Below are 72,089 nucleotides of genomic sequence, written 5' to 3'. Positions count from 1 at the left end.
ATCCACTGAAAGCATTATTACACAGCAACGTTCCGGCGAACAAGGAAGTTGAAGTACTCCACAGCGAAACTTGTGCAGAGGTAATCAAATGGTAAGTATCCACAGTCCCGTTCACACTCATGACTTGGATTAACAGCATCAACACTCCGCCAATACAGGCAAACACCCTCCTACACTGAATGGCTGAGCGGCTGCTCACATACACAACAAAGAGGAAGCAGTGTTGCCAACTTAGCGAGTATTCAGACCCCTCTAGCGACTCTTTTTCAAAAGAACGACCAGCGACAAATCTAGCAACTTTTTCTGGTGTTATTGGAGACTTTTGGAGACTGACGTGAAAGCACGTATCGTTCTTACTCTTCTCAACGAGCAGCGGGTGCTGCCGTGAGCTCTGCCCCCACACTCACAGGCAGCGCAGTCCTCGCGCAGCAGTCCCTCCCAGTTGCAGTCAGAGGAGGAGATGTTCACCCCTCCGCATCCAGACTGCAAATGAATCGCCCATGCACGTAGCCGCCGCTGGCTGGATCCCACCCTGGCTTACAGTCATTTAGCAATTTCTAGAAACTTTTAGGACAGCCAATAACAACTTTCCTTACTGAGGAGTTGGCAACCGCGGAGAGGAAGCGCTCTACAGCCACATGAAGCGCCGCTGCATTCTCAGAGGACGTCGACATCGTTAACCGTGTCCAAGCAGCGCACAGACTGATGGACGGGGTCGACGCAATTGACAATGGCATGAACCGCCACCACATAGACATGTACGCAGGCTACACCCTTCTTTTTTACAAATTAAATATAATTATAAATAATAATTAAATTATTATTTTTTTTCTACAGCTTTATTGACAGTACGGCTTGAGAGAGCTAATTGGCACCCCTGGCTACACCCTTCTACAACCGCGGAGAGGTAGCACTCCACAGCCACACAACGCCACCGCATTCTCAGAGGACGTCGACGTGGTTAACTGCGTCCAAGCAGTGCACAGACCGATGAACGGGGTGGACGCACTTGACAATGGCATGAACTGCCGCCACGTCGACCTGAATGCAGGCTACACCCTTCTTTTTTTGGCCTTTATACAGCTTTATTGATGACAGGAAACAGGATGAGAGAGAGGCGGCGTGACATGCAGTGAGTGGCCCCAGGCCAGGACTCGAACCTAGGGCTGCTGCAGCGAGGACAAAGCCTCTGTGCGTGGGACACCCGCTCTACCAACTGAGCTAATCGGCACCCCTGGCTACACCCTTCTACAAGAGGAAGCGCTCCACGGCCACGTGAAACGCCAACGCATTCTCAGAGGACGTCAACGTGGTTAACTGCGTCCCAGCAGCGCACAGACCAATGGACGGGGTAGACACACTGGACAACGGCATGAACCGCCACCACGTCGATATGAACGCAGGCTACTACCTTCTTTTTTTTATTATTATTTTTTTGGCCTTTATACAGCTTTATTGACAGTATGGCTTGAGAGATGACAGGAAACAGGATGAGAGCGAGGTGAAGTGACACACAGCAAGGGGCCCCAGGCTGGGAATCGAACCCAGGGCTGCTGCAGTGAGGACAAGGCCTCTGTACATGGGACACCTGCTCTACCAACTGAGATAATCGGCACCCCTGGCTATACCCTGCTACAAACGCGGAGAAGGAAGCGCTCCACGGCCAAATGAAACGCAGCTGCATTCTCAGAGGACGTCGATGTCGTTAACTGCATCCAAGCAGTGCACAGACTGATGGAAGGGGTAGACACACTGGACAATGGCATGAACCACCACCACATCGACATGAATGCAGGCTACACCCTTCTTTTTTTAAAATGATTTTTTTGGCCTTTATTGACGGTATGGCTTGAGAGATGACAGGAAACAGGATGAGAGAGAGGTAGAGTGACATGCAGCAGAAGGCCCCAGGCCGGGACTTGAACCTGGGGCCAGTCTCCCTGGCTGCGCGGAGCAATGTCCCCACCCTGAAGAATGGCGCACAGAGGTAGACGATGTATGTGGCAGATATACAACTGAGATGAACTCTGTGCCACGGTTAACAACTCCCTCACAAAGTTACATGACCACCATAAAATGACAACTGCTGTGCGATAATGTTTTAATAAAGTTCTGTAAACTTTGTTGTCATTGTTTTGTTTCACACACAGACACACACACACTCGTCGACTTCTGCCGTACACTCCATGCCCGGATGAGTGAGTGAGTGACGTTCGGGGGTGGGGGCGTCAAAACACCGCTGTTCCGCCCCCCCCCCGCCCCCGCAGCTGTCCATGGTGCTGCTGAACCAGGTGACGTTGTTTACACTCTGCGTTGTGGCTTGTCTGTGAAACGCGCTGCTCAGGGACTGGGCAGATCTGTCCCACTTGCTTTGTCCCTCACTCCGTTGGGAGATCTTCCACAGAGTAAAAGAAATACACATTGTTTCTCTCCCCCGCTCCGCTCGAGTGCGGATGAACGCGGCTTGAGCCCACTTCACGGGCGCGAGGCTGCTGACAGCAGACCGGGGGAGAAAAAAAAATTCTTTGCTCGGTGCTTTGGTTGGGTTTTAGGCAATGAAGAAAGGAGTTGGTTAAGTTTAGTAAAAAGACCAGGTAGAGGCCAGAAGCATAATGACCGTTAGCTATAGGCTACTATGTCATTATTTACAGATCAAGTTTAGTTCTTGGAATTCTGTGTATTAAGTATTATTTGTTTTTATTCTGTCTGTTCAACGTCCTCCAACAAGGACGGGTGGTGGTGGGGTTCATAATGTTCACATTTTATTAGTTGTTGGTTTAACCATGGATGAGGTAATGGCTGTTATGTTATTTTCTTTTCAGTGACATTCCTTGTTACATGTTCATTGCTGGATTTAAAGAAAAACATCAACCAATATTGCATATCCATAATTATTATAATGGATAATTAAAGAATACTTACACTATAATGAAAATTAGAGGTGTAACTCAAAAAAAAAATATTTTTACGCCTATTTTGAATTTTACTCGAATACAAATACAAATACAAATATTTTTCCCCCCTCAACAAATACAAATACAGATACAAATATCGGCTGCTCTGCACACCCCTACACTGTAGACATCACTACACAGCGACATCAGGAGAGTTCCTCATCAGGAGTGATGAAGATCACAACCAGCTACTGTCTGTAACGGAGAAGGGTAAAAACGACCAAGAGGCTCTTCATGACGCAGCCATTTCCAACCGGTGTGTGTGTGTGTCTAGGCTCTGTATGAACTCTTCATGTATATTAAATCAATCCCCCCGTGTCTATATGCAACTTCCATATGTTCACCCACTTAACTAATAAATAATCAATGTGTAGGTTTGTTTTTCTTTTTAAGTGCAATGTTGAGAACAAATAAAACATTCAATATCTCCTGGAGGAAAAAGGCTAATGTACAATTAGTACAAAACAGAGTAATCAATCAATCAATCAATCAATCAATCAATCAATCAATAAATCACTACACTGAATATGATATTAAAAGTAAAATTATATTAATCATGTCAGAGACAAATGAGTTCAGATGATCCATCTAAAAAAGAGTAAAAGAGAGATGTCAAAGGACGGAGTGTCATTCACCTTTAGTCATAACCAATTCATTATATCTGACTAAAATCTTCGGGACATGGGGCGAAACAGAAACATGTGTTCCAATGTTTCTTCAGTGTTGTCACAACGCGGTGAGGGGTGTCTTGTCCTGGTTTTTCTGTCTTGTCATTTTCATGTTTTATTTTGAAAAATTACTCTCCTCTCGTTTCAGGTCACTTGCCCTTCCTCTTGTGTCACCGGTCTGACGTCTCCCCTGATCCCTGATTGTTTCCACCTGTTCCCCATTAACCTCATGTGTCTTGGCTGTGTCCAAATTCAGGGGCTGCAGCCCACGAAGTGCGCATTTGAAGGCCAATTACGTCACAACACTGCGCGAAGGCTGTCCAAATTCAGAGGCTCCTTCAAACGCAGCCCACAAATGCAGCCTAGCCTTCCCTCTTTTCGGAGGACGCACCGCAACTATCCTTCGCGGCCTGCCATATCCCAAGATCCTTTGCGCACCGCTGCTCAGTCCCGAAACAGAAGAGGAAGAGAAAATGGCGACATCAAGTGGCGCAGACATTACATTTAAATTTAAGTAATGGGGTTATACTCGGTTTTTGTTCATTTGAACATCCAACGCCAGATATGTTAAACTTCAAAACCTCCAAATTTCAACTTTCAGTTAAAATATGTGACGCTGGTGATGCTATGGTAAATATAGTTGTTATTCACTAATGGGTTAATGTTTATTTTGTAATGTTGATGATTCAATTTAGATTTGACACATTTTGTTGTTAATTTTTATACACACACAAATAAATGTACACGTTTTATAGATTTGAACCAAAACAGACTTTAATGCATCTCTTCATTCACAATCGTGACGTAAGGGTAAGGGGCGGGAACATCTGGTGAGGCAACCAGGAAATACTCCGAAGGCTAGACCGTCCCATTTATCCGAAGGACCCGTCCCTCGTGGACCGCGAAGGCTAGGCCCATGGATCTATAATATAACACATCCATGGCTAGGCCACTGAAGGCTGCAGCCCCTGAATTTGGACACAGCCATAAGGCTCGTTCGAGATGAGCCAGGCCTGCGCAGAATCGATCACCGACGACCACCGCACAATGCATGCCGGTTAGATTTGTGTCCGACTTGATCCCGACTTGCTCTGACGTCATTGACGCGCCTGCAACGATAACCTCGCGAGATCAAGGCGGCCGCAGTCTTTAGAGCCAGGCGCCGCAGTTGCTCTCCACCGACTGCAAGACCTCAGGGCATGATGGGAAACGCCTGGCTGTCGCCTGATCAAAGAGCTCATTGGCTCTTAGTTAGGACTACGTTCAGTCGATAATTCTCATTTTCTGTGTATTGGTTATATTTAATGTTAGATTATATGAATCTCATGTGCAATGAAGGTTTAATCTGTTAACAGACATATTTTGTGTGGTTGATATACTGTATATAATTACAAATATAAATACATCAATGAATAAAGATTATAAGAAACCTTTGCTGCTTGTCCTCCCCATGTGTAGCCTATATATGTACAGTAGCTGTGAGAACGTTTGGACTGTTAATTCAGCAGTTCAATTTCTTTAATTTAGGGATTGTATGATTTATAAATGACAGTGTCTTTATATAAATCTACTTTGTAGGCAATTCTTGTTCAATAAACTACTTCCAAGGGCTGAAATCTGCCCAGTCGTTCTGACTCTCACCTCAGTCATAACAGTGGCATCGTTAAACAAATAAAAAGTTATGATTGACAAATTTAGACCACAGTGAAAAGTAGTTATCATTTTAGAAAAATCCACTTTGTATGACCTCAAAGTTTGTATTTCTATTTGTTACATTTGTGAGATTAAATATTAAAAATCACACCACATCCCATCTGCCCATTAAGAGGATTAACACAGTGTAATTCATGTGCAAAGTGGAAAAGTAGGGGGATCTCTTCTGCTTCAATTTCATCAGCGATCAAGAACGCATGTGCAGTTTCTTCAGCCATAGCTATCCGAACGTGTTGTGCAAACTACAGATAGCCTACAGATGGATCTGACAGGATGTAAATATTTCTGTGACTTCCTGTATATTCTTTGACGGCGGCTGGAAACTGTCCGACTTGACTGCAGCTTTTTGCCACTGCCCCCTGCTGCTGCCGCCTGGTCTCGTCCACCTTCCAGGCGAGGCGCAGTTCATCTCGAACGAGCCTATTGTCTGCGTCTCCCTTTGTCCTGTGCCAGAGTGTCTCGTTCGTTCGTACCTCAAGCCCCATGACCACAGCCTTGTCTCGATCACAGTATTCACGTTTATATTTAGAAAATTCTTGTTTCCTCTTAAGAAGAGCGATTTTCAGTTGTACGTTTTTTCATGCTCAGTGTAGAAGCCTTATATCATTTCATAGCCTTGTTTGTCCTCCCTTTTGGAGTGAGTTTTGTTTCATAGTTTTCTAGTTCAGTTGTGCAGTGCAGTTTAATTTTGTAGCCTCTGTTTGTTTTCCTCCTTTTGGAGCGTTTTCTGTTGTTCATGTTTATAGCAATCCCTCTTTAGAGAAGAATAGTTTCAGTCTTTTACTTTGTCCTCCCTTTTGGAGCGATTTTTTGTTCCGTTTTTGTTTGTCTTATTTTTCTGTGTTTTGTCTGTTTGTATTCCAGAGAAGTCTAGTTATAGAGGTTTTATAGCCTATTCTGTTGTCACTCTGTCTTAAGAGCAAAAAAGAAATATTTTCAGAATAAAAGCCTGTTTGTACTCTGAACCCTCTGCATCTGGGTCCTCTTTAAGCCCAGGTTTGACAAGTGTCATTACAGAAGGTACAGGGGTCCACTTCAAATGTAAACCTTTGTTTAAGAAACTCAGCCACTGGATCAATCTTATGAATTATTCTAAAATGAGTTTCTTTAACTTTTGGGGAAACAGGCCACTTAAATTTGGAATGTGCTTAATCCACAACAGAAAAGGTTATCAACTCAGGGACTGTATGTAACCCTCTGTTATAACCATGAAACACCTCAGCGTTCAGAACAGTTGTTAGTACATATCAATTAAATTACAATCTGCAGTAACTAGACTTAGTATTTGAATAAATTGAAGTGCTTTGATACTTCACATATCTTACTATATTCTCTTAGCGAACGATTTAACTGATACTTTTCTGTAAAAACCCAGATAATCTAATATGTTACAAACAGGATGTCTCTCTCCAAACAATCATTCCCAAATATTGATTTCCCATTAATTGCAATCACTCTATTGTTCCACAGAGTTGTTCAAATGAGTAAATATCATTTTCTCCTTGTATTTCAGTGGTGTTATTAATAAGCATTTATTCGTAGTGGGGTTGTCAAAATAAAAAGCTCTGAGGAGATGGGACATCCCTGAAGAACACCCTGTAGCACCTTGACCCTTGAGGTCACTCCAGGGTTCAGAGACAGAAACTGTTTATGTCAGTGTAGAACATCTCGGAAATAGATTTTTCCCACAAAACCCAAAAGGTCTAATGCTTCCAACTAAAAGTTCTGTTCAGTGGTGTCAGGAAATAATACAGAACTGTCTTTATCAATACACTGTCTATAATCTAACATATCAAGTATCACCTGAGTATGATTATGTATAGTTGTAACCTTTATCAAAGCTCATTAACATTCATCCACTAACTTTGTTAGACCCTCATCTGAATGGTTTGCATACACATGAGATAACCGTTTGTCATCATTACATAATAAGGTCATGGCCTCCAGCTGTCCAGTCAAAGTCCATCCTGCTTCATATTAAAGACAAATGTCCTGGTGAAGTACAGTACATTCTAAGAAGACATTGTAAAGCATCTCTCTTCTATCTTTCCAAACAAAAAGGTGTAAAAATCCACAGTTATCCCATCAAGTCCTGGTGAAATCCAATGTTTGAGTGCTCATCCAGTATGCCCCAACTCAAATAGATTCTCAACAAAAACAAAAGAACAAACAATCATAACATCAGCGTGCGAATGAGCAAATATAGTTCTTAAATAAACTTTTATGTGAGAAGAATCCAGCTAATTTGCTCATATATTAACTGATATATGAAGTAACTCTGAATCAGCATTTCTTTATGTATTAGTGTCTAAAACTTTAAGTCATGAAAAGAGAAAATAAAAGAGTCCCTACTCTAATTTAATTAATATCCCAAGTGATACAGTTGATTAGAATGTAATCAGGTAGCCTAAGTGTGAATCAGATTCACTTTTTCTTGGTATTGTTCTTGGCTTCACCAACAAGTATCATGTTCTCACTTTCGAATGAGTAATTTAAATTCATGGTAAAACAATAACAGATGAAGCAGTGTCGTGCTGAAGAAGTTGATATATGAGTGTTTCCCCAACCTGGTCACCTAAAAGTTGTTTTAACTAAAGGCTTATGGATGAATCAATAATTGATTTATTTACCATTAGTTACAGCTTAGTCTGTAGAGGAACATGTTGTAACATGTTTGCATTTCACTTGTTTCTACTCCCCTACACCCCCCATCTTATGGACAGAAACTGTAATTACAGTCTGTACAGTCAATGAGATGTATGATCATATTTCTGAAATTGTCCCTCATTCATGCTCAGCAAACAGACTGCATGGTGAAGTTCATTACTCAGACAGGGACAAACTCTGATTAGAGATCACATTAATATTGTGAATATTAAATTCTCAGTTTTAATTCCAATTTTGAATAGTAAAAAAAGAAAATGATGTAGGCCTGCTATTACTGTTGTTGGACCAATCTGTTTTTGATTTTGCCCATTAATAAAAATGGCATTCTTTTGTTAACAACAAATAGGCTACATAAAAAATGTTGTCTGCCATCAACAACATTATTTTAGGTGATTCGCATTAAAGGGGCAAAGCACAGTATAAGATACAACCAGAATTTCAGTTTAAAACATTCCTAAAATGAACTAAAATTAAAGAAACAATAATGTTGACATTATGTCGATGACATATCTGCATTGTGTTGCAGAGGTGTTTACTGAAGTAAGCATGTTAAGCAACTAGCCCTGCCTGTCCTGTACTGTAATACCATTTCTTTTTGGCAAGAGGCGACAGTCCAGAAGCCCCCCATAGATGTATAAGATCTGAACTTAGATGAGCTTTCATTCAAACTTCATTCAAAACCCACCAACACAGTCATGATTTTTCTTTCCACAGTCAGCTGTGGCTTTATGGAAATACATCCTAATTCACAGAGTTAGATGTGATAATATTCTGGGTCTCCACTTTTTTTGCCCACTGCTGATGTTGTAACTCTTGTAGGGTGTAGGTGGAGGAAACAGAAAGGCAGAAGATGGAGGTGGATGAGTCCATCAGAGATGGTGTATTATGTATAAATATTTATAAATATCAAATATGTTGTTAAATTTATCATGAAAGGTAGTTCTGATGCTTGACTAGTTGACCTTTTATTTTTACATGAGACAAAATGTCAACAATGTATATTTATATTCATTTTATTTATTGGCATTATTATTATCTACACAAATATGTTGCCTTTAGTGTCACTATCATTTTAAATGATCTTAACAATTTTAAAACACACTTTATACAGTTTATTTCACTTTTATTCCAACAGTTCACAGATCTGCACAATTGTCAACAACACTTTTCAAAACAGAAATCACACAGAGACATTTCGGCACCTTTAGGTGTGAAGGTGTAACCTGGGCTACATATCCTGTGGGGCTTGTATGAGGATGCATATGACTACATGCTTTCACATAGACGAGCTTTGTTATAATGAAATGAAACATCAGTGTCTTCGACTTGACTATTTTGAAAGAATTCATTGAGCACAGAATAATGTAGGCTGATAGTTTATTGACCTCTGAGAGGAGTTCTGTTTTCTCTTCTCTGTTCCTGGCAGTGGTTGTAGGTGGAGGTTCAGGCTGCAGAGGATGGCAGAGGACAGACGCGGTGACAGTGACTGTCACAATCTTTAGGTGGAGGAAAGTACGGGTTGCTGGCAGCGGTTGTAGGTTGACATTCGAGGTGCATTTCTCTGCTAGAATCTGCAGGTGGAGCTGGTGGCTGCAGATTCCTGGCAGAGGCTTGTGTCTGTCAGCACTAATCTACTGATGGAGGCAGCAGTGTTGGTTTTCAGTCGCAGATGGAGGTGGAGGGGGAGGTTGAGGCCTCATTCATCTTCTGGAATCTGTAGGTGGAGGAAACAACAGGTTACTGGCAGAGACTGTAGGCAAAAGATAAAAGACACTTTAAATGGAGGTTTTGGTGGAGACGTTGCATTTATCTGCTGGAATCTGCAGGTGGAGCTGGTGGCTGCAGGTTCCTGGCAGAGGCTTTAGGTGGAGGCTTGTGTTTGTCAGCACACATCTACGGATGGAGGCAGGAGTGCTGATTTTCAGCCAAGGATGAAGGTGGAGGTAGAGGCCTTAGTGGTCATCCAAAATCTGTAGGTGGAGGAAACAACAGATTGCTGGCAGAGGATGTAGGCCGAAGGTAGAAGACACTCTAGGTGGAAGTTTTGGCTGTGCTTTTCAACCAGAATCTTCATGTGGAGCTGGTGGCTGCAGGTTGCTGGCAGAGGCTTTAGGTGGAGGCCCATTTTTGTCAGCACTAATCTACTGATGTAGGCAGCAGTGTTGATTTTCAGTTGCAGATGGAGGTTGAGGTGGAGGTTGAGGCCTCATCGGTCTTCCAGAATCTGTAGGTGGAGGAAACAACAGGTTACTGGCAGAGACTGTTGGCAGAAGATGGAAGACACTTTAGGTGGAGGTTTTGGCTGCTCTAATCTACCAGAATCTGCAGGTGGTGGCTGCAGTTTGCTAGTGGAGACTTTAGGTGGAGGCTTGTGTTGCTCTTGTTGGCACAAATTGACAGGTGGAGGCAGCAGGTACTATAAGCTGATGATGGAGGCAGTTGGTTTTCAGTCGCAGATGGAGGTGGAGGTGGAGGTTGAGGATTCAGCGGTCTTCCAGAATCTGTAGGTGGAGGAAGCAACAGGTTACTGGCAGAGGCTGTTGGCAGCAGGTGGAAGACACTTTAGGTGGAGGTTTTAGATGCACTTACCAAAGGAGGAGGAGGTGGATGTGTCTGGAAGAAGTGGATGTTTCTGGCAGTGGTTGTAGATGGAGCTTCAAGTCCTATACTTTGTGCCAGAATTGGCAGGTGGAGTTGGCAGCTGCAGTTTCCTGGCAGAGGCTTTAGGTGGAGGCTTGTGTTGTGTCTGCTTGCAAAAGTCTACACGTGGAGGCAGCAGTGTAGAGTTTCCTACAAGGTCAGAGGTGGAGGTTAAGGTCTCAGCTTTCTGCTAGAATCTGCAGGTGTAGGTGGTGCAGGTTGCTGGCAGAGGCAGTAGGTGGAGGCAGGAGTTGGAAGCAGCTGCAGTTGGATGAATCAAGTTGTAGCGGACTACAAGAATTTACAGGTGGAGGTGGCAGTGGATGTTTCTGGCCGAAGCTTCAGGTGGAGTATGTGTTTACAGCTGTCTGCTGTCTGCAGGTGGAGGCTAGAGCAGCAGATGGCTGACGTTGTAAGAAGGCATGGTTTAGATTTAAATGTCTCTGGAGGAGACTTGTAGGTGGAGGATGGAGCCTCTTACTCCAAGTGGCTCTCAGATGTTGTGTCTTGGCAGGTGGTGTAGATGGTGTTTGAGGTAGAGGCAGTTGTGTTGAGGTCTCTAATATTTACAGGCTATTTACAGTGGAGCCGCTGCTCTCAGGTCAGTTGGACTTCTTGGCTCTTTTATCTGGAGGCTGTCCAGGGCTCGGTTCTCCCAAAGTATCTACATCATAGAGGGGAGGAAAGACTCCAGCCCTGTACGAGACATCCACGTAAGTCCATCTTGATGGGTAGATGATGTAATGGTGGGGCGGTCGAGTCTCTCCTACAGCTTCTGCTTGATACGTCGTCCCGACTGTAAACTGTACGGACGAACCCGGCTGCTCTTGTACCTGTGAGGAGTTGAAGGAACAGAAATGGCATAAAAAGAACCTGAGTGATTTTGTCCTTTTTATGGCTTTATTGACAGGACAGCTCAGAGATGACATGCAGCAAAGGGCCTCAGGCCAGATTCAAGCCACAGGCAACTGCAGCTCAGACAATGCTTCTGCACATGGGACACTTGCTCTACCAATCAATAGGCACTCAAACTTTTATCGCAGTGAGCAGGGTTAGAACCTGTGGATTTCGAGTCCAACACCTTAACCTCTCGGCCATCACAGCTATGAGTGTTGGATTTCTTTTAATAATTTCACAAATGTGATTGATCAGTTAACTTCAATTTATTCCAACAGTTCACAAAACGTGACAACACTATACAGTTACAGTCGCTTCTCATAAAACAGAAATCAAACTCAGACACTGAGGCAGTTCTTCTCAAACTGAGGATCTGGGGCTAAAGGTGCTGTGGGGGCTTGTATGAGGATGCACACTGCTTCATGCTTTCACACAGACAGGCTGATTGTTCTGATACAAATCAAATATCAAAGTGTCATCAGCTGGACTATTGAGACAGAATTAGTTGGGAACAGAAACATGTAGCCTGATATTTGACTGATTCACTTAGAGGAGTTCTGGTTCCTCTTCCCAAAGAGCTCCAAATAAACAACCTGTCAGTTTCAGTAAAAACTGAGCAGGTTCTGGCTGTCCTGTCCCTCAGTGCAACAGCCAAATGAGACACTAGGTGGCAGCAACTCCATTCTTATACCAGTCCCCATTCTGATGAACTGAACTGAAAGGAGAGTGGGAGAGGTGTAGAGGTTTGCTCTGGATAGGGTGGAGAAGGGAGAAGCAGGCTGTACGCACTATAACAAACTGTCAGTCTGGTTTGATTTGTACTGTATAGACTATGTGTGCTCTGTATCTCCTGAATAGTAAAGTGAAATTAATATGAGACAAACTATAAATATTTCTTCACAGTGTCCAACAAAAATTATAATCTTTCATCTATAATTCAGTGTGTGTGTGGCCTCTTCAGTAAAATAAATACTGTGTAAATTATATTGAAGTGTATCAAATCAAATCAAATCAAAATCAATTTTATTTATATAGCCCAAAATCACAATCACATTGCCTTGGGACTGAAGAAACCTCTGGTTAGAAAACAAGAACACTTCTAAAACGCTACATGAATGAGAGCAGAGCTGCTTCACTCTACTGTGTCTTATACATGCTGCTGCGCCATGGCTCACGAGTCAGGCATCAGAATCCATAACCTGAAAATCTGTTATTAAAATGACAACATGAACCATGTTGAAGCAGAGAGAGTGAGTCAGCGCAATAATCATCAGGGCACTGTAGCAGATTTCTCTCTGGGATGTCATCTCTCGGTTTGCTGTACAGTTCTGTGAGGAGGAGCCTCATGGGATGGTTGTTACCATTAACTTTGACGGGCACAGACTTATTATGATTTGCAACTCTACACTGCTGAGGCAGATATTCAACATCAACGGACGAGAGTTGCAGAGTGTGGTCACAGCCACACCAGTCACATAGGCTGACTGTCGGAGATATACATGTAAATAATCACATGTTTGAAACTTCAATATACTGGTTGAAGTTGTGACTTCAAAACAATCGATGAAACAATTGTCAAAAGAGTTGAGATCTGTACACACTATATCATCGGCAAGGACAATATAGCTACTACCTAGTTCTAAGAAGTGATAAAGAAATATATGAGAGCTCTGCTATTAGCGTATTGTATTAATAATCAATGAAGTTATAATGAAGTTATAATGAAGTTATAAAGATGAGAAACAGTTACAGAATTGAATGAAGAGATAATTCAGACAAAAGTAATATACAAGCTGAAGCGGGGTAAAGATTTCACGAGTTTGCCCAACCCCCCCTAAAAAAACAAAAAACAAAAACAAAAACAAGAGGAACATATCGATATTTGGGATTTTCTCTCGGCAGATCTGGTTTAGTAACACTTCTTGCTGGCTTAAACTACACATAGGCTACACACGATCATTTCACTCCTTTTTTTCATGAACTTATTGTGCAGGTACAGAGGTCAATGAAAGGAGGGCGGCTGCTTTACCCAAACGTCGGCCATGTAACTGTTGACGTTATAGTAGAAGTAGTATTCAGATCCTGTTTCAGTTCGCAGTGAAGTGAAAATTCACATGCGGGAATGACAAAACTGTTAGTACTTCACATTCTGTTGATAATTTTAGTTTTTTGTTTTAATTTTAAACCAAATTCTTACATAATTAATGAATTAGCAAAACAGTTGTCAGTTAATTTAGAATTCAAAGCTCATATATATATTATTTATGTATTTATTTATATTTGGGGGGGAGATTAGCCTACCCACATTCTATTGTGTGTCCATCTGTTGATGTGGGTGGCAAGCTGTTGCATACATTTGCCTTTCATTTGTGACTGGTGAAGACGAACTGGCTGGAGGGACAATTCAGTTCTGATGAAGTCAGGACTGGAGCAGGACTGTTACAGATATGTTGAATTACTACCATGCCCCTGATTTGCTGTGTGGTAATTCACTTAAACACAAAATTGTTAGACATCATGCACATATGCAACATATAAGCACAAAACTGTAATAATAAAAGTGTTAAAACTACATATAACAAACAACAACCCTTAAGTTCACCCAAAAATGAAAATTCAGTCATTATCTATTTACCGTCATGCGGATGGAACCTCTGAAAGGTTCCGTAGTCCACAAGACATTTCTGGAGCTTCATATAACAGCTTTGCAGCATTCTCCTAAATAACTGAAGTAGATGGGGACTTGTTTTAAAACAAATGGCTCCATACAGCTTGTCTGGTGTAACCCAATTCTCCAGAAGCCCTGAGAGACCCAAATAATTTAAAGAGGTGTTATTTGAATCCCTTTTTATAGCCAGAATCTTTTAGTTGACTGTCTGAAGTAGTCAAGTCCCCATCTACTTCAGTTACTTGAGACCCTTATATTAGTGGCAGCTGTGCTTGAGTGGTGCAAATTCCCAAATTGTCAAGAAAGAAACCAGTTGATACATGATAAAGACTGGTGGTTTCGGGACTTTGGACAAGGGTCTGCTTTGCCTGGTTGTAAATCCAACCTTGTATGAGACCAGCATTGATACGCATGTCAAATTTAGTATAGACAAATTAGTTGTGGTTAGGTTTATTTCTCTGTTCTTATCCATATACACACAAACTCTTCACAAGACATTGACAGTCTTTATATAAGGCGAAAGAGCGAGACATGATAAAAACATCAGATGAGCTGCCAGAGTTTAGAGGATGAGAGGAAACATTTGGCGATTGGAGAGGATTAGAGGATTACTGACACAGCTGACTGCAGTGAGAGTCAGCGTCATCACTCTGTCTTTGTCTCTCTCTCGCTCTCTGTCCATCATCTCCCTGCCTGGTTTTGTCCGGCAGTCATCCCGTGAAATCAGGAAATCAGAAGTTGGTGATCCAGTATGGAGACGGTCTGGGTTCTTCATCAGCAGAGGAGGTGAGTTTGACCAGGAAGATTACATTTGTGTTTTTTAGACGTAGATTTTCCCCACTTTTATAAATGTGATTAATTTATTATTAACCAGGGGGGAAAAAAACACTTTTTTTTCACTGCAGCTGCTTTTCTTTCAGATAATTCTGTGTATTATAAAATATATTTATTGTTAGTGACATTAAGTAAAAAAGTAATAAACAGTTGTTTGCTGAAAAAGGAGTAAATGCTGAATACCAGTATTGCTTTTATACTATGTCAGTGTGCGTGTGTGTGTGTGTGACAGACTCACAGAATTTAATCCTTTTTGCTGCTCTGCCCTTAATGACTGTGATTATGTAATTACATTTGCGTGGGAAAGGAAGGATAAATTTGATGAAAAAACTGTTAAAAACAATTCTAACAATTAGGAGAAAGATTTTGAGTAAGTCGTGTAATAATAAACATTTGGCATCTATTTTTTTTAATGCTGACAAATCAAGTTCCTCCCGAGGTTCAGGGAAGGATCCTTTTGTCACATAGACACAAGAAACCACAGAAGAAAATTATAGTCTCATGGGAAACTTTAACGGTGCAGTCAGTAATTTTGAATTAGAGGTCCCCTAATTTTCATGTAATGTGTATGTATGTTCATATTCAGTGTTACTCACCAAACTGCATCAGCTGTATCCTTGAGGTTTAACAAACTTGTTGAATGAAAGAACTATTATGTTCACATTTGTATGTGTCATTGACACTTCTATGATACATGTGATATAAGTTCACATTACATGTATATGACTTGAATTTCATATCGTGAGGTGGAAGGGATGGCAGTAGAGTTACAGGCGAGAAGGATATTTTTAAGGACCTTTCCAGAGCATAGCGTTGTCACAAGATAAATTTGAAAATTTAATATATAGAATCATAAAGTTGCAACATAAAGATGACATCAAATTATGAAAAAGGGTTTAGAAGTGACAAACTCACAGTAAATGATCTCCAAACTTTCTCTCCCTGTAGCTGGTTGGACATTTTTTTGCCCCAAACTCCGTCTTTCTCAATACTCATGTCCAAACTCTACAATCAGCAGAATGCTCTGAATAACCCACTGTACACTATCAAATTGCCGACACATACAGTTTGCTTTACTATCTGGACATAGTGAATCCTTTAGCAACCTTAATTTAAGAGTTACACATTTCTCTCAGGGGTTGGTTGAGACCAAAACAGAGCTAAATGAGGGTGATTATTGTCAATAGTCTGGTGCTCAGAAACAAACATATAAATGAATGCTCATGTTGCTGTGCGTTTACTGGACATGTAATGGGCAATTTTTTGCTAACAAATTTGCCTTAATTTATCTGTGTTGTGCTTTTTAGCTAGTTCTGCTGGTCAATTTATGCAGCTTTAGGCTGCATTCACACCAAATCTGGCTTTGTGGCATTTTAGCTGCAAGGCCCTCAATGGCCCGCCTGTGTCACAAACTTTAATAACCTTGATGTGAGGCATATCATTAAGGTCTATTTTAAACTGGGATGCAAGTGAAACATCCACAGATGGAAACAAAAGCAGTTTTAACTGGTGGACAATGCCAAACTGAGTCGATTCACATGACATATTATGTTACACTCCGCTGTGGTTTCAGTCATGCTGTGAGGCTGATCATCAGCTTACATGATTGGCTTCGCAACATGAAGTTGGGCTGGTTTCTCCAGACGTTGAGTCCAGTTCAACTTTTTCGCCGTAGCTCCCTGCATGTTTTTTCTGAACCCCCTGCGATCACCACTGCCACAGTCAGAACACACTACCCTCAATAAAGTGAATGGGACGTCCTCCATCTTTCGCCGGAAAGCCGGATTTGGTGTGACTCCAGCCTTAAGCATTTATTAGGTTGACCAAAGCTTGACTTTACAGATTAAAAAGTAAACTAAAAAAACACTGTGCTATGCTTACTTTCTTCTTCAGATGTGTCTACATTGACAGTGAGACTTGGTGGAGAGATTTGCAAAAATAAACTATCAAGCTTCATTTAACTTTCCAGACTTCACTTCCATTGAGTAAGCTGCCCGTCCTCCTCTTCCTGCCTGGGGAAATATGCATCTCGTTTTTCTGGCCCTTCTCTTCTTCCTTCTTGCCTTTTATTCCACCACATCCCTTTTTCCAACTGCCGTGGGCTCACGGTTGTGTCCACATCAGTGCCTTTGTTACGAGCAACCTGACCTGGTGGACTGCTGCAGCCGTGGCTTCGAGCACGTCCCCAGGGGCCTCCCACATGGCACATGGCTGCTTGAGCTGGGAGAAAACAATCTGAGCAAGATTGGCACCAGAGCCTTCACTGGACTGTGGTCCCTGCGGGTGCTGGTGCTGACCAAGAGCCATATACAAGAAATACAACCACAGGTAGGAACCATGAGTTAGAGGAAGGTGAAAGCACTGGAAATGTCAGTTGAAGTGTTGCAGTATGATCACTGAAAGCAGTTGAGTTGTCATTTCAGGTTAAAGCATTGAAAGCAGTTGTTGTGTCATGAATAAGTGTTGACGGCACTGGAAGTGTCAGTTGAAATAGTGTTGTGAACAGAAAACAGCTACATTTGCAGTTGATATAGATGCACTGACAGCAGTTGAAGTGTAAAAGGGAAAGCACTAGTAGTAACTTTCAGTTTTAGTGAAATATCTGTAGAAGTGTCAGTGTACACTCTGCAAGAAATTACATGTATAAAGAAACCACTGAAAGCAGTTAAACTGAAGGAAATGGAATAGAAACATGAGCAGATGTAGGAAAAGAGTGAGGACGGAGGAGGAAGAAATGCAAATATAAAAGGATTAAAGAGGGAGGGATGAAGTGAAGGATTGAGGAAAGAGGAAGGAACAGATGTTTAAACGGTCCGGGTTTCATCTGGGTGTCAGTGCTGATGGGCAACACAGAGAGTATGGTAGTTTGAGCCCGTACAAGTAAAAGAAGGGGTAATACAGTAGTTAAATTAATGACATTTTCCGGTTGTCCTCCTCTTCTCCTACAGGCATTTTTTTCTCTGTCCTTCTTGGAGAAGCTGGATCTCAGCTGGAACCAGTTAACGTCTCTCCCCGTTGACTTTTCAACCAGTCTGTCTGCTCTCAGAGAGCTGCGACTGGAGCACAACAACTTACATCATATATCTGGATACAGGTACACGCCGTCTAATGACCCTCAAAGTGCAATGAAAGTCCATCTCTCCTCCACCATCACACTCCATATGATTGTCAGCCTCCTCCAGCTCCCCAGTGCAGAGACTAATGCTGCTAACTCCTACTGATAAAAAGGTCTGCTGGATGTTTGAGTTCCTCACCTTGTCCATACAGGTGAGCCCAGACATCCTGGGCAGATATTTTTCACAGGAGTTGGTAGAGACCAAAAACAGAGCTAAAAGAGAGTGACTAATTAATGTGGACAGAAATGTGAGCAAAAAAATCAATAATTAATTGGTTTAAAGTGAGAAAAAAATTACGATCAGCTCCCTATACTTATCTCTTTTTGTTTACCATCTCATCCTACACATCAGGCCAGTTGTGGCCAATTGACCAGCTTAATTACTAGAAGATGAAGCTATAGACAGCAGTATTTATCCAACACATCCTCATAACAACAGAACATTAAACAACATACTGTACTGTATGTCACTGTTCCCAAACGACTTGACTGTTGCACCATACCAGCTGTACCAGACCTTCATCATATGGTCGATGTTTCATTTGGTTTAAGCAAGAATACTACTCAGTTAGGTTTAGGCACTAACACTTCTTGGTAAAGTTTATGAACAAATCTTAGTTTGGGCTAAAATAAGTACATTACTTTGGTACCTTGTGTATGTACGTTACATATGTAACTTAAGTGAGGTGACGAAAGTTAACAACATTAGCAGGGTAGCACTACACTTATGGTTGGGAACCTGAAAACTTGGTTCCCAGCTGGAACCAAAGAGTATCAGGTTTTCCTTGACCTGCTGTACAACGTGGAAAGTGAGCGCGTCATATTCTACAGGTCGTTGTGTATTGTGTAACACCCTCCCTTGATTACAATGAATCCACTCAAAACTTGCAGGCTGATCAGCTTGATAGGACCAAGTTTCCAAGGATCTTGAATGGAACCAGTTCAAGTACCAGAGCTATTGCAGTGGAAAAGGGGTATGTGTCTCACCCTGTCATTGTCTCTCCCAATTTTTTATCAGCTTCGAGTATCTGGACAACATGGAGAAGCTGGACCTCAGTTATAACCAGCTGGTGTTGGTTGGCTCTGGTGTGTTCAGGGGCCTCTCCAGGCTCAGACAGCTCTACCTACACAACAACCAACTGACTGTGGTGCAGCAGGGGAGCCTGGATATGCTACCTGGACTAGAGGTGCATGAACACCTGTTGAAATGACTGTGTGTGTGTATACAAATTTGCATGTATGCCTGTCTGTCTGATTACCCGTCTGCCTGTCTGTCTAGGTGCTGCAGCTGAGTAACAACAACATCTCCCAGATAGAGAGTAATGCTCTGGCTCCTCTCTACAGCCTGGCGGTTCTTGCTCTGGAGGGAAACAGCCTGCGTCATCTCAAGTTTAAGACCTTCATTAGCCTTCATACAAAAGCGACACACATCCAGCTGTCAGGTTTCCACTATCACTACTACTGTTACCCATGTTCATCTTGTGTCAACCTTTGTTGATGATCAAGTGATGATTCATTTCTCTCGCTCACAATATGGATGTGTTTATTCATCTCGACATGTGGCAGGATATTTCTTTTTGTATTATGGCCGCAGGCTGCTTTCATATTGTTTTGCACTATTGGCTACCAGATGGCACGTATTATCCGACAAGAGTGAACGTCTCCTACCCTCCCATCATGAGCATTATACACAAAGCCAGGTGGCATTAGGAATGATGGTGCGCTTAAATGCACATCCAGTTCATGGCCTCTCTCTCTTCCCACCCTCTGACTACCGTTCCTATCAAGTTATCAAGCACAGCATGGGTTTTCGCATAGTTTGAAATGTGTATTTTAATCTGTACAAAGAGTACAAGTGTCTGAAGTTGTGAATATGAGTAATATGAGTCTCAATCAAACCCTAATAAGCGATCAATTTTAACTCCAGTCTTATTTCTTATTTTTCCAATGCATGGAAAATACTTGTTATACCAACAAACCAACTTATCATGTTAAAACAAGCTAAGTTACGTATTTTTAATGACATTAGACTGCATGCTGTAAAAATGAGTAATGTTTCCATTAGATTTTTTTTCGCAAAAACTGATAGTGAGATAAGATTTTAACCCAAAAATATTTTTGTAAAAGTTGAATAATTTGTAGTAAGTAGTAATGATAAGATTACATTTCATAATTTTTTTTTTAGTAATGTGGCATCAACTCACTGCCTTAATAATAGAATTAAACATAACAAAATTATGATAGTAATTAAAGTGCACTGAAGGCATTAGATATGTTAGGACATTTTGAAAATAATTACATCTCAGATTTTAAATTATTGGGACTCATATTGTGCCTTCACTTAAAAGCAAACAATAATAAACTGCACTTAAAGCTACTACAAGGAACTTTCATTTGTTGAGTCTGGTGCCCCCTGTGGACAACAGATGACAATGGTGGAACAAAGTAAACTTTACTTTTTTTAGTGCCGTACAACCAGACCACAAAGCAACTTCTTTCTCTTAGGCTGTAAGTCTCCTCAATTAATTCTCGGCACTCTGCCATAATAGATAGTTTTAATATTATTGAATCAACTCAGATAAGTTGGAATCTGCAGGTGACAGGCATTAAGAATACTATTTTAATGAAACAGAAATAGCCAATCTTCTTGCTGATGGTAGTGGTTAGGGTTATGTAGAAACAAAGAGGCATCAATATTAAATTGAGTTAAATGTCCATTTCAGAGAATTAATTAATTAAAAAAAAATATATATATATATATATATAATATGATCTGTGGGTATGTTTGACTTGACACACCTACATCATCGTCTTTATTGATATCGACAATTTCCCTTCTTGTTACTCCACCAGGCAACCCGTGGAGCTGTGACTGCGATCTGCATCGCGTATTCAGTAAGATCTTGTATGTTCGACACCTCCACATCGACGACTACCGCAACGTGACGTGCCAGGACCCGCCGCTGCTGGCCGGGTCTTCGCTGGCCTGGGTTGACAGCCAGCTCTGCATTGCAGAAACAGCCACCGTGCTTGTCATCACCATCACTGTCATAGTCACCGTGGTGGCGGCCTTGGTTATGGCAGAGAGGAACAGGAAGAGGAACGCTGGTAAGAACTGGGACACTGAGTCACAGACCCAATCATAAAGCCCATTAGAGCCTGCAGAGACAGAAAGAGGAGACCAAAAAATATGGAGACTCTGAGACTGGGGAGGAGGGCTGCAGCTAATGATTATGCTTTATGATGAATCAATTATCGTTTAAACTGTAAAATGTAAAAAAAAACTATGGGAAATGCTCATCACAAATTCCCAGAGTCCGATGTGACATCTGAAAATTGCTTGTTTTGTCCAACCAACAGTCCAAAAACCCCAAGACTCCTAACGTACTGTCATAAATGATAAAGACAAACAGCAAATCCTCAGAAGAAGAAGCAGACTAACGACTAACTGTTGCAGTTCTACTGAAGCGTGACCTCCCAGGGTCCTCCAGTGACAAGGAGGAATGCAGCATCCAAGATGGCCGATCACACATGGACGATAGCCTCAGTTTTTCACTTCACAGTACAAGGGCTTTAAAGGTGTGTGTGTTTATTTTGGGGTGTGTGAATGCAGGCTACGGGCTATTTTATATAAATATATAGATATTAATTATATTTGATGTAAATTGTATTTTTACATGCATGCAGCATGATTATAGCTATTTATGAATTAGTTCAGCCAATCACAGGCTTGTTCAAATACAACACATCCTCATACTTCAACAGCTAAACAGGCTGATTGCCACTGACTCCCAAAACAACATGACCATCGCAGCATACCAGAAGTGGTGATTAGCTGCTTTCATAGTCAACCTATATGGTTGGTTTTTTTTCATGAGGATAAGCTGTCAATTCTATAATGCACAGCAAAGCAACTTAAGGCTTCTTATAATCTAAAACTGGTAAGGACTTCCATCAGTGTGAACAAAAAGCAGGGGTGGTAATAACTAATTGGAACTACTCAGATTACTATAACTAATGCATTTCTTTGGGTATTGGTACTTTTCTGACTATTTTTTAATCTCTAATTTTACTCATATCCACTACTTAGTTGATCTACTTAGTTACTTTTAAAATCATAATTGACTACTGAGTACAATTTGAATTCATATCTAAATCTTTCATCTGAATTTTTGTAGCCAATGATGCTGTCCGATCACAAACGGGCCAATAATACTCTGAGTAGTGTTTGAGAATAATACTTTGTACTATTACTTAAATTTTATTTTAATACCAGTAGTTTTACTTGTTACTGAGTAATACAGCATGTCACTAATGTAACTGTACTTGTACAGATTTTCAGTAACCTCTCCATCAATGATAAAAAAATAAAGTACAACCAGAAACCTGATTAAAAAATGAAACAGAAATTAAAACTAAACACTGGTGTCAGTTGCTGCTCAGTTTATCTGGCATTTTTCATATCTGGAGCTTTAGAAAACTCTACATGTGATCTGGTAAAAAAAAAAACTGGTTATGAAGAATAATGAGGGAATTCAGGAATTGAGCAGCAACCACAATCGTGCAAGGACTGTCTTTTCCACCTTCAATATAACTTTACAGTATGACTAAAGTAAATTCTGATCAGCATCAGCTTGTTTGTATTTTGCACATCTATAAAATGCTCTATAGTCGTCAAAGTTGCTAATTTTATTGATCTCAACCACAAATGTGACAAAAAGAGAAAGCTAGATAAGCCCAGTTGCCAGCATAAAAACTTAGATATTTTCAACAAAATGTGTCAGATTATGTTCAGATGTGAGGTGTATGAGCTGACTGTCATGTCAGGAGAAGTGGGTGGTGGTGCGACAGCAAAGTAAGATGGCTGCCAAGCCAGAGACCAGTGTTCAAGATGGCATTTCATCATTTGTATGTGCTAATCCACTGCACTTTTTAACAAGCGTTAACAAGAGATATTTTGTTTAGCTATGTTAGTGGCAACAAAACATACTATTCTTAAGGAGACATTTGTGGCAACAGAACTAGGTGAGCTAAACATGATCTTTTCTTACCTCAACCAAACGTTTTTTGTGTCTAAACCTGACCAGACTATATGGTCAGTGTTGTAACAACATAAATAATAAATGAAAGATAATGAAACATAAAGTTAAAGATATCAAAACATAAAGTTTAAACATATCCTTGTTGTGCAGAAACATCTATCTGGCCATTGGGTAGGGGATGTACCATGGAAATCTGGGCTTTTTGCATATGCAGTAGCATTGGTCCCCTTCCTGTTTCACATCCATTCTCATTCATGCAGGGGCGGCTGGTCAATCGAGGGCGACAGGGCGCCGCCCTCCTTAAGCCACAAAAAGAAAAGGATTTATTTATTGTTATTAATGTCATCAGTATCATTATTATAATTTGTATTCAGAATTTATTAAACTATACAAGGTTTCAAGACAGTGTGTCCCGTTTTCTGAATACCTGGCTCAATCAGTTGCAGTAATGTAATATAGTTGCAAGCGATGTATGTCTCTTATCTGGTTAAAGATCACCTGGACCACTCTGATAGACTTCCATGGTCATTTCAGGCATAGAAATACAATCTCTGTGGGTTCAAGGAGGGCTTGCATTAATGTATTTTCATCATACGTAACCTAGTGGCATTCACTTGCACCTTGGATGGTGTCGTTTCCTGACCTTGAAAGTCGTTCTTTCGACCTTTTTTGGCTTCATTAGCTTCATTAGCTCTTGTAGTCATGTAGTTCAAAGAAATACCGTTCAGTTTGACTGATTTCTTACTGTATATCTATTAGCCTATATCTGCTGCTTTTGGATTAATATTTCTACTGCATTATTGTGTATGTTGCATTTAGCTGCTGTAGATGTTTAAAGTTCAGATCATTTTAACAACTTTTGCATCATATTCTATAAGATTATCATTTGTTTGTAGTGTTGCTGTCCTGTGAGAACAGTGCGTCTGTAAAAAATCAGAAAAGCAGCCTGTTTTCAGCTTTGTGACAAAGAAGGAGGAGAATTTTCTCAACACATAAAGGAACATTGCATGTATGTATATAATGCTAACAGTTGAATTGTAAATAGTTTTATTAATTGCACATTATCAGGCCGATATCCATTGTCTTTTATTTTGCTCCAATAAGTAGTTGCCTTTACATCCAAAGGTGTCTTGAGGGTGAGCTATACGTGACACAATGCGATATGACAATATCAGCTGATTTAGGTTAATCTATCTCAGTCAACTTATCCATCATCAAAACAGTTGCCCCCCCTGAGAGATTGCAGGAGCCCCCACTGCATTCACACAAAACCTACTGTCAACTACATAAATGCATCTGCAATACAGCAATTAACTGTTTCTACCACTATTAATGATGCTAAATAAAAATAAATGTTTGATACTGTGTGTGTTTTTGTCAATCTGAAGTCTCTGCAGCCCACATTTTACAATTACTGTGTGATACTTTTAGGGACTGTATAAAAGGTATATGGATAGAGAAGAGGTTAAAGATTAGTTTTTTTATTAAACATAATGTTCATAAGGTTATAAGCTATTTTTATTCAATATTTGACCTCTTTCCAATAAATACCAGTGTTAAATTGGTTTACTTATCTTATCTCACGCTTAATAATAAAAGAAGAAAAGCACAAAAAGAAGATGGTGATGGTGGATGGACAGTTTAATTCTTGATTTGAAGTAAATGATGATTGACATGTTGTATAGTGTGGCTACTTGTAATAGTAAAAACAAACAGCTAATATAGAGGCTACACTGTCATCCCTTGGGATTTTAACCAGAGGGAGCTAGGGGTCCATTAAGAATGCCTGTATTAATTTGCTCCGCTTATTAACTTTACTGTCACATGTTGCCTTTGGTTTATTTCTATGAAATTGTTTGGAAGACTGCAAATGCTTGTTAAGATATGAGAAAGCATTGGACAACAACAGGCTGGCTGTATTGACCATTGACGTGTGGGGATATTGTAGATGGCTTGAAGCTGTTATGTGATTAGAGAAGGGCTAGGTTTGTAACAATGAAGACAAATCTCTGATTCCCCTTTACAGTTTCCTTTAAAGGCCCACGATGTAGGAGTTAAGGGGATTTAGGGGCAGAAATGCAATATAATGCTGAGAGAAATCCAATATAATGTAATTAATTATGTTTCATTATTGTCTAATTACCTGAAACTGAATTGTTTTTTTCTTTAACTTTGAATGAGCTTTTTATAGCTATAGAGGGAGTGTGCCCTTTTCCACCATGTTTCTACAGTAACCCAGAACAGACAAACCAAACACTGGCTTAGATGGGGGCTTTCATGTTTTTCGAGGCCTCTGTAGGGGAGGGCGAGACAAGGGATGTTCATCTGGCTGCAGGTGGCAACCTCACTGCTAGATGCCACTAAATCCTACACACTGGACATTTAATTTTTACATCCCTAATGACAAGACAAGACTTAAATAACATAATGCTGGGCTGAGAAATGAATTTATTCTACCAACAATAATACTTTACATTCAAACTACTGTTTTTGCGGCTTTGCAACGACCCCGCCTGTGGCGTACATTTTTAGCATTTCATGCTGACAGTCTACAGTCAGTCATACAGTCAGTCAGCAGTAGAGACAGAGGACTTTAGGCGGACCATATGTCCCTGGAGGATTACTGCTGGACTGATGGAGGGAAAGAGGAAAAACAGTCCTATTGAGGCCATAGGCCAGCTGTCAAGATAACTACTGCTGCACTGGACTACATTTATTAAGTGTGTGTGTGCACGTGTGTGTGTGTGTGTGTGTGTTGGGGGATATTTAAAGTGATTACGAGGAACTTTTAAGATTTTATGAAACAGTTTTATGATTTGTCTGATGATTATAAATGACCTGTAACAGCAAATGAGACCATCAGCACAAAGACTGCTATTTTTATATAGTTATTATTAATGCCTGTGCTCGGGTCCAATCACATATATCACATGCAAAATCACATATAAATACTAGGGCCGCGACTTTAACGCGTTAATTAAGATTAATTAATTACACAAAAATTAATGCGTTAAAAAAATTTACGCATTTTAATCGCACTTATATTTGCACCGCGGAACGTTTCTCACTGGATGAGTTTCAGGCGTACCGACTTTACTGGAGCACAATTATGTAACGAGTTAAAAAGCCGCCGACACTTGGGGTGCGTCTCAGCTCGGGTCAGTAAAATTCACAGGCCGACAGTGACAATCACGTGAAACTGAGGCGAACTCATTCATGGTTGCCTCTGATTATACTGATAATAGCCTACCTATTAGCTTCCAATGTAGACGCGCGACATGCGCGCTCACAACCCATAGCGGCGCGTAGCCGCGTGCATTCGGTGCGACGCCGTTCGGTTCCCTACGTTGCTGTGTCAGGCAGGTGTTTCCACCATGTTTCTACAGTAACCCAGAACAGACAAACCAAACACTGGCTTAGATGGGGGCTTTCATGTTTTTCGAGGCCTCTGTAGGGGAGGGCGAGACAAGGGATGTTCATCTGGCTGCAGGTGGCAACCTCACTGCTAGATGCCACTAAATCCTACACACTGGACATTTAATTTTTACATCCCTAATGACAAGACAAGACTTAAATAACATAATGCTGGGCTGAGAAATGAATTTATTCTACCAACAATAATACTTTACATTCAAACTACTGTTTTTGCGGCTTTGCAACGACCCCGCCTGTGGCGTACATTTTTAGCATTTCATGCTGACAGTCTACAGTCAGTCATACAGTCAGTCAGCAGTAGAGACAGAGGACTTTAGGCGGACCATATGTCCCTGGAGGATTACTGCTGGACTGATGGAGGGAAAGAGGAAAAACAGTCCTATTGAGGCCATAGGCCAGCTGTCAAGATAACTACTGCTGCACTGGACTACATTTATTAAGTGTGTGTGTGCACGTGTGTGTGTGTGTGTGTGTGTTGGGGGATATTTAAAGTGATTACGAGGAACTTTTAAGATTTTATGAAACAGTTTTATGATTTGTCTGATGATTATAAATGACCTGTAACAGCAAATGAGACCATCAGCACAAAGACTGCTATTTTTATATAGTTATTATTAATGCCTGTGCTCGGGTCCAATCACATATATCACATGCAAAATCACATATAAATACTAGGGCCGCGACTTTAACGCGTTAATTAAGATTAATTAATTACACAAAAATTAATGCGTTAAAAAAATTTACGCATTTTAATCGCACTTATATTTGCACCGCGGAACGTTTCTCACTGGATGAGTTTCAGGCGTACCGACTTTACTGGAGCACAATTATGTAACGAGTTAAAAAGCCGCCGACACTTGGGGTGCGTCTCAGCTCGGGTCAGTAAAATTCACAGGCCGACAGTGACAATCACGTGAAACTGAGGCGAACTCATTCATGGTTGCCTCTGATTATACTGATAATAGCCTACCTATTAGCTTCCAATGTAGACGCGCGACATGCGCGCTCACAACCCATAGCGGCGCGTAGCCGCGTGCATTCGGTGCGACGCCGTTCGGTTCCCTACGTTGCTGTGTCAGGCAGGTGTTTCCCACGGAGCTCTGCCCCGTTTCAAAGGTGAAGGAAGCCCTAAGTGGAAAGACGTCGCCTCCGCAATGTAGAATGTGTTTTATAGAAGAGAAACACACATTTCAGGACCGCTGACTTGTATCATCAAAACAGTAAACACAGAAAGCTGAAAATCACTGGACTGTTGGGATTATACAAATCAACAGTGTAAAGTAGAGCTGTCAAGATGTATGCAGTAGTTAATTATTGCATATCCTACTGTACCTATCACTCCTATTGTTTCTGATGTACAGGTGCATTAGAAAGTTTATTAAGGCCTATGTCACTAATTCAATTCAAAAAGTGAAACTAATACATTATATAATAATACATTTCATGGATTTGACTTGAATAATATTGTTTTATGGACTTCATATGCACCTGAGATAAACATGGACTGAAGCAGAAGCTAGCACTCAGGAAAATATGTTTTGAGTATGTTATTGAGGAATAAAGTGAGATGCAATCTGGATGACGAACGAATGACGTGTGTCTTCATTGCTGCTGGTCTTTATCTGTATTTTACAGAAATCTCTTTTGTTACTTCGGTACCAATCCTGGGACCCGTAACATATATATATATATATATATATATATATATATATATGTCCATTACACACTGAATGAAACATCCCATGTCTTTATTTATTCAGTTTATTTTAATAGTAATAATTATGGCTAACATTCAATGAAGACCTAAAATTCAGTATCCCCAAAAATGTAAATATTAAATCAAATCAAATCAAATCAAATTTTATTTGTATAGCCCAAATTCACAAATCACAGTTTGCCTCAGAGGGCTTTACAATCTGTACAGAGACGACACCCTCTGTCCTTCGACCCTTGATTCGAGTGAGGAAAAACTTGCCCCAAAAAAAGGCCCTTTTAACAGGGAAAAAAAAAATGCGGAAGAAACCTCAGGGAGAGCCACAGAGGAGGGATCCCTCTCCCAGGACGGACAGACGTGCAATAGATGTCGCATGTACAGAGCAGATCAACGAGATCACAATGTATTCAATTATAAGCGATGGTTGACAGGAGTGAAAGTACACAAAGATGTATTACAGCAATAATGATGAAATGCACATGGAAATGTGATTACTAGTGATAACAGTAGTAGTGATCAATGGCAAGGATGGTATGTAGCAATGCAGTACGATAATAGTAGTGGAACGTATGTAACAGAGATGTGACTAATATTAGCGACAGTAGTGGTGGGTGTCAGGCAGGGTCATGGCAGTAGGTGCATCCACGATCAGGCAGGGCCATAGCAGTAGGCGCATCCACGATCAGGCAGGGCCATAGCAGTGGGCGCATCCACGATCAGGCAGGGCCATAGCAGTGGGCGCATCCATGATCCACGACCCGGGCGCGGCCAGGATCCAAGGGAGCCTGTAGGACTAGAAAGCACAAGGACTCCGGGGAAGAAGTAAGTCAGTGACATGCAGAGATGGGGCATGTATACAGGCATAATGTATACAGATGGAGAGGAGAGGAGAGGGGGAGGAGAGAGAAGCTCAGTGTGTCATTGTCCCCCGGACTAGGCCTATAGCAGCATAACTAAGAGCTGGTCCAGGACAGGCCTGGGCCTGTCCTGGACCAGCCCTAACTATAAGCTCTATCGAAGAGGAAGGTCTTAAGTCTACTCTTAAAGGTAGAGAGGGTGTCCGCCTCCCGGACCAAAACAGGAAGATGGTTCCACAGAAGAGGAGCTTGATAACTGAAGGCTCTGGCTCCCATTCTACTTTTGGAGACTTTAGGAACTACAAGTAATCCTGCGTTCTGGGAGCGTAATGCTCTAGTTGGGTGATAGGGTAATATGAGCTCCTATTACAAAGGAACTTTTTTTTTTCTTTCTTTCTTTTTTTTATTCAGTCATTATTCAATGGTATACTAAAACCTATATGAAAAAAATTGCTTCTCACTGTTCTCAGGTCAAATATTTATATGCGATTAAAAATGCGATTAATTTCGATTAATTAATTACAAAGCCTCTAATTAATTAGATTAATTTTTTTAATCGAGTCCCGGCCCTAATAAATACATTACCTCATCGCGATCCATCCTGCGGTCTCTCTGTCACTCGCTTCCAAAACAAAGGCACGCACTGCTGGCACACTCTAGCAAAGATCTTTACAACAGCAGGTGCTGGTGTCATACCGCTTTTGTCAAAAGGGGCTGCTTGAGTCAAAAACTGATAGAGCCTTGTAGTCACAAAGTCAGACTAGACACAATGCAAACAGCAAGCTCATTTAATTAGTATTTATTAATAAATTATATCTCAGTCGTTTAAAGCAACATTATGTAGAAATTGTCATTTTAAAGTAAATACAAACCCCAGGTCTGTAACAATTTGTCAGAGATATTGTAGGTGCAAACAACAAAACACAACGCATTGTGCCATAACAAAGTTATGTGTTGAAAACTTGTCTCTTGAAGGAAACATTTACTGTATATAACCCTGTGATCCCACCCTCTCACTGAAGTTACATAGTGCAGAAACAAGCGGTAGAAGTTGCTGAGAAAAATAAACCATTTGCCCTATTACAAGACACTGTAACATTAAAATGAATTTGAAGTTGTTATTTTAAGGTGAAGGATTATCAACCATGTGCAAATTTGGATTTGATTGGCAAACCACCGAGTCAGCCTGGTGTCTTCAGGACATCACCTTGAGAGTCATAAAATGACTCCAAACACACCAGGTCATCCTCTCGAGGACATCAGAGGACTCAAAGACCAACACACAAAAATGCATCAGTTTTTGACAAGTTGGGAAACCTGGAGCATCATTATTTGATGTATTGGGAATGAGACTCAAAAATCTCTATCTTCAACATCATATCGATATTCATAATTTGAGCTATAATTATAAAAGTAAAACAGTAACATAATGTTGCTTTAATGTGTATACAAGCCTAAATGTAAAAATAACACTGATCAAGGCTGTTAATCAGTGAACAGCATTTGGGTGCATTCTTAAGTTTCTTTTACATGGTTGATTTGGTGATGTGTGGTTATTCATGGACATCAAAAAGATATTCCTGGTCCGGCTGCATCGATCTTATTCCTACCATCCGTCCTATAGTGTTAGGGCACTACTGGTGCAACATGTTGTAGCACTGTATCCTAGTTAGTGCTGGGATAGAGAAATGGCCTCCCTGATCTGAGCCTCTGTAACCAACATGGAACACAACAGTGGAACAGTTCCTCATCAAACTGGGTCAGCCAGTGTTTCATCAGAGTTCAAATTCCAATTTCCTCCAGCTTCTTCCTGGACTGACCCTAACAATGTAAATAAAAGCTCTGTAAGGACAACACCACACAGAACTGTCTACGCAGGAGCAGCTTGTGTTTGTGCCCCTTTTTACTGTACTCATCATTATTTCTACATTTGAAACTTTGGCATCAATGATTAAAGTTAAAAGGTGCTCTTTGCCCTAACGAATCTGAAACTCAGAGCTCACACATGACATTAACGACTCTGTAAGGACACTCCTACACAGGGTTTAAAGCCTGAGAGGTGAAACGTCTTCAAGAAACTGAAACAAGTCCAGTTGCCTACGATACAGCACCTAGAATTACCATGACCTGGATGCCTGAGAACCTTCATCAACATTTTGTAAGATCTAGACATCACTTTAGTTTGAAACATTAAAAAAATGAACTAACCCTACCAACAGAGTGCGAAGAAGTAACAGTTTTATGTCCAAAATGCCTATGTATTGCTTTGCAGAGATATCCACTGCTATGCAGTCAGGCGGGTTGTCCCTTTTTGTAATACCATGTCTGCCGTGAGAGGCGATAGCGAGTCACTGCAGCCTCTAGTCTGCCGCAGGAGAGGACGAAAAAGTTGAGCTGGCTGGAGGGAATGACTACTGCATAGAAGTTTAAAAGCCTCAGCCAGTTAGAAATAAACACAAAGATGCAGAAGCTCCAGAAAAAATGACCTTTATCATCATCTGAAACAACAGCAAAGAAACCACATCTTCAGCAGAGAAAACAAGCAACATAAAAAGACATTCTGTGACTGCAAGGCCTTTTTACTATCTCAAACATTTTCAGAAATTCATTTTAGTGGGCTGTTTTGGTGTAACTTGTTTTCCTGCTTGAAAACCGACCAAGCATCGCCCCAACTTGCATCTGTTTCTCACTGTTTGTCACGTTTCGCTGTCCTGATTGGTAGTAGGTCCACCCAATTGCGTCCAGAAGCATTTTGATCTGCAGCCATTGATAAGGCTCTTCGGAAATCAACATTGATGTGAGAGGTTCCAGGCTGAAACACATTTGTCTATTAGTCTGACAGTGCTTGTTGTCCCATCCATCGACCCTCTCTCTTGTCAAGATATCGTTTCACTGTGAAAGCATCACCTGACGTCCTCCTTTACTCCTGTCATACTTACTGTGGCCACTTATAGGGCCTTTTCACTTGATTGTAAACATTTTGGGGCACTTAGTGAAATGACTGATGCTGTCATTCATCTTGGGAGGATGAATGACAGTATGACAACGGTACAGTAAATAAATTGAAATAGCTGTTGTGGTGTCCTTGGTCTGTCCTTAAAGCAACTTTGTGGAAACACACACTTCAAAGACTTAACCTAATGTTCAAGTTTGTTTGGTATTTGTGTGTGTGTGTGTGTGTGTGTGTGTGTGTGTGTGTGTGTGTGTGTGTGTGTGTGTGTTTGCATGGTGGGCATGCGTTAGTCAAACAGATTTTGTAACAGCAGCATGAGATGGACTTTGTCTGCTGGGCACAGATACACTGGCAGAATCCTGGCAGAGTGTGTTAGTGCTGTACAGCTCTCAGCAGGAAGATGAGCTCCACCAAGGTACCTGACTACCTGTCCGTCTGTCTAACTGTCTGTCAGCCTATCTGTCACGTCTGGTTGTTAAGCTGTTGGATGTCTTTGAGTTACAATTTCTGGTTCTTTTTGTTTCAGATATGTTCTGCTTTTGTTATTGTGACAGTGTTGTGTGTAGCCAGATTGGTTGCGGTAGGACCGGCGGAACCGGTGAGCGAACTGACCTTTGATCAAGAACCTTAAACTCAGCTGGCTCAACATAACCGACTGTCTCCCGACTCTCTCCACAGATATCACGTCAGACAGCAGCCAGACAGCAGGGTATGTAGTGTTTCTATAAATCTGCATGTGGTTATGAGAAAATGAGCTAATGCATTATACTGTACATGTTATATATGAATGTATGCTGTTTGCGTATGTGCACGTGTTTAGTAGAAACTAAACCACAGACTGGACGTCTTTTCTCAACATCATTTATCGACTAATTCTGGCTGTCAATGGACGTCCAGATCATGGCCTGGCAATGTCAATAGTCAGGCCATAATCTAGACATCCACTGACATCCAGAATTAGTTGAGAATAGACGTTCATACTGGCTATGATCTGGACGTCCATTGACAGCCAGAATTAGTCAATAAATGACGTTGAGAAAAGATGTCCAATCAGGCCATGATCTGGACATCCACTGACAGCCAGAATTAGTCAATAAACCACATATAAACGTCTATACAACGTCCAGAAAAGACGCATAAAAAACTTTCATTCTGGCTCCCCAGAGAACGTCTTTTAGACGTCTTGGATGTCCTTAAATTATGTCTAAAAGACGTGATCTAGACCACACTTTGCTCACTGGGAAGGAGCAATTTGTAAGATATGGCCAGAATTTTAGTTTAAGACATTCAAAAATGAACAAACATTATCAACAGAGTGTCTTCAAATCCCTTGAGTCATAGTCCTAGTCAGAGCCGCTGTAAATTACCTCTGTACTGTATCTCCTGCCTTCAAACTGGCATCCATTGGTTTTAGAGGCTTCGTTAACTCCCAGTCATCCAGCCATGTTCACTAGAAGGTCAGTTGAATGAGCCCGGTTGCCCACCGTGACTCCCCCTTCATCTGAGGTTGCGTTGCGTGCAGACTCTAGTCACCTATTACAGCCAATTAACTCCACAGTTTACTAATCTACTTGCTAATAGCAGCTAGCACTGCAGCTAGCCGCTACAACCAAAGATAGCTACAGCAAAGAGTAGCAAATCCAGTATAGTGAGCAGCAGTTAGTGGTTATGCTGCCCCCTATATTTTTGAAGCTACCTTCAAATTCTGGCCATCTCATACGAATTGCACCTTTAACATCTGTGTCCCAGGGGCAGCTGTTCTCTTCTTCGCATCCTACCAGGGAATTCTCAGAGAGATCGAGTTCAGCCCAATTATCTTTAACGAAGTGCTGGTTAACCAGGGCTCCGCCTACAGCAACGACACCGGCGTGTTCACTGTGCCAGTCGCTGGCATCTACCAGTTTGTGTTTGCTGCACAGCTCTGCCGCGGAGACCACAACAATCTGTGGCACTTCGTGGTCAAGGGGGACCGGAGGATGGCATGCCATGCTCAGGTACACAAGCTATTGCAGGACAGCATTTGTGCATGTGGATTAGGGATGCTCCCTCACTCACGAATACTGTTTTGAGACTAAGTTAACAACACAGAAGAGCTCTATTTCTCGCTCTTTATCAGTCCTTTACCTATTTTTCAGGTCCTTCCTCTTCAAAAAGAAAAAAAAAGCAAGCATTCAAATACTGATTTGAATGACAAATACCAATGCCGTGGAGAAGACATACATAAAGTTGATATTCAATAGCCTATCAAACTAGTTCAATTCCCCTTTTTGTTATCCTCATGTTTCATGTTTTGTGTTTCCTGTTTTATTTTGTCGCTTACCTGATTGTTTCAGGTACCTCACTTCCTGCTCTACTGTATTTACCAGCTGTGTGATTACCTGCCCAGCCCTAATGTGTTACACCTGTGTGTCATTGTCTCCCTTCTAGAGTATTTTTAAGTAATCTATTCCTACTTAGTGAGTCTTACTTACCTGCCCTTCTGACCAAGCCTCTGCCTGCCGTTGTTTGACATCTTTTTTTGTTGTGCCATAATTAAAGTACTGTGATTTTAACTGCATCTGTGTATCAAGTCTGCATCTGGAGTCCTAGTCTTTGGTTCAGTATTGACATTGCCATGCTGAGTAACGGAACAATGTGCCTAAAAATGCCATCCTCCACTCCTGTCCCCCAGGTGTCCGGAGGTGACACAACCCTCAACACCTGCTACCTCATGGAGGAACTGAAGAAAGGTGACCAGGTTTGGATGAGGCAGAATGTGGGGAGCTGCGCCTGGGCTAGCACCATCTCCAAAACCATCACCTTCTCCGGCGTCCTGCTGGCAAGTGAGGGTGTGTCCACGCTGGGAGGGAAATATGGCTCCGGCAGCTCCTGTCCACTGCCCAGCCTGGGCCACACTAAGAACACAGTGTCTGCCTCTGCAGGCCAGAGTGCTGCTGTGTCTACTGTGGCCATCACCATGATGCTCTGCCTTCTCCTCTTGGATTAATCCTGGAAAGCTGCATACCTGTATTATATATGTATTAGCTTTTATTCTTATAAAAAAAACTGTCTGATTTATATTTTAAGGGTACTAGCTTCACTTGCTCAAACTTTGTATTATTTTTTATTATTTTGTAAAACTATTTGGGGGGAGACCAGTGATGTTTGTAACAACTGGATCCTCCATCCAAGTTTCGTGGAAATCTCTAAAGTAGTTTTTGTGAAAAAACCCAACCAACAAACTGACATGGGTGAAACCGAACCTCCTTGGTGGAGATAATTTATTACGACACACATCCTGTGGTTTGGTCTCAACTGTTACCAGTGTCGGCTGGTAATGTTTTCACTTTGTGAGTCTTAAAACTAATCAAATGATTAAAAGTGCCTGGTCTGAAGATCTATCATACATGAGTGTATGCACACTATTTATATCAGAAGCCCTGTAATTTCACAGTATGTGGTCAGTGTGGATGGAATATGAAGAGTTAACTTTTTGCTGGTTGCTCACACAAAGTGTTGTCTTGTTAGGGAGTGGTGAGAGTGTGTGTGTGTGTGTATGTGTGTGTGTGTGTGTCTGATGCATGAATGATTTAACTGATTCTTTTATTCATGGTCATGTCAGAAACATGTGATTTCAGGTTCATGGAGGAGATGGCTGAAATGTTAAACTTTTTAGAATCAGAAGTCACTAATGAGGAGTTGAGCTGACAAAATGAAGTGAAAAACCTGATGATTTTGAGGAACGTTGTGCTGCATGGGGCAGTATGTTATTTAAATGCTTAATATTTTCTTGTCTCATGTGCATTACACTGACTGTCCACCAGATGGAGACATCTCAATGATAATGACTGACAAAACCTTACTGCCTCCTTCTTTTGTGCTCCTTTTTGCATTTGATCCAACCCTGTCACCCGTTGACAACTAAAAGGATTACATATGTCAGGTGAAATACAGCTCCCTGGCACACAGAATGAATGACAGGACCATACTTGGAAATGTCACAAGCTGAATATGTAGAACGTGTCTAGCTCTGCTGGATGATGCCAGCCTTTGTTCAAAACACACCACACAACAAAGTAGGTATAGCAATTCTTCCCTTAAAGCTCTGGTCTACGATCTGAGAAAGGTTTGAAAAAAGCATCCCCCCCACACACACACCCCTCCCCTCTGTGCTCCTTAACCCCTCCCCTCCGAGCTCGTATCGCTCTCCCCTCGGAGTCCCGCGACACACCCCCTCCGGCTACAAGCTTTTTTTTTCTCTCTCTCTTCAACGAACTTTATACGTCCCGCAACAAGCACCAAGAGCAACAAGCTGGCAGAAACCATACACAGCCCAGCTTTGAATGCGGAGTAACGATGTCGGATTCACAGATAAAGTTATTACAATGCACGTTGAAACTCACGTAAATCTTGTAAGTCATTACAATGTCCACAGCTAAGCTCCACAGCCAAGCTAGCGTAACGTCATTAGCATGCTACAGCTACCTTACCTTACAGCTACGTAATAGGTTAGAACAGCTAAGTTAGCCACTTCTAAAAGTTATTGAGGGCCAAGAGACTAACAGATGCTGCCGTCAGCTTTCATCACAACGATTGCTTCCACATTGTGGCTGAAAAACAAACCTGTGTGAGTGTCGGAGCAACTGTGTGTGTCCTAGCTGCTGTCTGAGTAGCACAAGACAGTCTTTGACTCTTTGTCGGTGGGGCGAGCAGAGGCAGCTGAACTGCTCAGGGCAAAACAAACCTCTTGTCCACTTGTAGTTTCAAATGCGGAAGTGGGTCGGGACCAGACGTGAGCAGGAGCAGGAGAGTGAGCGAGGATTGGATCGGAAAATTGATCCAATAGGAGCCATCCGGGCCGGATGGTTCCTATTGGTCAATTTCTTTTCAGTTTTACAGACACTAGAGAGAATGGATTTTTTTGGTTCCTTTTACTCTTCACATTGCGTGGGTGGTACTATTGGGTCATAACCACCATCTAAATGATGTTAATAATAATAACAAATCTTTCAAATCGTAGACCATAGCTTTAAATATTTCAGGAAATTTAAGTTTAAAAAAATAAATTTAAAAAAGACCCAGGAAAAATACCAAGGACTTGACCTAGGTGTCCTCAATGGTAGCTACGGGCCTGGATAAAAATAGCAAAATCTACTTTGTTTACTGTGTCTTTGGTCACTTTTTTTTTGTCAAATAAATTACCCTCAAAATACACTGCTTCAGAAAAATCAAGGGAACACTTAATCAGTTGAACTAAGTCAGTTAAACTTCAGAGATATCAATCTGTCTTAGTGTTTCTCACAGGATTTCGTGAGCATGGTGGGTGGACCTTGCTCTATACTGGACTCCCCAAGACCTGTAAATACACTTTAATGTATAAATTGGTGGAATTAACCTTTAAGCGTTACAGTAGAGGACCTTACTCACATGACTTCATTCCCTCAGCTTTGTCACTAGAATATAAACAATAATGTATGTGGTTTTGGACAACAACTGATTCTATTCTTCTTCTTGGGAGGACAGTCTCCATTAAAACTCAACAACATGTGAATCTGCTCTTTCTCTGCTGTACATGTCCTTTTTGGACTACATAAGGAGCAGGACTATATAGTACAAAGAGGCAGGAGGAGGTGTATCGTTGATCTCATTAGTCTGAGATTCTCCCAAACATTTTCAGTTGTATTCCCACTTAAATCCACAGTTTTATTGATATCCACATAACACAAAAGCATAAGATGATGCTGGTAAGAAGACAAACCAAAATTCAACCACAGAAGCAGGTGCCTGCTGGTCCACGTCATGCACCGAGCCACCAACACTGATTGGCTGACTGTCCTCAGCTCCAGCCACCTGTACCATCAGAGAGGCAACAGAGGAAAAGACCGCAGATAATTGTTTACTTCTTCCATACAGATTAGGATATAACACTGTGTTAATATTGTACTTAGATAATCTAGTGGAGTTAAACTTGAGTTTTAGATATAGTTGACGATGGCTCATAATGTCATATGGAAACAACTGGTGCATCTGTTGAGCTGCCTGAGGTCAGAAGAGAAAACGGGAGGGCATATGACCTGAGTTGAACTCCAACTCTCTACAACCACATCATTAGCCTGGTCATTTTCCTTCCATACAATGACTGTCGACATAAGAACTTTTCAAAGCGTTTATCTTTGTTTTCTGTAATTGGTCCAACATTTGGTGAAACATATGACAAGTGCTTGTTTAGAGTGTGGTGCTCCATCATGTGGTCATTTATAAAGCAGCAAAAATATCCACTTGGATTAATGAATATACTGTAGACTATTTGTAGAGATTGAGAGTTTGTGAGGTAGGTAAAGTAAAATTAATATTTTCTTATACTTTGTTGTTGTGTTTAGTGCTAATTTGCAAATGTTAGCATTTTCTGATTGTCCATCTGTTTGGCCTAAATTTAGAACAAGGTGCACAGTTCCTCATTGAGTTTAGATAAAGTCAGCCAGGCAGCCAGTCAACCTTTAGTCAGCTATGTGTGGTTATGGTGCAGCTTGGCAGGCAGCTGCATCACTCTTTGAAAATGCAGCACAGAAATACATTGTCACTTGGTTCCACATTTTTTACTGTAAAGGATCCACTATGTGACACAGTCTTGCTGGCTGAGAACTCCTGGAGGCAATTTATCAGATTACATGCAGCTTCCTCTGGACCCACAAAAGGCGTCATACTGCTTTTTTCAAACATGCAGTAGTAGACCTGTAAACACACTTTTATGTGGAAAATGTTGAGGTACCCTTCAATAGTTAATCTCACGTCATCTATTGGTGGTCAAAATTATCAACCTTGAGTGATATTTTTTTATCTTCTGTTATTACATTCAGACAACCCACAAAAACAGATTCTCGAAAGCAGTTAATTCCATGTTATTCAAAACCACCAATGATAAAGGACTGTGTAGAGCAGAGAGCTTGTACATAATCAGCTGCACAGTGATATACACAGTGTCCAGCTGCTGTGTCAAACTTAAAACAAGATTTATCCCCACTGTGATGCTGATATCTTTAAAATGCACATTATGACACAACTGTCTCTTGAAAGAGAAACCATTTGATTGTATTTGGGAATGTCAGAAGCTGCCGATGTTCTGGAAAGCTGTTCTTTGAGTTAATTTACAAATGGGCACAAATTAATAAAATGTGGTTGAAATGTGCAAACGATTTTCAAGAAAAAAAAAGGCAATGCAAGTTTTAGAGACGATTTTTAATAAGTTCTAGAGAGACGTGTTGTAGTCTGACCTACACAGTCTGACATGCACACCCATGACTCAATAGATAAGTAAGGAAGAGGTTTTTAAAGGTAAGAGTTCCAATTTGTGAAAATTCCCACCTCCTCCAATACTGTAGCTTTGGGATAACAGCCTACCCGGTCTACAGAAGTGTCAGAATTTGATGAGTTGAGACTCAAAAATCAACTTTTAACAAATTGAACCTTTAGTATACTTAAGAATACTTAATACTTTAATAAATAGCTCTGAAACTTTACTGTGGATGTGTGTCTGCTCTACTTTGGTCTCCGTAGAATAAATCCTAATAGATCCTCTCTAATAGACACCAGCTACATTGTGTTTAATGATGCTTCACTGCTGAACTGAGGAGAATTTGTTTTAACTCCATCTACAGGAAAGATCTGCAGTTCTCTGCAGTTTTGGACACATAGTTCCAACTGATTTTATGATGCTGGGTGACAAACTGGCTGTAAACTGTGGAAATATGACAATAAAATGAATGAAAATGTGCATTTGGTTTGAAAAAAATGTCTTAAGATAAATTTTCACATTATTCACATCTTTTATACCTTGAAACAACAAAGATAAGAGTACAATTATGATATAATACTGAGTAAACATAGTGACCCTTTCAAAATAAGGTACTGTACAGCCAAGATAGACAGATTGAAGGTGATGCTCGTGGTTTTAAAGGGAGATGGGTATACTACGCTCCATGGAGAGAACCTCCCACTGTAACCTCTGAATGACCAAAAAAAAAGTCCACTCATGACCAAATGTGTAATGGAAGGGGTTTTTTTGTGCTCAGAAGCAGTGATAGATAAGACTGAGTGAACTAGCAGCACAGTAGTACACTGCACTGCTGTCCCGGCTGAGTTTCTCTATTGTCAGTGTGCTGTTCTTGTTTGTATCTGCGCTTTCATCCAGACGAAACTCTTAACACACTGTGAGGTACAGATACTCCCAACTAAATCTGTGGACACATCACGTTTTGAATGGATATATATTAATAATTTGTGAGCTCAGAACTTGAACGAAGTCGCTCCTCCTGCTTCTGTTCCTGAGGTGTAACTTTAAGCGTAATTACTTGCTGTAATTAAGTGTGTAGGTCAGATGCAGCCCCTTGGCCCTTGCACATGGAGTGAATGAGAGGACTGTACGTGTGCACACCGTCGTCGTGTAATGATTTGCATGTGTAGAGCTGGCGAGATGATGATGCCAACCTTAATTGAAACCAACTAAGTACTTTTAGCATCGGGCCACTTTAATTTAAATAAAAAAAAAAATAATAATAATTCCCAGTGAAGTTTAGTGTTTCGGTGCACTGATGTTAATTTTTTTTACAATAAAGTTTATTGATGTTATTGATATTACAATTTCAGATGATCGCATCAGTCATCAGTCACTGATACTGGATTTCAATAACGTTGAAATGTCGTTGAAATCTCCTGAAGGCTCTCTGAATACTGGACCTACATTCACCGGGTGACACATGATGTCCTGATGAATGATAACGTTGTTCCTTAACTTCTGGATATCTAAATAAGCAATTGTTTACTAAGTTTGTCATATTGACTTAAAAGCTGATGATATATTAAAGTTGTGTAAGTCAGTGCCCAGAGTACTACATGAGTATATCATTTCTGTTCATTTCTGTTCTCCTCCGATATTGGGATGATGACAAAAATTTCAGGGACAGATTTCTCAAAAACCTGTCCAAATAAAACTAAACCTATGTCCTTGACCAAACACTACTGGGAGTAAGTGATAAACTATGTTGCTTTAAAGTGCTTAAACGCCTCGTCCCTTATTATGTAGATAGCCTTCTCCTTTTTTTAATCTGGCCTCAGCTCATCAACATCCCTCTGATGTTTACCCTGAGTGTAAAGTCAACTTGCCTGCAGAGGGGCTTCCTCTCTGCAAACAGAGCCCTCTCTGTATTTGAAACTGGAGAGGACGGCATTCCTCTGCCCAGGCCTCAAATAAAGACCCAAATTCTTGCAAAAATAATCCAGAATCCTGCTGGGAGTGCAAACCTATCCGCTGTTCCTGGGTAGCTGGTAACCTCCCTCAAGGTGGACAATCGTTGTCAGTGTGTGTGAAGCTGAACTGATGCCAACAGGCTGAGCCCAAAGCTTTTCCACCCGGCAGCCCCTCATTCTTCTGCTTGAGCTGTGCAAAGGCTCTGGATTATTTCAGACAAATATTGTCATCATCGGTGCTGGATTATCAGAGATATGCCTTTTCTTGGTGGATTATGGATGTTCACAATCTTCATTTTCAAATTGGATTTTACAGGCTTGATAAAACATCACCGCTTCTTTAGGACTGCCTGACAACAACAAGGAATCTCCACCAGCTGAGAGGTAGGCCGCAATTATTTCTCTTTTCTGACCCAGATATAGTACTTGCTGCCCAGTTAGGAGCCATGCTTACTGAGCTGCTTGTTTTACATTTTTTGACTGATCACTCTGAGAACCAGCTTTTAAATTCTAAAGAAAAATAACAGCAAATGCTTCAAAATGATTCCCAATCCATTCTAAGCTTTCAAGCGAACAAAGACCACAAAACCAAAACTAGGACCTGATTTCGCTCCTAAACCAAAGAAAGCATCTGCTATGGGCCTAAAAAAACATCCTGCTGTTGCATCTTTTTCTCTTCCCACAGACTCCCACTCTTTGTCTCAGGCCCTTCCAAGAGGTACAGACTAAACAAGAGACAAGAAAAAAAAAAACTTCTCTGAGATTTTTCTTTAATCTTATTTCCTCAGTCAGTCACTTTACAAAATAGGTAAAAGCTGCTTTAATTCAAGTTCTTGGGGGGCAGTCAGCGAGTCAGTCAGGGAATTAGGCAGGATTCAACGTTAGACCACTTAACATGCTTTATTTCAGCATTCAAAATAATTAAAAACATCTCAATTTATTATACATATACAAAATAGGTACAAATCCTTGTGGTGTTTTTCCCCCATAGGTGTGTCTATCTGCCTTTCTCTCACAAACTCTTTGCTGATGGCTGTCTTTCTGTGCATTTCTAAAATCTCTGATTTGCAATTTTTTTGAGAAAATTCACCCTTCGCACAAGAAAACAAGAAACAAGCTACAACAGGTGGGGGGAGGGATGAAAGGAGTGGAGAAGAATTTGGACGACAAAAAGGTGATTCAAAACATAAAACCAAAAGGTGTGATGGAGAGAAGAGATGCGGATCCACTTTTCACTTGAGCTCAAAAACAGAGCTAACACTACCGAGGCTGGAAATAGAAGCAATCTGCCTCATTCTGGACATCAAGAACAGAACCATGGTTTTATTTTAGCACCAAGAGGGCCCCGCCACGCCTTGACCTTAACACTACAGAACAGTACAGCCATACTGCACGGCCAGGAGACCTCAAAGAAAGAATAGCACCTTAAGTTTTAGCTGTTCCTGCTTCTGCTAAAATTTCAGTAAACCTCGACTCCCCCACCGACCGCCACAACTACTACAGGCTTCACTTTAAAAACACTTTTGAATACAGCTGGAATTCCTTGCTTTTCTGAGGTAGCCATAAGATTTTTTTTTCTTTCAAAAAAGAGGTTTAAACCCATGTTTCTCTGCTGGTTGTTTTAATGTGGCTTTTCTTAAAAAAAATCAGGTGAAATTGAAAGGAACAAACAAGAAAGCGACCACAACAACAAACAAATCACAACAGCTACAACATCAGCGGATGAGGAGGAGGGAGTTGTCAGTGTTGTCTGGCGCAGGTGGAGAGTTGGGTTGGGCAGAACAACAGAGACAAACATGGCTGTCAGTTTCACCGTTTATTCATCAACACCTGAAACTTGGTACAAAGCAATTGAGTTCTGTCTGTTGGGACTGTCCTTTCATTCCTCTTACCGCAGTGGTGTATAAAAATACAAAAGTCACCTGTGTGTTTCTGTTGGTTTCTGTAAACTCCAGAGAGGCCTGGTTTGGCTGGATGAAGAGGGGAAGTAAATTTTTACACTTTACAGAAGCATATATTATTTTCTTGTTGCCAGTGAAACAAAATGTCTTCTCTACAGGATCCTTGGTGTTGGTGATGGTAAAAAAAACAAAAAAAAAACAAGAGTCAGAAACAAAAAAAAGTAGTGGTCCCAAACACGACGATGCAGACTCCGCCACATCACCGCCATCTCGTTGAAGTGCAGGTTTTAGGCAAAGTGGACCATTGAAACAACGGCCGAATGGAAACTCGTAGAATCACGAGCGAGGGGTTGGATTTTTCAGAAAAATGGCATTAGAGAAATGTTTTGGTGGGGCTTTTTTTAGAGAGAGATGACTGCTAGAAAAAATAAAACACACACACACACACAACAATTTCAAGTCCAGATTTCTCTTTTTACAAGAAACAGACGGGTCCAACTTCAAGGCCGAACTCTTGGTCTGGAGCACCAACATCCATAGGAGCAATATCAATGATGGGCAGGCGAGATGTTTTCGATGTCTTGTACTCAATGACTGTCTTGCCCCATGTACCGGTGTGTGACTGGAGGCAGAAAAGAAGAAAAGAACGTTAGGGTCAGTGATCAAAATGGCTGCTGCATCGTTAAAACTGGAAACTTTTTTTTTTTTTTTTTAAAAGCACATCGACTGCAAGACTAGCTACATGAGCTAGCAAATAATTTTTTAGCTCATGTACTGACTGTACTGTGTTTGCCTGCTGAATTGTGAGGTCTGACCCTTGATTTCTATGCTAAATTTGCAGGTTTAGCATTAGGATTCAGATGAGATTGTTAATTAAAAGTTTCCTCACCGTGCATCCATCCTCCAGGACGCTGTAGGTGAAGCGACTGTTGCCCTCGGCTCTGATCTCGATCTCGTTGGAGCCGCCAAGGTGCACAGCCTTCTTGAGGTTGCTGGTAGAGGCGTCCATGTAGGCAATGCTGTTCTTGCAGTGGTAGGTGATGTTCTGGGATGCCTCAGTGGACATAAGACGCAGGAAGGTCATCTGGATGTTGACATCCTCTGGCTGAGAGCCCTCGCTGCCATACTCGAACTGTGTGGGAAAGAGCAATAGGGAGAAGTTACTAATTGAACTGTAAGGGGAAAGGATGGGTAAGATGTGGAGAAGTAAGATGGATTTGAGGAAAAGTTGAGGAATCAAGAGTACCGAGAAGAAGTGGAATTGAAAGGAGTAAAGGAAAGAGTTGCCCTAAGTAGGGATAGAATTGAATGTGGAAACTGAGGGAGAAGTTATTGAATGTAATTGTAAAGACAGGACACGCAAGGAGGAGGGTAAGGTTAAAGAGAAACAGACAAAACCGAGACGAGGTGGGAACAAGGAGTGAAGAAGTGCTATCTGTTTGGCATGTTTAGCAAGTTTACCTGGAAGCCGCCATTCATAGCCTCTCCGAACCAGACATGCTTCTTCTCCTTGATGTTCTTGCTTGTGTACCAGTTCTTCTTGGCAATCTCAGGCTGAGCTGGGGTTACGCAGGTCTCTCCAGTCTCCATGTTGCAGTAGACCTTGATGGCGTCCTGAGTGCAGCCCTGGTCAGGGTCAATCCAGTACTCGCCTGGAAAAGAGTTTGGAGAGGAACAGTCAAAACTCGTCAAAACTCACGCTGTCTGTCCCCCAATCCTAATCCATTTCCTTTAAGCCTTTACTCACCGCTCTTCCAGTCAGGGTGGCACATCTTGAGGTCACGGCAGGTTCTGGCGGGGTTCTTGCGGGTACCGTCGGGGCTGCGGATCTGCTCGATCTGCTGGCTCAGGCTCTTCAGGGTGCTGTCCACCTCCAGGTCGCGGTCACGAAGAACATTAGCATCATCAGCACGGAACATGCGGTAGGGATCGGGGGCCTTCTCCTGTGGCTGGGCGATGAAGCCAAGATCAAATCCGCCACCAGGGGCACCAGGTGCTCCGGGAGGTCCAGGAGGTCCAGGAGGACCCTGAGAAACAAGCAGGGAGAGAATAGGAAGATAATTAATTATTTCCTTGCAAGTAAAGGCGTTGTGGTGTTCCTAGAAAATCACAACCTCCATATAATGAATGAATGAGGAGACAGAGGAGAGATAAACGGATGGACTTACAGCAGGTCCCATCTCGCCAGAACGTCCACGAGGTCCAGGAGGCCCAGTGGGTCCAGGCAGGCCACTCATACCATCCTTACCAGGAGAACCAGCAGATCCAGCAGGACCCTGTGAACAGCACAAAGGGAAACCTTACTGTCTGAATGCGAAACGTCTCTACAAACAATCTGAGACATAGAATACAGCAATTTTTATGCTGCAATACACTTTCAACTGCTCCAAGCACAATTGTCTGGTGTGTTAACTCACTCTAGGTCCAGCGGGTCCAGAAGTACCAGCGGGTCCAGTCTCTCCAGAAGCTCCCTATGGGTTAACAAACATAAACAGGAGTTAGTTCAGTGTATATGTTGCATACAGGTGTATTGTGTATATGTGTAGGTGAGGTGAGGTGAGTGCAAAGTGACGTACAGCAGGTCCGGGAGGTCCTTGCATGCCAGTGAATCCTCTGTGTCCCTTCATGCCTCTTTCTCCAGCCTCTCCAGTCTCTCCCTTGTCTCCGCGAAGTCCACTAGGTCCCTGTTAGAGGGAAGAAGGGGATGAGGAGTGTTGTTTTGCCTTCCTCTGCTCGCAGTTACATCTATTGTTGTGGTTTAATAATTGTTCTGATGTCATTACTTACAGCAGGGCCACGAGGTCCAGCAGGGCCAGCAGCACCAGCAGGGCCAGCAGGTCCCTGAAACGTGCAAAAATCAGTTTAATTTAAAGGGCAGGTCCCTCATCCACAGTAGATCTTGTATCAATGGCTAACTTTCATTACCATGGACTGAGGTTATAAATATTAGCATAAAAAGACAATTGCTAAACTATAAAATGATTTTGTCGCTCACAGTCTCTCCACGGTCACCGGTCTTTCCAGCAGGTCCAACGGGTCCAGGGGCACCAGGGGGTCCAGGGGCACCAGAGGCTCCAGAAGGTCCGGTCTCTCCACGATCTCCCTACAATTCAAACAAAAAAATAATTTTAATTTCATTTACTTTAAAGGGCCAATATGTATTAAATTTAGTTGAAAACATTCAAAAATTAAGTGAAATTATCAACAGAATGTGAATAACAGTTCTGACTTTATGATGCCTATGTATTGTGTTGCAGACATATTTACTGAAGTTAGCATACTAACCAGCTAGCACGGCCCCATCCCAGTCCAAAGCTCCTGTGCAAGTGGTGTAAACACCAACACTTCCCTGGTTCTCTGAACTCCTAGTCTGAACAGCTAGCTGAGCTAACTAGCTAATGGCAGCAGTTAGCGGTTTCTCCAGTTATATGCAGTCCCCTATTTGTTTTAGAGTATCTATTTGACAGGTCGCCAATTCTTACATATTGCACTGTTAATATATGTATTTTGTCACCATGGCCTGTCCAGTTCCATGTTCAAGAAATGTAAAGGGCTGCCATAATGAGTTATTGAGTTTTGTCCAAAGGATCTTCAGATACACAAGATTCGGTAAAACTGGCCACTGTCTAGGTTGTACAAAACATAACAATAGTTACAGGTGATTAAACTGCTCTCGGGCCATTAGCTCTGACAGCTCTGATAATGATGTTTCTATCCATGAACAGACATAGTTCTGATTTTGTGATATTTGCAGCTTTTCAGTGAGCTTACTACAGGAGATGCTCAGCTAAGTTACACTTTATCTAGCAGAGGCCACTGTAGTTAGCACGTTGTTTGCTAAATGACCTTGCACCCTGGTTTAGCTATTGCTTGATACAGGTCAACCTTGCTGACTCTTGACTACTCAATGCTGTAATAGAGGCTGGGGCTACAGACAAAATGTATTGTGTCAGTGTAGCCTTTATTTGATAAAGCAAATCTAGTTTAGCTGTCAATTGTTCACCTTGACAGAGAATGAATTTGCTCTCTGGTGCTGGTGAGTTATTGATGATGTCTTCTAAACTCACCTTGGGTCCAGGGGCTCCATCGCGTCCAGCTGATCCCTCGTTACCAGGGGTTCCCTAAAACACAAGCAAGTTAACTGATTAGAAAACACATACATGATTTACTTATGATGCTTACACCAGTATACAAAAAACAGACAGAAAACCCTGGTGTACAGGTACGTTTGTTTTGTCATACCTCACGTCCAGCCTCGCCGGGGGCTCCGGCCAGTCCAGGTGGTCCCATAGGTCCGGGAGGTCCGCGCTCGCCACCGGGTCCACTTGGTCCCTGCTTTCCAACCTCGCCCTGTGGGTGACACGATCACAGTCAGTCCAGTTATAATAACCTTCATTGTTTTTCTAATTGACTGAAGCTTATAACTGGATGTAGGTTTGTTATTTAAGGACTTTAGAAACCAAACCAAAGCTAAATTACATTTCACAATCATTGTCAATGATTTTGCTTTCATCCTCACATCCTCTTGAAGCGGTTCTTGATCACTTAATATTTCTGGATTTGGAGTCATTCTTGGTTCTAAACATCATATTGGCTTGTTAAAGACATTTGGGTATTCTGGTTCCATCAGCTCCACTGTGCATTTCGTAGTTATGTAGTTTGTGGAACTTACAGAAGGTCCAGGCAGGCCAGGGAAACCTCTCTCTCCTCTCTGTCCAGGCAGACCAACAATACCACGCTGTCCAGCAATACCCTGAGGTCCAGGCAGACCAGCACTACCCTGCAGGGGGTGACAGAGAGAGACAAAAAGAAATGGGTTGATATCAAGGTATAAGGCAGCAGAAACTAACAGCAACCAACACTGTGTGTTATCAGCGGAATTGCTAACAGTTAAACGGGATAATCTAGTTGGTATCATTTATAAAAAAAAGAGATGGATTGATAGTTTGAGAACAAAGCAGCATTCCACCAGTATTCCAAGGGTTTAATGTTCAAGGCAACTTACGGAAGAACCTTCGGCACCAGGGCTACCCTTCTCTCCAGGAGTTCCTGGGGGTCCAGCAGCACCGATCTCACCAGGGCGACCAGCAGGTCCAGTCTCACCACGGTTTCCTTTGGGTCCCTCTTTGCCACCAGGTCCAGCGGGTCCGGGAGGTCCAGGGTTGCCCTATGAGGGGAATATCACACTGATGAAAAACATCCTGGACATTGAGCCCTGTCATAGGAACAATAACTGCTTAAAACATTAGAACAAGACTTACAGAGGGACCGGGAGGTCCAACTCTGCCAGCAGCACCAGGGAAGCCAGTAGCACCCTAGGGAGACAGACAGAGGACCATTAGGTGACTGAAGCTGGAAAAATGGCTGTATCAAGTGAGCGCAAAAACAATAAAAAATAATAACATCTCAAGAGGGACAGAGCCAAAAAGAGTGGCAACTTACAGGAGGTCCAGCGGGTCCACGGGCACCCTTGGCACCAGTGTTTCCAACGGGACCCTGAAAGGACACACCATGATGTCAGTGAACATGGGAGAACCAGTAGCAATGTAGCTATCGAGACTTCTGATGTTCACTCTAAATTATAGGATTTTTTTTATGAATGTCTGAGTTTGCAAACCTGAGGTCCAGGGGCACCAGTGGGTCCAGCAGCACCGGGGGGACCAGAATCTCCCTTAGCACCATTGTCTCCAGCCTCTCCCTTAGCACCAGGCTGTCCATCAGCACCCTGTGGTGGAATAGAGAGAGAGACAAATGATTTCTCTATAAATTTATTGAAGCTTCAAGCTAAACAAGAAGAGTTGGTGAGAGAATCGCGGACATTCAAGAAGAAGTGACTTACAGGAGGTCCAGCGAATCCAGCGGGTCCAGGTGGTCCAGCCTCTCCACGCTCTCCCTAAGGAAGAAGAGGGGTAAGAAGAGTCAGTCAGGGATTTCAAGATGCAATTGTCAACTCCTGAGGGACAAAAAGACAGGTACATACAGGGGATCCACGGGCTCCAGCAGGTCCAAGAGGTCCAGCAGCACCAGGCTCTCCCTTGTCTCCGGTAGCTCCAGCAGGTCCAGGAAGACCAATTGGTCCAGTCAAACCACGGGGACCATCCTTACCAGGAGCGCCATCACCACCCTTGACTCCTTGGTCACCCTAGGATATTGAATGGAGAGGTTGAGTCAGGTTTGCAACAGGTGATCATACATAAGATCCTGTTAAACTGCGAGCATTCTGTAGGCTGCGACACAGCTGGTCAGTAATTACTATCTATAATATGAGACAGAGCATGTCAGCGGTGTGCTGGTGATGATTTTCTTCAAAATTCTGGGAAGCTATTGTTGATGGTGGGGATAGTGTAAAACTAGCCAGACTCATCATGTGGAATGTCTTTGTTGCATTAGCGCATTAGATATCTGGCAATCATGGCAGTTCTGTGAGTCATGCCACTCAAAAGTGGACAAGTGGTTAGGAATACTCACTCTGTCACCCCTCAGTCCTGGAAGACCAGCGGCACCACGCTCACCAGGCATTCCCTGCAGTCCAGGAGCACCCTGTGCTCCAGGAGTACCAGGGGCTCCAGCATCTCCCTGAGGAAAAGGTGGGAGGGGGAAGAGAACAAAGGCAAGAGGAGAAGAAAAGGAATTAGTGGAAAGAGGAAGTTCCAAACAAGTGGTAGTAAATGTCGCCTGGTATCAACTTGTGGGAGACTTTTTTTTCAAGCCAGGGTTTACCTTAGCGCCATCGTTTCCAGCAGATCCGGGGGAACCACGGGCACCAGCGGGTCCAATGGCGCCAGGTGCACCACGCTCACCGGGGAAACCTCTGTCGCCCTAAAGGGAAGGGGTGGCAGAGAGTTAGATAAGTTGATGTGCACGATTCAAAGAAATCATGAGGATCTATCTGACTGGGGATCACTTATCTATAGATTGATGATATTTTGGCAATTAAGGGAACTAACATGAGGTGGAAAGCTTTAATTCCAAAACACTACACTATTTGTCTGTTTGAGAGATACTTGACTTTTCCTCCAGTGGCCATATTGGATGTCTTCAACTATTTGTTTATGGTTTAAGACAATACAAGCTTAGAATTAACCATACTAGTATCTACAAAGCTAACCAACATCCATTTAGCATTGTAGCCTGTTATTAGCTAGGTGCAGTCTGCTAGCAATAACGTCAGTATGCTTGCTAGAAGAAACTGCTGGCGAGTTAGCAAGGTAACAGTTTATGTTAAATAAGCTGCCTCTTTTCAAACTCAAGCTTGGAGTTTTTGGACTAAAACAAAGGCAAAAGTCAAGCCAGTTCGCTGTGGCACAGTAATGTACATTTGGAACCAAAAACAGCTCTTTAGACAGGTCACTTTAACGACAACAACATGTAGCTTCGTAACGGGGTCCGCCTGCTATTCCGACATCCCGCTATTCCGACATGTCTCTATTTAGACATGCCACTATTCCGACATGTCTCCGACAATGGCAAAAAACAATGTCGAAATAGTGGGACGCTTGAAAAATAACTTTAATGCCGCTATTCCGACAATTAGAGGTCACTGTCTAAATAGCGGCATGTCGGAATAGCAGCATGTAACCCTTTGTAACTGTTTGTAGACTAGTTGGTAAGGATTCAATTATTACGAATGGACAACTATACAATGATCCCTCATCAATGGTAGGAGCTGGGAGCAGACTACTGAGTAATTAATTGTGACCATGATGATGATGATTATGATTGACTTACTCTAGCTCCAGCAGGTCCTGGGGCTCCAGCCTCACCGGGCAGACCCTAGATAGACAGACAGGCAATTAATACATTCATTTCCATAAAGTTTCAATTTGATCAGGTATCAAGTAAATCTATCATATCTCAGTCAGTACCTGCTCTCCAGGCTTGCCAGTCTCACCAACAGCACCCTGGGGTCCTGGAAGACCCTGGAATCCAGGACCTCCAGCAGCTCCCTGCTCTCCTCTCTCACCAGCGGGACCCTGAAAATACCAGAGGAAGGACATTGTGTGGGTATGACTTGTTAAAAGTAGGTACATGTGCAGGTTGAAGTATATTGTACTAAGAGACTATCAGGCTTATGAAGGGCATAGCAACTGAGCCTTGTGTTAGTGTGGGCAAGTGTGTGTGTATGCATGGGTGTGTAGTTTCGCATATTTTACTTACAGCAGGTCCAGCGGGACCCTGAGCACCAACGTCACCGTCCTTTCCAGGGGCACCCTAGATAGAAAGATGGCAGGGTTTTTAGACACACATCTTTAATGCATCATACAAAAACAATACAGTGATTCAAAGAGCAACATGGTTTAGACAACTTACAGTAAGACCAGTGGGTCCCATTACTCCTCTCTCACCAGGCTTTCCGGGCTCACCCTGCAGATGGGAGTAGAAAAGCACTATTACTTGAGATGTGGGGACTATTTTTAGTAGCCTACACTTCAGTAGCCAACTGACTAAAATATTAATGAACATAAAGATAAAAGAAACTGTGTGGGAGTTGAGACACATTACTTACAGCTGCTCCCTTGGGTCCAGGGAATCCCATGACTCCAGGCTGGCCCCTAGCTCCAACAGTGCCAGGGGGTCCAGGGCGGCCATCTTGTCCAGGGGCTCCCTGGTAGAGAGGATCAATGAATAATTATTTTAAATAAACACAGGTGTTTTGATGATATTAGATCAAATTTATTACACTAAACATAAACTTACAGCAGCTCCAGTCTTGCCATCAGGTCCAGGGCTGCCAGGGCTACCAGTCATACCCTACAGGTAAAGGTCAGAGGTCAGAATAAGGCCACCACAGTGAATAAATAATGCTGGAAATTATGTGATAGACAGTTGGAAATCTCACCTTAGCTCCGGGCAAACCAGGCTCACCAGTGCGGCCAGTCTCACCAGTGGCACCTTTAGGTCCAACAACACCGGGGGCACCACGCTCACCATTGGCACCCTATGATAGGGGAGAGAAATTAGATGAGTTAAATTGAAAATGATTTGAAGTATACAAGTGATTCTAAGTAAAATGGAAGGACATCAAATGTCTGTGTATGTGTTTAACTCACTTTGGGTCCAGCAGCGCCATCAGCACCAGGGAAACCACGACCACCAGGGGCACCCTGTATAGAAATTAAGCACATGTTGCTTAGCTATCACCATAACCCCAACATGTCTTCTTTATCATGAAGTCAGTCCAGCCATCACTATGCTCAGATTTATTCTTGAGAGATAAAATCAAATTTCATTCTATCTTATTTAAATGTTTCTGTTTTGTGCAAACTTTTTGCAAATTTCAGTTTTCTTAGAATGGATACAATCAAAATACCATAAGATTGCCAGAAACACTTTGAGCCATGATGCATTGTGGGCCAAATTCAGGCTCAGGAGAGGATGCAATATTTAAGATAATGTATCAATAATAGTTTTTCCAAATATCCTAAATGTATGCTCTGTTACAGTTGTACTTTTTACAGGATTAGCCAGAAGGATGTCTGTATCATTTTTTGCCTATACCATGTATACTTGTATTATATGGGTAGGTAGTAATTTGAAGGTTTCCTTCATTAGTGTTTGGATTCATAACAGAGAAGAATATTTAATTATTTTTGCACTTACAAGAAATTATTTAAAATGGTATCTGTTATGTCTGTAGCTGCACAAAATTAAAAATAATTTTAATTCGACTCAGTTAAAAGTGGCATTGCTGTCTTGAAATGATCATTTTTAACTGTATATTAAAAAAACAGAAAGAAATAAAATTCTATATGGAAACTTCAAGCTTTTTCTTTGAGGTAAGAATACAGCATCAGATGAATACCCCTCCCCATTGCTCTTAAAAAATATTATAATACACAGTATGATGTTGTGAAAATTAGGTGAGATGCATACTCTCTCTCCAGGAGCTCCACGGCCTCCTGCAGCACCAGGCTCTCCTCTTGCTCCTCTCTTGCCCTCCTCACCAGAAGGTCCTGGGGGTCCCTGAACTCCTGGAGCACCCTGGAGAAAACACACACAGATGGCATAAGTGACCAAATGTGGCATAATGTGTATTTCTATTTGTTTGTATGCAAGCTGTGCTCAATATTGACAGTGGTGAACTTCAACTTACAGCCTCTCCCTTAGCACCGGCCTCTCCCTTAGCTCCTGGGGCACCAACCTCACCCTGAGGGAAACAAGCAATAAACAAACATAAACAAACACATAACAAATAAACAGTAACTTGGACAGATCTCAACAACAAATAAATAAAAAAAACAAGCAACAAACAAACAAAAAACAAACAAACAAAACTCCCTCCTGAAAACTAACATAAAAAGGCTGACAAGTTAATATTTGACTTAGGATACAAAACAAAACATTATGTTTACTCTTGATTTAGTCGTTTTACTGTATGCTTTGGACCTAAGCATTATTTCTAATCATGTCCATTACAGGGAGACAGACTGCAGAAGACACTATTTTTGGCTTTAGTAAGTTATGAGAGAGCTTTACTCACAGTGTTACCCTTGGGTCCGGGGGCACCAGCAGCACCCTGAGGTCCAGAAGGTCCACGGGGTCCGGGGAATCCGGGAGCTCCAGCAACTCCAGCAGCACCCTGCAGGGGGCAGCACAGGCCAACAACACAGTCACATAATGCTAGACTGCCAGTGATGAGTCTCTGTGGCTAAACAACTATTAAACTCCAGCTCTGACTGTCTTGGCAGTACTTTTTTAGCCAGAAAGGGATTCAGACCCTCAACTCTAACATGCCTCTAAAGCATATGTGCTGAGAGAGATACTCACAGGGGCTCCCTTAGCTCCAGCGGCTCCATCAGCTCCAGGGTTTCCCTGAGTGGCGAAACAGGACAAGAGATTTTGATTGACAACCCAGAGGCCAGAAGGCTCTTCTGTATGATGCAGTGAGAGTTGTAAAGGAGTGAACAATGAGGAAGTTTTGTTTTCTCTTATGGTTATTTAGTCATCTACGACCTGAACATTCTCTTATAGAAGGTTATTGTTTGTACTTACAGAGGGTCCGGCAGCGCCAGCAGGTCCGGGGTTACCAGGCTCACCACGGGATCCAGCAGGTCCCTCGGCTCCACGAGCACCCTGAGGTCCAGCTTCACCCTGGGTAGAGGAGAAACACAGAACAGGATTTAGTCAGATAATCATGTCCATACCAAGATATGATAGAAGACTTATAGAGGGATGAAATACCAGTATGACAAGAAAAAAGCAAAGTTGTAAAAAATGAAATGTAACAATGGGAGCAGAAGAGTGTATTTTATTATTGTACACTGTGTTCTCGTTAGAAAAAAATATTTAAAGCCAGCTTAGTGGTGTCTTTAAGAGCATTTCTCAACAAGGCCTGGAACTAATATCAGTAAAACAACAATTAACCAAAACTAAATCTGTGACCCAATTCCACAAGACGTAGTAATAACACACAGTATTACTACTTTTGTAGCTGATATACTAGTAATAATTGCTTCAGTTTTCACACACTAACTACTATATAGGCCTATATGTATTGTAGAAATGGGCCATTAGACAGAGTTCCTTAGATGTCCTTATATGACCCCTAACAAATGTGACCCCTTTGGGCCAAAGATCAAATTAAAGGTCAACTACCTGCACATATGTTAAAAGAAATGCACTGATGCATTACAAAGTAAGGTCAGTAAGCTGCTAATGACCTCTACAACCTTTCTGGAGCAAAGAAGAGAAAATGGGATGTAGCAAAACGACATGTGTGGTGTTACTTTGGATGCTGAAAGTCACAGAAGATTAAGGAAGAAGCTGAGGATGAAAGACATCAAAAATAGAGGTTGCTGGCGTGGATCACGTTGGGTGTAGCAGTAGTACCTTAGATCCGGGGCCACCAGGGAATCCAGGAGGTCCAGCTGGGCCAGTGGGACCCTGAGAGGAAACAACAACAAGACAAAGAGATTCAGGCAAATGTTGCAGAACAATATATACCTTTACAGAAACTCGAATTTAGAGTTTAATGAATTAACTTTCATTTAAGAGAATTTTGAGAATGTAAGACTTACGGGAGGTCCAGCAGCACCAGCAGCACCATCGTTACCACGGGCTCCCTGCAGCACAAAGACAAACATGATTGGTTGATCTATTCACTGACTGGTAAATTACAGTAGTTGTACGTGTGCGTGCATGCAAGTGTGTGAGGGTGGACTCACAGCAGCTCCAGAAGCACCAGCACGGCCTCTCTCACCAGGAAGACCACGAGGTCCCTGAAGGAGAGACAAAGAGTGTCAGTCAGGTATACTCCTTAAATCAATTGGAAGGGAGGGAAAAATCTAACATGGCAACTGTATGACCAAATGGGGGGCTTGTTTTACTCACCATAGCACCGGGGGTTCCGTTCTCACCAGGGGCTCCGCCCTCTCCCTAAACAAAAACAAACAGGCAGGTGAGATGATGAGAATGAATCTGTGTTATCATTTGTCGATATTAATTGAAGAAGGTAACATGGCTGCTGTGCCCACAAAGACTTACTTAAAGGGTGAGTCCACTGATTTTACACGTACAAGTCTGTTTACTAGTAATATGGAGCACTAGACATCTTGGCTTGGACTTTACAACGGAAAGACTGCATTGCTAACTGAAAAGATGCGGCTGGTTGCATTATGGGTAATGTCGGAGCCAGTTTTAGCCAATAAAAGGGACTAAAAGTCAGGATAGCTCAGCATCTCCAGCTTCTATTTGAATCATTTTATTATTTTAAAAATCTCTCCCCCAACTTTATGGAAGTGAAGTTCCACATAAATATTGCGACTACTACTTCAACTAAAAGCTCTAGCATAAACACTACTCTCACCATTGCTGTTAGCGCCACCTTTACAGCTACTACTTCTATTACTACTGCTGCTCCTATTATACTACTGAACACCCACTAAGGTGTCTAAATTGACATTTTTCCAACACTGATAACAAAGAGGGACAATCACCTTGGGTCCAGCAGGGCCAGAGTCTCCCTTGGCACCATCCAGACCACTGAATCCCTACAGAGACATAGAGGCATACATAAGTCCACAGTTTGGCTATATACATATACATATATATAAATATATATGTAATTGTTGATTTGTTGAATGCAGAGATGTAAGCTCTGACTCACTCTGTGTCCCTTGATTCCGGGCAGACCAGGGGTTCCTGGGAAACCACGAGCTCCCTGAGGGAAAGATAAGAGATAGGAGACACAATTTATTATCAAAGCTCTGTTTGTGTTATTTACATTACATATCTGTGAATTACACTGCCATGACAACTCACCTGGGGGCCAGAAGGTCCGCGCTCACCGCCACGACCAGGTTTTCCAGACTCACCCTAAGAGAAATAGAGATAAAGAGAAAGGGATGAGGAAATGGATGAAGTCATTGTTTAATTTAAATGGAGACATAGGTGGTGAGTGCGAGCAGATCCAGTCAACTTACATCCTCTCCATTCTTTCCAGGGGGGCCGGCGGGGCCACGAGGACCCATGGCACCCTGTAGAGGAAGACACACACAAGGTGAGAATGCCGACAAACTAGCAAGGTGAAATGTAGGTGTCCGTTTATGTCTGTGTTCCTAATACTCACAGATGGTCCGGGCTCACCAGGCTCACCAGGGGGGCCAGTGAATCCCTGAGGTCCCTGTAGAGGGACACACACACAAACACCATCAGTGCTACACTTACACTACCAATACTGTACAAATACGTTGACAGCACTCTCCATTAGATGTAAAGTCACCCTGTTGTCATGTTATTGTAATGATATGCGTATGGATATATGATCCTCTTCTACACAGTCTGAGCCAGTGGGGAATCTTTATTTCATGGCTGATGTCAGCTCACTCATGTGGGAACAGTAGCAGCATTTTAAAATCAGTTGTGAGGACAATAACCAAACACAAACTCTCTCTTCATATGACAGGATTCTCTTTCAGTGACTGTGATGTAATTCATTTGTGTATATTCGGAGTTAGTCCTCGTTAGCTTCAACCCCTCAAGATCTTACTGGTTACGGTGGTGAAACACAAAGCTAAACCAATAGCTTAAAATGTTTAAATGATCCTTCCTGGTGCTGACAATTAAATTTTTTTATTGAGAAGTATGTTGGATAATGCAAGCAAGGTGCCGTCTACATACTGTTTCATTGGTATTTTGGTTGAAGCTGAAACAAGCTAACCTACCTAACCTCTGCAGGTGGGACTCAAGTGTGTTCAGACAGAAAGCAAAGCAACTTTTGCCTTGCTGCGTTCGTTTTCCCCCAAACAGCCATTGTACCAGCTGTACGTTATCTGTAAGCTAGTTAAGCTAGCTGTGTTTTATGTTGAGCTCAGCCTCTGACTTAACTCAGAATTCCTCAGTAACTGCAGCCCTTTCTTTCATTTCCATCTAATCTTTCTCCTTTTTCCCCAAGTCTTTCCCCAAGTTTCCCCAAGTGTGTTTTTAAAGCTGATTAATGTAGCCACAGAATACATGCTTATTTCTTGCTTCACTTGAAATGTTTTTAAAACTATTCACGTCTGTTTGCATCTGAGAACACTGACTTTGTAGTTTTAATGAGGAAATGAATTCTAGTGCAGGGAGGAAAAGGAGTGCAATAGAGTTCGGCACTGGCTTCATACCAGCTGGGCCCTGAAGAGAGTGGTGTGGTGATGTCATGGTGATGTCATGATGAGGTACACATGCTATCACTGCCCTCTCACTGATTCTCCCAGCTTTCAGCTTTGAAACATTTTGAGTTGAGGAAGAAAGTGTTGTACTTACGCTAGCGCCAGGAGATCCAGGGGGTCCACGGGGTCCCATTGGGCCCTGTTAATCGAACAGAGGAAAGGTCAATCACCATATGATTGACAGTTAAATGATTGTGTGTGTGTGTGTGTGTGTGTGTGTGTGTGTGTGTGTGTGTGTGTGTGTGTGTGTGTGTGTGCGTGTGTGTGTGTGTGTGTGTGTGTCCTACCATGGGTCCAGGCACAGGCATGGCAGGGGATTTGTCATCATAGCCACCGGACATCTGAGGGGAGAAGTTCTGGAAAAAGGAAACAGAGATATAAATATAATAATCCATCTGTCATGTAACATACAGACTAAAAATGTCAATTAGGTTTAAACTTTCTGTGACATGGAAATGCAACTTCTATGTTTGTTTGTTTTTGTTGAGTATTCTGTAAAACAATGCACTTTGACACAAGCTCAAAACCTATTTCTCTTCCCCTAAAAGCATATGCACTTTGGGCTTATATACTATACTCCCCCCACAAATCTCAAGCAAAACTTGTCAGATCCAATCTCAAAGTACAGGAGGTTTCTGACAACTTGAATGTGCCTAGCTAACAGTTTGGTTAGCTTCACTTCTCGGACAGCCAGATGCAAACCCACGACCTCTGACCTCATCACTTGTACTGTTGGTGATGTAGGATTAGTTGGGCCCTTTGGGTGGCACTGCTGTTGTCTGATCACAGAAGCCACGGGAGGTAAGGCTTTAAAAGTCTGTTAGCTTAGCGTGGTCACATAGCATGTGGTTGTTGATATGCTATTGAGGATTTAGGTCAATTTTACTTTAACATGCTACATAACAACAAAGGAATATTGCTTTAGTATGCTAGTTTAGGATGGAAGTATGAAGCAATCATAGCATGCTAAAACTGTAAATAAGCATGTGAGTCAATAGTAAATTCTGTACTAGCATGCCAAATAAGACAGGAAATATTAGCTTGGTATCCTAAACAAGATTTTGGCTTTACTGTACAGAATAAGGAAAGAAGTCAATTCTAAACTGAATCATAACATGCTAAATTAGACTATGATGCTATTAGCTATGTAGTGAAATAGCCAGTACTAGATTCTAGATATGCATAACAGATTAGACTGATATCCCAGTCTAATATACTGGGGAGAAAATGTTCGCTCAGTATGCTGAACTGGAATAGGTTGACAAGTCAATGATAAACTGAATCACAACATGCTAAATTATATTGTGATAGCCTAGTATTAGCTATTTGTAGTGAAATAATATGTTAATCAATGATAGACTTCACACAAGCATGGTCAATTATAGCAAGTGATATGTCATGTTAGCTTAGCCCTAGAGAATTAGCACATGATTAAATTTATATAGAAATTTAGATGGATTTTTATTATATTCTATATCTGAGCCTAACCTGACTCTGGTCAAATCTATCAATTCTACAATCAACTAATCAACCAATGGATCAGACAAGCAGCCAGAACATCTCTGCTCCCCATCCCTGAGCAATGAACTTCTGACCTTCTGACCTTCTGACCCCAGACTGAAAGCCAATCTCCAAATCAGAGTCGAGAATTTTAAAACCAAACTGGATTCTGTGAGAAAAACTTAAAACTGAAAAAAAAAAAGAGTTTTAGAAAGTGGAGTTTCACAGCTCTTCTTGTCCTCTCTGAAGCTGTGTTCACATCCAGCATGCTCTTATTTATTTCAACTGGCCCATTTCAGGAAATTTCCCAAAAAATAAAAGCATTTGCACACATTTGAAAATCTCTCTTTTCTATCAGAAGCACTGAGGTGCTGTTCGTTTTTGTGAGAATGCAATCCAACAAACTACAAGACGAAAGGAATCATGGGGAGTGGAATGTGAGCGCTGGGGAGTCGACAAGAACAAAACTGAAATGGGACTAATGCTTGTTTACTGGTGTTGGTTTTGTGTTCTTAAAGTGTTTGACCACTACAGAAGAAGAAGTTGTAGTTACTGACATTAGCAGACTGATATGTTGCCACAGCCCTGTCCAATTTATGGTCTACATGCATGAGTCATGTGACTTTTGTTTCCAGCCCTGGTCAGCTTACGCCTGGTCAGTTAAGACCTGAACAGGTCAAAGACAAAAAATAAAAATGACAACTTACTCCACCGAGGCCGGGAGGTCCAGGAGGTCCGGGAGGACCGGCAGGTCCAGGCTGGCCGGGGATACCATCGTTACCAGGGGGACCAGGAAGACCCTGTGATGGGGGGACAAGAAGGAGGAAGACAGAAAGAAGGGGTCAGGCTCGAGAGTCAGAATCACCCGAATGCAGGGCTCTAATGCTCATAGACAAAGAGAGGAAAACACAACATCCAGCCCTGGTCATGTGACTGCCTTCACTTCTGTTACATCATCAGAACAGATCCTTGTGTTTAATAGAAAGTATCCTATATGTTTCCTGACAGGTTGACCAGCTCCCTATAGTCCCTATAGTGATGAAAGCAGCATTACACCTGGAGGAGATGCAGTTTATTCCCGTCTCAGGCTGACCATGTGACCAACCATGTTATCATGTGACATCAGGATACAGGAACTGGGTAAGAGCAGTCACTGACCCTTTTCTAACGACCCATTATGTAGCTATCTACATGATCATCACTTAATTAAAAATAAATGATCTAAGTAAGTTCTACATTATGAATAACATCATGAATACATGATAATAATCACAACTGAAACCTCATGATTATACGTGATTATAAGCACCCTCCCCATCCAAATAGACTTCTCTGCATCTGACAACATAACATGGCTCAAAGACATTGTCCCTTAACACACATGAAGCCACCTTAACTTTTTGGGAATATAAGAGTCTTGGTACTTCAACTTCAAGAAAAATCTTTTACACTCAGTTTCCCTTCAACTAAGCCATGTTTCCACTTCCTGTCCTGCTCCAAAAGCTTTACCCCCAGTCTGCCTGTTTCAACCTGACCCCAGTGTGTTTTCAGTCACTGATCAGTAAATGATGAACTCCAATAAAGCACATTTCTTGTTCCATCGTGATTTATTGAACACAAGACAGAGTGACTAAATCCAGAAGTACAAGTTGTACCCTTTACTGCAGTTTTAAGGAACCTGATGTCATTAGACCAGCTGCTATTTACACAGTAGTCCATCAATAGTTTGAGTGCTCTTACTTTACACACCTCGCTGTTTTACTTAAAACACTTCTTCACCTTGGTGTCGGTGAGGTTTTGAATGCTGGACTGGGGTACGGGACACGAGTCATCTAAGCGCATTACACTATTGTCAGTACAACTGCTTTAACTCCATCATAAACGCACGAGAATCTAGACAGTGAACACACCGTGTGGCCCTTAGCTGTCCAGAAATCATAAGATCGATAAGTGAAGGACAGGAGGAAGAGACTGTGAACCTACCCTGTCTCCCTTGGGTCCACGCTCTCCCTTGGGTCCCTGTAAGTAAAGAAAGAAAGATAGTGTCTCAGTGCATCATAAAAAAACAAATGTAATTGATATATCAGGATATGATTCATATAATTAATCGTGTATCTGATATAATCAATTAAGTCATTATAGAGTGGTCATATGCCCTAATAATCCATAAACCAATAATAATAACAACAATATTACAATCAATAAGCTGATCTCTGTATTTCATTATTGGCAAACACACAATACAGAGCTCTGATTTGAATGATTAGTAATCAATGTGATGAATATTTACCTCAGGCTCCTGGAATCCTGCAGAGAAAAGGAAACAGACATTTATGATGATGGAAGAAAACACACAAACACACACACAAGTTAAAGTTGAGTAAACTTAAACATAACGTTTAAGATAAAGAGCGTTATATCCTCACATGTTGTCCTGATCACAGACATGCTTAATAAAAAATATTAAAAAAATTATTGGAGAAAGTAGGCTATAAAAAAAAAAATCCGGTAAAGAAAGAAAGAAAGAAAGAAAGAAAGAAAGAAAGAAAGAAACAGTAGATTGGGATATATAATACCGTCGTCGGGGCAGATGGGGCAGCACTCGTCATGGGGGATGACGGGGTTGGGGCAGTCAGTTGTGTCCTCGCAGATGACCTCATCGCACATCACCGTGCCGCTGTCGCACACACAGATCTGGCATGGCTCCGGCTTCCACACATCCCGGTCCGCGAACACCTGGCCGTCCAAGGTGCAGCTTGAGCCCGTGCCTGAGGGGGGCGACACACACAAACACAGACAGGTGAGTAGGCTGCCTACCTGAACACACGCGCACATGCAGCATGAACATAAAAAAGCTAGGCTATATATAACAAATGTTAAACTGTACACACCTGCATGAAAACAGCCGAATATAAGGATATTCAGCTTTTATTTTAAAACAAATGTGATGATCTCAAATTAAATACCCGACTAAAACATGAAATCAGTGTATAATTTGAATAATAACATTAATAATGTATGGTTGTTAATATATTTGACTATCCTGCATGTTTTTTGTTTTGTGCACGAGCAACAGTAGCACTGGAATCGAAAGTGTGTTAAGTTGAGAAATGAAGTCCACAGAGTTATAATATGGACACAAACATGATGCCAACGAACACAGAAACTGGTGAAGGCAACAAGAAACATAAAGACATCGAGTTGGAGAAAAGGAGGGCTGTGAAAAAAATCAGGACCGGAAAGGAGACATGCTGAGGTGAGGGAGAGGGCAGCTGCGTCTGGATGCAGGTCACATCGCCATTACGCAAACAAGACTCCTGATTTCATTTCCCTTTAACGATTTTTTTTTTTTTTTTAAATGGTCGTTAATCCTCTCTAACACCAAGTCACATTTTCCAACCTGCTGTGGACCTCTCAGCAAAACTAACTCCGGAGCTGAGGCTCCTTTTAGGGCTCAGAACTGTCCCAGCGTGCCAAAGTGCTGAGCTCAGAGGGAAAAGCAGCAGCAGCGCTGCAGACCCTTGGCTTGGCAGCAGCTGGTGGAAACAGTCCACATGTGTTTGTAATTAGGGGAAACAAAAAAAGAAGGGGAGAGAAGTAGAAGAAGAGGAAGAGGAGGAGGGGGGAAAGAGGAGGCAGCTTCGGGGACGTGGCGGCCAGATGTGTCTGTAGGCCTGAGAGAAGCCTCTGGGTGGCGCTGTAACACCGCTCAGAGGGTCAAACCACATCTGCTTCAAATAGACAGAAAGGCAGCTGAGTTCTTTCCAGACAAGAGGAACATCTGGAAAAATTGTTTCCAGCTCCTTGCTTGTTGTTTCCAGAGCTGAGCTGACTTTCTTTGTCTTCTCAGAGGAGGAAAAGGTTTGTGTCTAAACGCACACAGAGGCCTTCACTCCACTATAACCTCTGTTTAAATACATCTGAGCTTTTGTACTTTGCTCAGGTTGTCGAGGTCAAATGTTTCCAGTAGACAAGACTGTGCCTGCTCACCTCCTACTCTCCCTTTCTCTCACTCTCTCTATCACCTGGCCAACTCAACACTTGGCTCCAGGCAGTGAATTACTCTGCCACATCACTAGGGCCTGTGCAAACTTTCCTATCTGTCTCGTATCTTGCTGAAAAGTGAGGGGAATCTTCGCAGCAGATGGAATGAAAATGCCATTTTTACCTCCTCTAGTCTCACATCCCAAACTGTACAGATTACAGCCTTTTTCAGGCTGAGTTCAACTTTTGGGACGGTGGGATGTCAAGGTGTCAAACTGACAAAATGCAGCGGGAGGGTGTTGTGTTAATGTCGAAAACAAGAGCTGATAATACTCCAGCTTTCTTTTGGGGTCGCAATGTGACAAACATGCATTACTGCTAGTCTCCGTTAGAAAAACCTCGCCTGGAGGAAAGCCTGGAAAACCTGCAGCAACTCGCTCTGCATGCATGAGGGAGGTGGGGGGTAAAGAGACATAGACAAACAAGGAGAGACGGAGAGACAGCGGCCTTCTTGAGATGCCCAATGCATTACGCACACCATGTACTATTTAGGAGTAAAGCTAAGCTATCTATCTGTCTGTCTGTCTGTCTGTCTGTCTGTCCAAGTGGAGATAAGGAGAAGGAGCAAGCATCAAAGTTCTTATTTCTAGTTTTCAAACTTTTTCCTTTCTTCTCTTTTCTTTCTAAGATCTCAGCAGCCGTCCACCCTCGTAGAGCAAATCCACTGTCAAAAACCAGTAAAAAAAAAAAGAAAAAAAATAGAAAAAAAGGGGGTTGAGAAGCTCCAGTAAACAGTGATGAAACTTACGGTCGTCCTCGCCCTGCGCTCTGACCAAGAGCACCGCTGCGCTGAGCAGCAGCGCCAGCCGCAAATCCACAAAGCTGAACATGTCTAGATGCCACTAGACATGTAGACTCTTTGAGGCAAGAGAGGAAAAATGCTGGGGAGGTTCTCTTTTCCCTGCTACACTCCAATCATACACGGGTGTTTGGGGCAGGGTCCGCTTGTCTGTTCACAATCCTCCTGACCCCAGCAGAAAACTCCCTACTGCCTACACTCACTTTCCACTGGGGTTTTTATATGGGAGCCTGAAGAACTGGGAGGTGCTGGGGACCGGACTGACTGGGGACGCACCCTCATTACCCAGCTGCTGCCGCTCACGTTTAGGGAAGACAAGAATGGACCCCTCCTTCAAAGAAAAAAAAAAAAACAGAAGAAAAGAGAGAAAAGAAGAAGAAAAATCAGCAGGTCCCTCCTTCCATAATTCTACAGCAGAAGGGTTGGAGTTTGGAAGGGGGGCTGAGCAGGAGGAAACCTGATCCTGAAGAGCATCGGAGGGTCGGAAGAGGATCTCCTCCTCCAGGAGCCACGGGTTTAATCCAGATTTTATTTCTGGTTCTGGTTTACTTCCTGACTAACTTTGATTTCAGTTGCTTCAACTGCTGCTGGTAGTTCAGCTTCAGTTTTAGGATTTTCAGAGTAGCACTGGCTAAGTTTGAGTTCACTAACTAATTTCATAAGAAGGTTTCACTTCAGTCCAGTTTTGGTGCGTCCCACTTGGTTCTTGAACCTTTTTAGAAATAGGCTTTTGGTTGTTGATTTCTCACAGTTGTTTTATTGTTTACAAAGTGTTTTTATGGTCATATCTGTCCGACTGTTAACATGCTAAGCATGGCTGCAGGCTCAGAAGTGTTTGGTTTCATTTGCAGGTTAAGCTTAGCTTTTCTTTATTTCTGTTGCTTATTCAGTTCTGATCGGTGAGAAAGTCTAAACTTTAGGAAAACCTCATTGTTTGCAGTGTTCAAATAACTTTAAATGCATTTGTTTGTTCTCGTGCCAAAACTTCCACTAAAACTATCGTTTTGATAAGAACTTGTTTGCTGAGTTTCAGGTTTTTTTCTCCCTCAGACACCAAATTGAGAAAAACAATTAATTCAAAACAATATACGTGTATTTGTCAGAGTAAAACATATTTAAATATCCAATAACTGATTTTTTGCCACTTGAGGGCAGCAGAAACAACGTACATTGGCATAGGCTATTATCACCTTTTAAGCTGATGAGCAAACGTTCATGTGGAGTTGTGTTCCTGGTCACCTGGTGAATGGTAGTCCAACATTAACTTTCTTTTAGCTTAGTTTTTCGGTCTCTACCAAGTCCTGATGGAAATATCTTGCTCTTTAGCCGCTAGCTACCACCTGCTGCGGCTGGAAACTCTGCTATAGCAAATTTGCTGAATGGCCTACTAAACAATTGATCAATCATTTGATACATTGTTATAAAAATCTAGCTAGTTCAGATTACTGTATACTTGTGCCGTGCGTTTAATTCAACACCTTCATCATCATTTGTAGAGCAGCACTGAATCAGCATACTGTTAGCTTAACGTTAGCTTTACTTTCTATCTGTACAAACTTGGTGCACATTTAGGAAGAAGTGGGTAATTGCAGAGCAGGGATGGTCTAATGACAACACAATATGAAGAACTTTATTAAAGTGCAATGCTTAATTGTTGTGTGCCCCTTTATTTTACATCTGACAGTCTATCTGCCACAACCCTTTCCTGCCAAATGACTCCCAGAACTTGTTGAAAATCAGTGTGTTAGGGGATGTTTTCCTACAAGTGTCATAGGATTGTTCTTCAGACACAACTCAGATCTTTAACAATGACTCATCAACAGCGAGTGTCTGTAAGAGAACTGCACTGTTCTGCTTAATTGTTAAGCTCTCCTGTTGTAGCTCTCAGATGCATGCTAGTATGAGCTGCAACCCTGGTCATGTGTCCTGCTGGGCTTGCAGTTCTGGGCTTGGAGCTCATATAACATCATCTGACTTATGAATAACAGTTAAAAAAAAAATTCTGTCTATTTTATTTCACACATCTTTCTTGGAGCCTACACCGAACATGGTGCAACGCGGGAGTTTTGGGTGTGTTATGCTAGTAGCTACTAACGTAGTCTTGAGCCCCATGCAGCAGAGATGAGGAGCTGGCTACAAAGTCCTGATAAACTCAAATCGCTCAGAGTCCACACCCACTTAAATCTTTTTTTTATATTCAAACTTGTTGTCATCCCCAGGGCAATGCTGGCTCATGTGACATCACTTGAGGACAATTATCAGACAGCCAACAGCTCCCTCTGGAGCCACAAAAGGTTTTGATAGATCGCGAGATAAATCATGTGCAAAAGTGACATTTTGGTCTAAATGGAACATGTTTGTTCTCTGGTGAGCATGCACAGTGAATGTCATTGCATTTCATTGGCTTTCAACATTTCTTGTGTGAAGTTCAACATCTTGGCCAGATGACATCGTCACAAGAAGCTAAGGGAGCATTCAAAGATTGATACTCTGAGAACCATGAATATCAGAAAATGTAATAGTCCCAATTGTTTCTGACAAGTCACACTGCAGTTTTTAACCCAACCCAAAGTTCGCAAGTCAATGCTCCAGTTGTTGCGTTCGGAGTCAAATGCTTATGTTGTCATATTATATTGTATTCTCAGAAATGTGTGACTTCGGACCAGAACAGACACTTAAAACTGCAGTTTACCTGTTGATTTAAGCAGAAGAAAACGTATGTAGTCAGTATGGTATAGTGATGTATGAAAAGGTTCAAAAACGCTTCACAGATGGAACACCACAACCATCCTCCTATTTAAATATTTTTGAGATGTATAAAAAATAATATGAATAGATAGATAGATAGATAGATAGATAGATAGATAGATAGATAGATAGATAGATAGATACCTGGCTCAGTGAAGCAGCTGTTTGTTAAAAAGCATCACCGTTTCTTACCAGATGTTTGCATTTTTTGGAGCGAGTGGCTGCACTTGACTGAAACTGCCTCTGTTTTTAAATACCTGCACAATTGTGGGGTTTGGAGACATTATGATTGTTATTGGTTCTAAATAATAAAAGCCCTTTTTTTTAGCGGCTGCATTTTCTGCCCCAGATCAAATAAAGGTTTATATGTGCAATTCTCTCGTCCCCCTCCCCACCACCACCCCGCAGCAGGCTGTGTGCAGCGCCGGCCAGGCTGCAGGTGAGCTGTAATTAAACAGAAAGTAGACATTATGGAGCAGAGGAGCTGCAGCTCTCTGCCATCTGATCCACCAGCAGCAGACACGTTGCACAGTCTGAAGCTGGCCAAGCAAGCCTCTAATTCAGTCCTCCTCTCTTTCTCTCTCCCTCTGTCTCTTTCTCTCTCTCTCTCTCTCTCTCACACACACACACACACACACACACACACACACACACTGCAGATACCTTCACATTATCCATGTGTCTGCCTGTTCCTTTTTTTTACAGGGAAGAGGATGGAATGCAAGCCGTTTTTCAGGAAGAAAGACAGGCAGAGAAGAAGAAGAAAGGGAGGAAAGCGCCACCTCATCATTCCCCCGGTATAACCTCCAGATCTGATCGGATCCTCAGAGCGTCACAAACCAACACACACACACAGTTCACATACACACACTCATATACACACAGTTAGCTTTTGTTCCAAAGCGTCTCTGATGAAAAAAACACATCACTGTCATTTCAGCAGCACACCACGGCGACTCAAGCATAATTCGATAGTATTTTCACTATTTTCAGTGGATTCTGAACTGAATCTTTGTCAGCTGTGTGTAAGCCACCTTCTTTTATACATCACAGTGACTTCAGTTAAAATGCAGGGTTGAATTTGTGCATGTAAATGAAACGAGTTGAGGCGGTACAAACAGCAGAGTCTTGACCTGAACACAATCACTTAAAGCACGCTGCGCAGTATATTCTGGTACTTCCTGTTAGAAAATAGTTTTGAAGATTGTGCTTGTGGCCAAGCAGCCTGCAAACACATTGAGTGATTAAAGTAAAATTATATTGTTATGTCACGAATGTTAAAGCAAACTTCAAAGTGGTTATAATCAATGTATTTATATTAACAATGCATCACTATGTATGTATGTATGTATGTAAAGGGGTTGCTGCTGATAAAGAAGAGACAGGCAGGTAATTATCAGCCGACACTGTGGTTCCACTTTTGCCCTTTTTTTTAGCTCTTTCTTTTAGTTTTCCTGCCAGCGACTTTGCTTTTTTCAGTTTCTGTGCTGTTGGCAATGAAATGGGTGGAGAAGAACTTGAAAGGTTTTTTGCAAAGCTGATTTTCAAAAACAGCTGTAATTGTAGTCAATGCTTGTTAAAACACTCAGAAATAAAAAGCTAAAAAGTGAGTGGAGTTTCATAAGTTTCTGTATATGTACTCGTGTACATTAAAAAGCACAAAAAACAGTGACATTTGTGTTTTTCCTTTTTGTGCAGTCTGGACCAAATGTGTTGTTTTTGTAATATGTTATTTTCATGGTGGAGATGATTGAACCTTTATTCAGCCTTAAACATAATGTGACCTAAATTAAAGAGTGCAGCACCATGTACATTTTCTATTTAGCTCTATAAATGCACATAAAGGCTTTGAGTCCAGCAGGCATTGCATGCGCAAAGCTGTCTGTAAGCAGTTTTGAGTTGATTCAGAATTTCAATGGATTTATCTTTAGCACGTTGAAAGGTCAAATCAGTTCTTACAAGTAGAACCAGAGACAAAAACACACGCAGATCACCAGGGTCCATACATATAAGCACGAGCTAATTTAAGCAAAGTGCAAAGCCATATAGCAATAAAGTCTGAGTGATCAGTAGAGCAAAAAAATCCAACTCTGTAATTTCCAACGTTTCCCTGGCAGAGCGTAGTTGGAGAAAAAACATGGAAATGTTTGGGATTCCTGCAGAGGAGGAAGGGGAGAAAAGATTGAAATGATATTAATTGTCCCAAAAGACTAGACGAGACGTAGAGAGACACTAATGTCACAAAGACAAAAAAGAAAGGTAAGCTTATCTTGTCAGTCTCACTGTCACTCTGATAAGGGAATTCATTATTATTGACGTTCACGTTAGGAGAAATAGTCAACATTTCTGGCCATTGATTTAATAAGATTAAACTCAGGGCCAATAAAAGCAGCCACAGGTGGCTCTTAAAATTACCTGGAAGTAAATGATGGAAAGTGAGTCTTGAGTGAATACATACTTGATTCAAGTGACCCCGAGAGACCTTTGCATGACTGTTTCACTGCGCACACAGTAAGAACTTTAGTGCTCAAGAGTACTAAATCTCTTTTTGTGTAGTCTGTTTCCTGCTATTTGAGGGACACATTATTCAGATAGTAAGATGCACCTACACTGGGGAGTTCAAAACGCACATACACTCATGATTTTATGATTAAAGAGACTGTTATTGTAAACGCTTCTTTGCATACAGTAATGTACAGTACATTACTGCGTGCTGTTGCACATTTAAGTAGCAAACTAAAAGCTGAAGAAGAAACCCTCCAGAGAAAACAGAATTAATCTTTTAGCTTCTGAAATAAATATTTTTGACAGGATCTCAGGATTTATCAGGATTTATCAGCTGCTTTATGCCAAACTATTTCACTGTATGAATCTGGATGGTTTATGTGACCTTTCTATGTGTAGAAAAACACAGAACATTAATTAACATGAAATACTAACCGATTTCTGTCGGCGTATCAGGAGTTTTAAATAATCAGTGAAGTTTATCAGCTGTTCCTCGTGTGCAAAGAGTTGTTGTTGGGACAGAGGACTGTGACACTGCGGGGCAGAAGCTCCAGCAGCCGAGGACCACATACATGTCCCTCACTGACGACAAGTGGCACTGTTTAATATGAGCCAGGTCCTGGCACACCTGGCTCTTAAAGGGAATGGAAGACGACACTCAGACTGGTTTAATCAATGTTCCACCCAAAACACACCGATGACTAATTCAGAGTCTAAATACAACTTCTTTGCACCGTGCACCTCACTTGGCGCCCAGATTATACACCGTTTAACTAGCTAAATGGACTTGGACTCGCACTGAACCCACTAGCGCCATGCACTTCAGACCAAGTGCCAGAGACCATCTGAATAGGGCCCAAAGCGTTTGGCCAAAAGTGCAAAGCTTGAAGCCTGGCAAGATGGCGTTGTTATATCACATGATGATCTTACGTACCTAGCTGCCTCGCAATGCTATGTTGAGACATTTGATAGAAACATAAACGTGAACCTTATGGTGGCGCTCACTGTGTCAGGGCAACACCCAAGTCGGTGGAACACATCATCTGAGAACCAAGGTGGTGGATTGACCAACTGAGCGACAGGCCAGCATTGCTGTCTCCAGAGACATGCCATTGGACAGCTAAAAATGTATGGTAGCTGGAATGATTGTTAAATTTCAGTGGGAGGGAAATAACAGGAAGACCTGGAGCTCCTGGTAAGTTCTGAGGTCATTCAGAGCCGGAGTTGACAAACACAAAGGCTCACTTCCACAGAAACGCTCAGTGCATCCTTTGCCAGTTAGCTTACAGCTAACATAACAGCCTACATTTGCCTGGTCAGAAAGAGTAAAAACAGTATGCTCATTTTCTCATCAAAAGTCACCCCAATGTTTTCATGTCCTAATGTTAAACATCTTTTGGTTAAGTGACTGATTGACTAGCAGATGTGGTTTACCTGCTGTGTCTGTTGTTGAACAAGAGCCAATCAGTGATTTATTGAATTATAAATGATGGTTTCTATCTGACTTAACTGCAATCATAATATTTTTCATTTCAAGATGACAATGATATAATATCTGTATATTTACAGATGGCTTTCTCATCCTTTCAGTCTTTTACTTTTTGAAATGTTGATTGCATTTGTACAGTAAATATCCTTAATGAAGTGCCGCAACCAAAAGAGCTGCAGAGGTAGTGAAGACAATTGCACTAACTGTATAATACATGTGGATTATACATTGTGATTTCTTTTACTTGTAGAGAATGTGGAGTCAAGTGAAATGTGAAGCATAACTTTTCTAAGTGACGTGTAAATTGGCCAGAGTGACGGTTGGGTAATATGGAAGGACAAATGAATCTATTTTAATTTTTATTCAACTTGTATGTCAGTCAGCTGTTTAAAAGATAGTATTCGTATAAAGGCTCTCATTCATGGTCATCTGCAGTGCAGCGATTGGTTCATAATGAGGGAGTCGTCCACAGGTTGTGGAGCGGAGAGGAAACTGTTGGCTGAAATACTTTGAAAAGAAGAAGAGTCAAATTCTTTTTCATGGAAAAATCTTTGAGGAGGAAACTTGTGGAGGCAGCAGCACATTTTAAAATAATTCTCTGCACAGCTCCATACCTGGATAAAGTAATCCAACAGACAAAGTATTACAAAAAGGTCCTTATGAAGGATAAGAGACAATGAAAATATCACTGAGATTATGTTTAAAAAAGTACTGTTCTTCTAAATATATGTTATACAGTTCATAGTACGGCATTGAGATACTTTTAAAGTGCTGAATGATTGTTGTTTAAAGAGAGCTGAAGTATATTCCTTGAATAACCTGAATTTGGAATATTTAAAAGTACCTTGACTTATTCACCATTAGGAAACTAGTTTGGATTTCCAGTTGTAGTTGATTGGACCAGTTGTATTATTCATTCTTGTTCCTTTATTTTTTAAATGGTGCAATTAAGAGGTGACATTAGACAAAGAAGTGTGTGTTTGTATGAATGTGTGAGGACAATGTTTATTTGAAAAATTGGAGGAGCAGGAAAAGTGAAGTTGTGGTCTTCCTCTGGATAGATATGAATAATAAAA

At 41.7% G+C, this 72,089-nt stretch overlaps 1 protein-coding gene across 1 annotated transcript; it reads right to left on the bottom strand.

Moving 5' to 3' along the window:
* Nucleotides 1–42,253: 42,253 nt before the first annotated feature.
* col1a1a (collagen, type I, alpha 1a) lies at nt 42,254–64,470 on the bottom strand. Its single transcript, XM_084371436.1, has 49 exons — nt 64,221–64,470; nt 62,005–62,196; nt 61,719–61,735; nt 61,412–61,447; nt 60,136–60,228; nt 58,216–58,284; nt 58,023–58,067; nt 56,848–56,901; nt 56,702–56,755; nt 56,541–56,594; nt 56,386–56,439; nt 56,216–56,269; nt 55,611–55,655; nt 55,445–55,498; nt 55,298–55,342; nt 55,110–55,163; nt 54,273–54,371; nt 54,048–54,092; nt 53,761–53,859; nt 53,374–53,427; nt 53,154–53,261; nt 52,331–52,384; nt 52,120–52,218; nt 51,978–52,031; nt 51,787–51,885; nt 51,591–51,644; nt 51,438–51,491; nt 51,146–51,253; nt 51,009–51,053; nt 50,001–50,099; nt 49,749–49,856; nt 49,261–49,422; nt 49,120–49,173; nt 48,898–49,005; nt 48,723–48,776; nt 48,542–48,595; nt 48,286–48,447; nt 47,953–48,060; nt 47,523–47,630; nt 47,348–47,401; nt 46,276–46,383; nt 46,068–46,121; nt 45,857–45,964; nt 45,698–45,751; nt 45,449–45,556; nt 45,028–45,307; nt 44,742–44,932; nt 44,170–44,412; nt 42,254–43,902 (listed from the first exon to the last, which is right to left on the bottom strand). The coding sequence occupies exons 1-49, from the start codon at nt 64,300–64,302 to the stop codon at nt 43,756–43,758; spliced, it is 4,338 nt and encodes a 1,445-aa protein (XP_084227562.1). The 5' UTR covers nt 64,303–64,470; the 3' UTR covers nt 42,254–43,755.
* Nucleotides 64,471–72,089: the final 7,619 nt, after the last annotated feature.

Source organism: Pagrus pagrus (genome assembly GCF_965226575.1).
Source record: "Pagrus pagrus genome assembly, chromosome: 13".
Lineage (NCBI taxonomy): Eukaryota > Metazoa > Chordata > Actinopteri > Spariformes > Sparidae > Pagrus > Pagrus pagrus.
Note: the sequence above shows the minus strand (reverse complement) of the source record. Positions and strands in the feature narration are given on the sequence as shown.

What these genes read in the sequence shown, in the direction of transcription:
- col1a1a (XM_084371436.1), bottom strand. Translation starts at nt 64,302, where the DNA reads ATGTTCAGCTTTGTGGATTTGCGGCTGGCGCTGCTGCTCAGCGCAGCG. An exon ending in CTGGTTTGCCCGGAGCTAAG is followed by an intron (nt 52,032 to 52,119) that starts GTGAGATTTCCA and finishes CTTTACCTGTAG; the next exon opens with GGTATGACTGGTAGCCCTGG. An exon ending in CTATGAATGGCGGCTTCCAG is followed by an intron (nt 44,413 to 44,741) that starts GTAAACTTGCTA and finishes TTTCCCACACAG; the next exon opens with TTCGAGTATGGCAGCGAGGG.